The sequence below is a fragment of the Lolium perenne genome, chromosome 4 (genome assembly GCF_019359855.2).
Source record: "Lolium perenne isolate Kyuss_39 chromosome 4, Kyuss_2.0, whole genome shotgun sequence".
Lineage (NCBI taxonomy): Eukaryota > Viridiplantae > Streptophyta > Magnoliopsida > Poales > Poaceae > Lolium > Lolium perenne.
In genome coordinates this window covers 99,684,635-99,756,723 of record NC_067247.2, presented here as the reverse complement: position 1 = coordinate 99,756,723, position 72,089 = coordinate 99,684,635, and the positions used below count along the sequence as shown (strand labels likewise).

The 72,089-nt window shown below is 44.0% G+C and overlaps 2 protein-coding genes, 1 long non-coding RNA gene and 1 pseudogene across 3 annotated transcripts in view; 3 read left to right on the top strand and 1 right to left on the bottom strand.

Annotated features, from left to right (window-relative positions):
* Positions 1-37,084: 37,084 nt before the first annotated feature.
* On the top strand, positions 37,085-39,903 carry LOC127347039 (uncharacterized). Its single transcript, XM_051373268.1, has 2 exons — positions 37,085-38,201; positions 39,617-39,903. The coding sequence occupies exons 1-2, from the start codon at positions 37,085-37,087 to the stop codon at positions 39,901-39,903; spliced, it is 1,404 nt and encodes a 467-aa protein (XP_051229228.1).
* A 321-nt stretch (positions 39,904-40,224) lies between these two features.
* On the top strand, positions 40,225-42,177 carry LOC127347038 (uncharacterized; annotated as a pseudogene).
* A 7,249-nt stretch (positions 42,178-49,426) lies between these two features.
* On the bottom strand, positions 49,427-51,718 carry LOC127293451 (uncharacterized). Its single transcript, XR_011742714.1, has 2 exons — positions 49,970-51,718; positions 49,427-49,888 (listed from the first exon to the last, which is right to left on the bottom strand). It is a non-coding gene; the product is annotated as an uncharacterized lncRNA (long non-coding RNA).
* Positions 51,719-71,981: 20,263 nt separating this feature from the next.
* LOC127348526 (uncharacterized) overlaps positions 71,982-72,089 on the top strand; it is a 1,547-nt gene continuing 1,439 nt past the window's right edge. Inside the window, exon 1 of the mRNA XM_051374523.2 lies at positions 71,982-72,089. This exon is cut by the window's right edge and continues 176 nt beyond it. The gene's annotated coding sequence lies outside the window, so the exon portion shown is untranslated.

Sequence of the window (72,089 nt, the reverse complement as noted above, 5' to 3'; positions counted from 1 at the left end):
CTGAACCCTCTGGGTGATGATGGGTGGCTTTGTTGGATGGTTTTGCGGTTGAGGTGGCCTCAACAGCAACTCTTTGCTGTTCAGGAAGCTCCCACCCCCTTGTTGGTGTTGGAGATATGCCCAAGAGGCAATAATAAAATGGTTATTATAATATCTTTGAGTTTATGATAATGTTTACATACCATGCTATAATTGTATTAACCGAAACATTGATACATGTGTGATATGTAAACAACAAAGAGTCCCTAGTATGCCTCTTATCTAGCTTGTTGATTAATGGATGATTAGTTTCATAATCATGAACATTGGATGTTATTAATAACAAGGTTATATCATTGTATGAATGATGTAATGGACACACCCAATTAAGCGTAGCATAAGATCACGTCATTAAGTTATTTGCTATAAGCTTTCGATACATAGTTACCTAGTCCTTATGACCATGAGATCATGTAAATCACTTATACCGGAAAGGTACTTTGATTACATCAAACGCCACTGCGTAAATGGGTGGTTATAAAGGTGGGATTAAGTATCCGGAAAGTATGAGTTGAGGCATATGGATCAACAGTGGGATTTGTCCATCCCGATGACGGATAGATATATTCTAGGCCCTCTCGGTGGAATGTCGTCTAATGTCTTGCTAGCATATGAATGAGTTCATAAGAGACCACATACCACGGTACGAGTAAAGAGTACTTGTCAGGAGACGAGGTTGAACAAGGTATAGTGTGATACCGATGATCAAACCTCGGACAAGTAAAATATCGCGTGACAAGGGAATTGGTATCGTATGTGAATGGTTCATTCGATCACTAAAGTCATCGTTGAATATGTGGGAGCCATTATGGATCTCCAGATCCCGCTATTGGTTATTGGACGGAGTGAGTACTCAACCATGTCCGCATAGTTCACGAACCGTAGGGTGACACACTTAAAGTTGGATGTTGAAATGGTAGAACTTGAATATGGAATGGAGTTCGAATATTAGGTCGGAGTCCCGGATGAGATCCCGGACATCACGAGGAGTTCCGGAATGGTCCGGAGAATAAGATTCATATATAGGAAGTCATTTTATGAGATTTAAAATGATCCGGAAGGTTCTATGGAAGGTTCTAGAAGGTTCTAGAAAAGTCCGGAAGAAACCACTATGGAAGGCGAAGTCCCAAAGGGACTCCACCTCCATGGCCGGCCAACCCTAGAGGGGGAGAAGTCCCAAGTGGACTCCCCCAAAGGGGGCCGGCCACCCCCCCACATGGAAAGGGGGAATCCCACCCCAAGTGGGATTCCCACCTTGGGTAGGTTTCCCTATCACATGGAAGGTTTTAGGTTCGGGTCTTATTCGGAGACTTGTAGTCCAACACTTGGGGCTTCCACCTATATAATGAGGGGCCAAGGGGAGGGGGCCGGCCACCCCCAAGACCACAAGGTGGCCGCACCCCCTAGTGGCCGGCGCCCCCTCTCCCAAACCCTAGCGGCCCTCTCTCCTCCACCACATCCCGCACGCTTAGCGAAGCTCCGCCGGGTTTCTCCACCACCACCGACACCACGCCGTCGTGCTGCCGGATTCAAAAGGAGCTACTACTTCTGCTGCCCGCTGGAACGGGGAGGTGGACGTCGTCTTCATCAACAACCGAACGTGTGACCGAGTACGGAGGTGCTGCCCGTTCGTGGCGCCGTGATCAAGATCTTCTACGCGCTTTTGCAAGCGGCAAGTGAACGTCTACCGCAGCAACAAGAGCCTCATCTTGTAGGCTTTGGAATCTCTTCAAGGGTGAGACTCGATAATCCCCTCGTTGCTACCGTCTTCTAGATTGCAGCTTGGCTTGGATTGCGTGTTCGCGGTAGGAAATTTTTTGTTTTCTATGCAACGAATCACTACAGTGGTATCAGAGCCGTGTCTATGCAAAGATGGTTGCACGAGTAGAACACAATGGTTTTGTGGGCGTTGATGCTCTCGTTGTCTTTAGTTTGAGTACTTTGCATCTTTGTGGCATAGTGGGATGAAGCGGCTCGGACTAACTTTACATGACCGCGTTCATGAGACTTGTTCCTCGTTCGACATGCAACTTGTATTGCATAAGAGGCTTTGCGGATGTCTGTCTCTCCTACTATAGTGAAGATTCAATTTACTCTTCTATTGACAACATTAGTATCAACGTTGTGGTTCATGTTCGTATGTAGATTAGATCTCTCTCGAAAACCCTAAACCACGTAAAATATGCAAACCAAATTAGAGACGTCTAACTTGTTTTTGCAGGGTTTGGTGATGTGATATGGCCATAATGTGATGATGAATATGTATGAGATGATCATTATTGTATTGTGGCAACCGGCAGGAGCCTTATGGTTGTCTTTAAATTTCATGTTGAGTAGTATTTCAAAGTAGTTGTAATAGTTGCTACATGGAGGACAATCATGAAGACGGCGCCATTGACCTTGACGCTACGTCGACGATGATGGAGATCATGCCCGAAGATGATGGAGATCATGTCCGTGCTTTGGAGATGAAGATCAAAGGCGCAAAGACAAAAGGGCCATATCATATCACATATGAATTGCATGTGATGTTAATCCTTTATGCATCTTATTTTGCTTAGAACGCGACGGTAGCATTATAAGATGATCCCTCACATTAATATCAAGATAATAAAGTGTTCTCCCCTCGTATGCACCGTTGCCAAAGTTCTTCGTTTCAAAGCATCTCGTGATGATCGGATGTGATAGATTCAACGTTCATATACAACGGTTGTAAGCCATGTTGCACACGCGGAATACTTGGGTTTGCTTGACGAGCCTAGCATGTACAGACATGGCCTCGGGACAACGGAAACCGAAAGGTTGAACACGAGTCATATGGATGATATGATCAACATGTTGATGTTCACCATTGAAGCTACATCATCTCACGTGATGATCGGTTTTGGTGTAGTGGATTTGGATCGTGTACCACTTAACAACTATGAGGGATGTTGTATTAAGTGGGAGTTCATTAGTAATTAGATTAAAACATGAACTAGTTATCATAAACATAGTCTGAGTAGTATTTTGAATTAATTTTGTAGTATTGGCATCCGTTTTTCTACCATGCGCTAGTCTTGTTATTGAGATAGAAATACTGTTAAAATCTGACAAGAAACTTTACGGACTGGTACCGTATTGTCAAAGAATCAAGAAGTGATTAAGTCCTGTAGCAAACTTTTAGTAAACCTCACATTGTTGATTCAAAGAGCTATGGTTTCAATTAGGACCTAAAGTTATCTTGTCTCCGTGAAACACAAAGTTCAAATCTGTTTGAAAAGTAAGGAGCTGAAAATTTAGTTTTCAGAAATAATCAAGGTATGAGATATATGTGATATCTAAGACCTTATTGCAAGATGATAGAATATAATTTGGTGAGACTACATAAACTCATAAGTTTTATGGGAATGTACGAAGGTTGAAGACGCAAGGCGTCCCAATCCTCCAACTATTGGGGCACTAACAATATTCGCATATCCATGAAGTTATCATCCTTAGTATGCACCGTTGCTAAGACTCGTCGTATCGAAGCATCACGTGATGATCGGGTGTTATAGATTCTACGTGTGCATACAACGGGTGCAAGCCAGATTTGTACATGCGAATACCAAGGTTAAAACTTTATGAGCCTAGCATGTACAGACATGGTCTCAGAGAGTCATCATGATACAATGGATAAAATTATGAGTGAAATTGTTCAAGGTTACTAATAGTGAAATCCGGAACACTTGTCATATGATGATCAACTTCAAAGTAAGAACCTCAAGGTTATTGGTATTTGACCAACAAACCGAGAAGTTATTGAAGTTGATGTGTTTTTCTGAATAATGAGGAAAGCTAAAAGAGAAACTACAAAAGATTATTGGCAAAAAGAAAGAAAAGACTAGAATGTCTAGCTCAGGTGTATATAAATGATATACATGTTATGGTTATTTTCCTAGTTAGGTCACACAATGAAATTCTTGGGTATTTGTACCATATTGGTTGGTATGAAGTGTCATACAAAACAACACAATACAAGAATATAATGGCCTAAGTGACTGGCAAGGAATATGATAGGAATACACGTCTGGAACAAAATAAAGTGTTATTATGTTCGTCGTTGGCATTCTATCTAGCCCTTAGGATTTATAATAAAGAACTTAATAATTGTTATTTTGCTCTGGTCAAATGAAAACAATGAGTTTTTCAAATTATGACATTACTCCATGTACGATGGATAAGTTATTATAAATTTTAATGGTGAAACACACACACATAATACTGACGCTAAAATGTCATAAGGCAAATGATTTGAATTCCACTTATTTGTGGAACCGCCATTTAGGTCATGTTAGAAAGGAACGCATGAAGGAACTCCATGCAAATGGATTATTGGAGTCATTTGATTTTTTGAATCGTTTGGCGCTTGCAAATCTTTTCTAAAGAGAATGACTAAAATACCGTTCATAGGCCAAGAGTTGAACGGGCAGCTAACTTAGTGAAAATATACATGATGATGTATGTGGCTCACTGGGCATAGTTGTGTGCGGGAGATTCTTCTACTTCATGAAAACTTCAAACAATGAATTGAGTATATATATGTGGATATATTCGATAAGGAAGAAGTTTGAAACATTTGAATAGTTTCAAATAAATTTCAGCATGAAGTGGAAATCATGGTAATAGAAAAGTCAAATATCTATGATTAGATCATAGTGGAAATATTTGAATTACGAGTTTTAGCGAACATCTAAGAGAGTCATGAAATTGTTCTACAACTCACATTTCTTGGAGTATCATAATGATGATATAGTATCCGAGAGATGTATCCAAACCTGGTTGGATCAATGATGAGATAAAATATTAATGCCATTATATTTTTGTGGATTATGCTTTAGTGACTACCACTTTTACACTTAATAGAGCATCATCATGATCCGTAGAAATGACACCATACGAGTTATGGCATGGGTATGAACCCTAATAGTCCTTTCTTAAATTTTGGTATGCATAGCATAAGTAAATAAGTTTACAACCAAAATCGGATAAATGTCTTTGTTGGTTATCCCAGAAATTTGATTGGGAATTCTTCCCACGAGATAAAGACAAAAGTGTTTGTCAATGTTTCTTATTACCGAGAAATTGTTTCTAGCGAAGTATTTGAGTGGGAGGACAGTAGAACTTGATAAGGTTTATGAACCTGAGCATAATGATCAGAGTAGCGCAGCATCGGAAATGGTTCTGGAAGCGGCCATGACGATCATAGCTCCCATGACTACAAAGTGTTTTAGCCATGGAGATCGAAGTACATATTGAACCTTGTAGGTATGGTTTACTTTGTGATCAAATAAATGATTTGTGAACAAAGGATTGATTTTGAACAATGATAAACCAAACTACAAACAAAGAAGTTATGATGGGCCCTGACTCCGTTAAAATGGCTATACGCCATGAAATCCAAGATAGATGAATACTTTTTGAAAGTAAATGGATCTATAAAATTGATGGACTTGGATGAAATATCCTTGAAGAAGCTCGACTTGTCGAAAAGTTGTTTACGACAAAGTTCAAAGAGTTGACTACGATAAGATTAGATCTTCCGTAGCAATGCTTATAGTCTATGTGGATTATTCTAGTAATCACTACATATTTCTTTTTATGAGATATGCTAGTAGGATGGCAAAATACATTACTTATCAGACGTGTGTATTAAAGGTGTATACAAGATACAACCAATTGTTTTGCTAGTCCGTGGAATACTAGATAGGTATACAAACTTCAATTGGATGAAGTGAGTATCACGGAGTTAGAATCTTCGCCAGATGAAATAGTCAAAGAGTTTTTGATTTCATCAGAAACGATGAAGAGGCTTGCATTTGCAAGAAATTAAGTGGGAGCGCTGAGACATATTTATAATACTTTATGTAGATGACATATAGTTGGTTATAAATTATGTAATTATATACTTGATTAAAAAGGTTTCATTGAGAAATTAACTTCAATGAAAGGATATGGACTGAAACAAATTTAGTGTTAAGATCTATGAAGATAGATTGAAACACATAATAAGTTTAAGTCAAAGTACATAGAATGGATATTGAAGTAGTTCAATATAGAAATATTAAGAAAATGTTCTTGTCATGTGAAGGTTTAACAAGACTTGAGTGTATCTGACACTCAATGAGTAAAAACACATGAGTGACTTTAGATCATGAATAATATGTACATAATCAGATATCTTGTGCTCTAAAAAGTTAGGAGCATATACCAGAATGATTCATGTGATGATCATTGAAAAAACAGTAAGAATATTCTTGAGTACTTAAGAAGAACAAAGAATATATATATATATATATAGTTTTTGTATGAAGAAATGACAAACAAATCGCTGTAAGTGTTGCACCGATATTTGTTTTGTCACATATGAAAATAAAATTTCAAATTCAAATTAGACTAAGTGTTGTTTAAAAGGTAGCACAATGAGCTAGAAGTTGTCTATGCTAGATTTAGAAGAGTTCTAAATATTGTGATGGATTCTACAAAAGAAGGCAGAGTATGTCATTGTTTTGACAATGACAAAGGATGTTAAGTCAAGAGGTTCTTTTAGAACTTGGTGTAGTTCCGACAGAGTCAGAACTTTGAAGCTATATTGTGTGTGACAATATTAGTGACATATTTCAGACCGCGGAATTAAGGTTCCACCAGAAGACCAAACATATTTAATGCCGACTCATTTGGAAATGAGTGATGTGTTGAGACGCAAATGAATTACAAAATACATACGGTTCTGAGCATGTCAAATCCGTTGACTAAAACCTCTCCCGTGAGCAAAACATGATAAAGCACCGGAAGGCCAAGGTGTTATATCTTTACAAATGTAAACAAGATTATTGACTCTAGTGCAAGTGGGAGACTGTTGGAGATATGCCCAAGAGGCAATAATAAAATGGTTATTATAATATCTTTGAGTTTATGATAATGTTTACATACCATGCTATAATTGTATTAACCGAAACATTGATACATGTGTGATATGTAAACAACAAAGAGTCCCTAGTATGCCTCTTATCTAGCTTGTTGATTAATGGATGATTAGTTTCATAATCATGAACATTGGATGTTATTAATAACAAGGTTATATCATTGTATGAATGATGTAATGGACACACCCAATTAAGCGTAGCATAAGATCACGTCATTAAGTTATTTGCTATAAGCTTTCGATACATAGTTACCTAGTCCTTATGACCATGAGATCATGTAAATCACTTATACCGGAAAGGTACTTTGATTACATCAAACGCCACTGCGTAAATGGGTGGTTATAAAGGTGGGATTAAGTATCCGGAAAGTATGAGTTGAGGCATATGGATCAACAGTGGGATTTGTCCATCACGATGACGGATAGATATACTCTGGGCCCTCTCGGTGGAATGTCGTCTAATGTCTTGCAAGCATATGAATGAGTTCATAAGAGACCACATACCACGGTACGAGTAAAGAGTACTTGTCAGGAGACGAGGTTGAACAAGGTATAGTGTGATACCGATGATCAAACCTCGGACAAGTAAAATATCGCATGACAAAGGGAATTGGTATCGTATGTGAATGGTTCATTCGATCACTAAAGTCATCGTTGAATATGTGGGAGCCATTATGGATCTCCAGATCCCGCAATTGGTTATTGGTCGGAGTGAGTACTCAACCATGTCCGCATAGTTCACGAACCGTAGGGTGACACACTTAAAGTTGGATGTTGAAATGGTAGAACTTGAATATGGAATGGAGTTCAAATATTTGTTCGGAGTCCCGGATGAGATCCCGGACATCACGAGGAGTTCCGGAATGGTCCGGAGAATAAGATTCATATATAGGAAGTCATTTTATGAGATTTAAAATGATCCGGAAGGTTCTATGGAAGGTTCTAGAAGGTTCTAGAAAAGTCCGGAAGAAACCACTATGGAAGGCGGAGTCCCAAAGGGACTCCACCTCCATGGCCGGCCAACCCTAGAGGGGGAGGAGTCCCAAGTGGACTCCCCCAAAGGGGGCCGGCCATCCCCCCACATGGAAAGGGGGAATCCCACCCCAAGTGGGATTCCCACCTTGGGTAGGTTTCCCTATCACATGGAAGGTTTTGGGTTCGGGTCTTATTCGGAGACTTGTAGTCCAATACTTGGGGCTTCCACCTATATAATGAGGGGCCAAGGGGAGGGGGCCGGCCACCCCCAAGACCACAAGGTGGCCGCACCCACTAGTGGCCGGCGCCCCCCTCTCCCAAACCCTAGCGGCCCTCTCTCCTCCACCACATCCCGCACGCTTAGCGAAGCTCCGCCGGGTTTCTCCACCACCACCGACACCACGCCGTCGTGCTGCCGGATTCAAGAGGAGCTACTACTTCCGCTGCCCGCTGGAACGGGGAGGTGGACGTCGTCTTCATCAACAACCGAACGTGTGACCGAGTACGGAGGTGCTGCCCGTTCGTGGCGCCGTGATCAAGATCTTCTACGCGCTTTTGCAAGCGGCAAGTGAACATCTACCGCAGCAACAAGAGCCTCATCTTGTAGGCTTTGGAATCTCTTCAAGGGTGAGACTCGATAATCCCCTCGTTGCTACCGTCTTCTAGATTGCATCTTGGCTTGGATTGCGTGTTCGCAGTAGGAATTTTTTTGTTTTCTATGCAACGAATCACTACAGTTGGCTTGATGTGTATGGACAATTGCTCTCTGGCTTGACCATATTTGGTTGCCAGATGCTTTTGATGTTGACAAACATGCATAGACACTTGATAGTCTATCTGTCTGATGGTGTAGTGGTCATAGGTGCTAAGTGAATCTGGCTAGCTAGATAGGACCATCTCCTTGCTGGATTTCCTTGGTTATGCCACTGGTTTGGCATATCCAATGTTCCCTGGGTGATTTCCTATTGGTTTCTCTTATTTTTGCTTGCACCAATTGACTAGTAGCCATATGATGACTCACACAGGGTTTCTACCCTTTTCTGTTGCTGTGATGAATGCATGTGCTTATGATATGAGCAAAACTGTGGCTTGCTCATGATTATCTGTGTATACCTCACTCCAGCTCCTAGAAAGGTTGTTGGTGTAGAGGATTTCTTCTGGTTTGGTTGGTTTGCTTGCCCTGCTCCTCCTTGCAAGCTTGTGATGCTTGGTTAATTTCTGTGGTTACTGGAATAGGTTGAACAGCAGTGGCTGTTCTTCCTGTTCTTGCTGTTCTTGCTGGGTTCTTACCCTGGTGCTGTCTGTCGATGAACTGATGATTCTGGCGGTGGAAAAGGTCTTATACCATCCTTCTTTGCTCTCCTGATCGACAGCTTAGCCTGGCAACACTTGGTGACACACTGGCTTGTGTGTGTGTGTGCTGTGCTGCATGCACCCATGGTGACTTGCTGTTGGGCATGCACACTAGCTGTGTGAGCAGCTAGTGTGTGTGTGTGTACCAGGGGCTTGGTACCTGGCTTGGTGAAAGGATCAGCTCGGCAGAGCTGTGATGTTATCCACCAGATTCTATTTTCTTTGCTAACCTGCCAAGTGGTTTTGCCACTTGGCATAACTTCTGTTATTTGTTTGTGTTTGTGTGCAGGGACTTGGAGATGATCAAGATGAGACTCAAGATCATCTTGATCAAGGAATTCATGAAGATCAATTGTAGTTTAGGAAATTTTCATTAAGTTGTAATCTTTCTCTTTCTTTTTCCTTTTATACAATTCATGTAATATGTTGTAATATTTCATATTTCATTTCTGGATATTGTAAAGACAATGTATCTTGTGTGTTTATCAATAAAGCTCCAATTTTCTCTATTGAGCTTTATATAATAATTGTTCTATTTATATCTTGATTATTTATGATTTTTTAATGAATTACCTCAAATTTGAATTATGAGATATTCATTTGATGTTTGAATTTGAAATTCAAATTCAACTTAGGTTTGAATTCAATCATGCAACTTAATTTAGAATTCAATCATGCAACTTAAGATTGTGATGCATCTTCTCTTCTCTCATCTCAAAACTCTAATCTAGTTAAGTAAGAACAAGTTCATCGCACTCTCGAAACCCTAACCCTGTAAGGTGTCGAGAGAGAAACCTGTTCCCCTTCGATGCAGTTTTGTTTTAAAAATGCGAAATTTCCCCGTAATTTACAATGCAATGCATATCCCTTTCTAAAATCTACCCCTCGATCGTCTCTAAATCTGGAACATTACACGGCCTTTCCTAGCGGAACTTCCGGCCTGGACCGATTTGGTCGAATTTCCCTTTTTCTTCTTCTTCTTTCGCTGCATCCGCACCAAACTGCAACGCTCCCAGCCCACCACCGCATAAGAGCATCTCCAGTCGCGTCCCCCAAACCGTCCCCCAAAGCGTGCCGGATCGAGCGTTTGGGGGACGTGTTTTGTTCGTGCCGCCTTTGGGGGACGTCGCTCCCCAGCCGCGTCCCCCAAACGCCGCCCCCAAACATTTAAATTACTTTTTTAACACATAAACCATTTATCAAATGTAGCATATGAATAAAAATGTTTGCGAGGATTGTTTTCAAATTAAATTACAACAAACAATAAAACAAGTAATCAAATATAATAAATAGGGCTAGATGCTACATCAAGGTGCCACAATATTTCCTTTGATCCTCCACAAATGCTCAACGAGATCAGCTTGAAGTTGCTCATGCACATTGCTGTCACGGATCTCTGCGTGCATGGCGAGAAAATCAGCAAAATCTGCAGGCAACTCATGATCAACCTCCGCAAGAGGGCCTTGACACTCATAGGGACCAACATGTGACCTAACATGATTCTTGCGGTCATCCTCGATGATCATGTTGTGCATGATCACACAAGCCTGCTTCACCTCCCACATTTGGTCGTGAGACCAGCTTAGAGCAGGGTACCGGACAATGGCAAATTGTGCTTGAAGCACACCAAATGCCCGCTCGACATCATTCCTGCAAGCCTCCTGTCGTCTAGCAAAGTGGGAATTCTTCAGACCTGATGGATTCGAGATTGTTTTGACAAAAGTGGCCCATTTTGGATATATACCATCGGCTAGATAATAGCCTTTGGTATATTGGTGGCCATTGATCTCATAGTTGCATGGTGGAGCATGCCCTTCCACTAGTATGCTGAACATCGGAGACCGCTGCAACACGTTGATGTCATTGTGTGATCCCGCCATGCCAAAGAAAGAATGCCAAATCCACAAGTCATAATCTGCCACAGCTTCAAGCACCACACTGCAATATCCATGACGGCCTTTGTATATACCTTGCCAAGCAAACGAGCAGTTCTTCCATGCCCAGTGCATGCAATCGATGCTTCCAAGCATTCCAGGATATCCTCTGGCAGCATTTTGTGCCATGATCCTTGCAGTCTCTTCCGCAGTTGGCCCTCAAGTAGTATTTGCCAAACTTTCCCACCACAGCTCGGCAAAACTTGTACATGCACTCAATGGCAGTAGACTCACTCATGCGAAGGTAGTCGTCCTGTGTATCGGCAGGTGCTCCGTATGCAAGCATCCTCATGGCGGCGGTGCACTTCTGAATCGACGAGAACCCGAGGACGCCTACAGCGTCGAGCTTGAGCTTGAAGTAGGGGTCGAACTCTCGAACGCCGTGGAGGATATGCATGAACAGCCCCTTGCTCATCCTGTACCGGCGCCGAAAATTGTCGGCATGTGTTGCCTCGTCGGCGAAGTAGTCGTTGTGCAGCATGGCATGCCCCTCCATCCTCTGCCGGGGCTTGGACGTCCTTCTTCCGGCCTTGATCCTCCGCGGCGCGGCCTCTTTCTCTTCTCCGCCTCAGCGTCAAGCATGTCCTGGAGGGACGCGATGATCAGCAATTGCTCCCGCAGGTCGTCGTCGAAGGCTTGCTCGTCCTCCAGCAGCAGGGCAACCATCTCATCGTTGCTGTCCATGGCTAAAGCAAAATCAATGGTTAAAATTGCGCCGAGGCAGACAACGCAACAAACAGCGGCCAATCGCGCCTACCTGGCAAGTCGTCGAGCACCTTCTGTGCGTGGAGGTGGGGCGGATTTGACGGCGCGTTCTGGGACGCGCTGGCGACGCGGCGGCGCCGCCACGACCGGCGGGAGCCCAGCCACGACAACGGTGCCGACTCTCAGCACAGATGAGACACCCAAACGGCCGGGAAATCCAGCGGCGGCGGTGGGGTGGGAAGGAAGGAGCGACGAGAAAAGAGGCGCGGGAAGGAAGGAGCAACGAGAAAAGAGGCGCGAACCAACGGTTTATGCAAATAGTCACCGACATGTGGGAGCCCGCCTCGCTTTTCGTTGTGTCCAGCGTCCCCGGTGCGTCCCCTGTGGGACGGGGACGGGCTCGGGGCGCCGGACACCGAATGGGGGCGCGCCGGACAAAAATGGGCTTTGGGAGACGCGGCTGGAAAGCATTTTCTGTCCGGCGCGCCACAAATCCCTTGAGAAACGCTTTGAGGGACGCGACTGAAGATGCTCTAACCGCCGCCAACAGCCTCATCCCCGCTCAGCACCACTGTGGACCATCTGCAGATCGCCCCTAGCACAGCACCAGCAGCTTCACCCGCCAGCCTCGCGCACGCCAGCAGCGCGCCTCCACCCGTGAATCACGGCGCGCCCCAACCGCCCAAGCAGCTCGCGCGCCTCGCTCCCCAATCGAACCACCGAGCCGCCGCCCCTGGCCACCACCGCACGCCAGCTCGCCAGCAACTACCGCACCGCGCGCATCACTCCCACCAGGCCCCACGCGTTGCCAAGCCTCCAGCACGCCTCCGCGTTTCTCCTCTCCATAGGCCCAGACCATCACGCGCGCCCGCGACACAAGCATTACTTCTGCGCAAGAATTTTCAAATCGCCTGTTTCCGTTTCCGCTCAGTTCGCGCAAGAAATTCATTCCCCAATTCACTGAAAAATTGACTGACCGGAACTTCCGATTCAATTCGACGGAACATCCGGCTGACCGGTACTTCCACTCAAGTTCGGAAATTGTCTATTTTGCTCACAGTAGCCCCTGGACTGATTTCCGTATTACCGGAAGTAGACCGGAAGTTCCGCCCGCCGCGCAATTTTGACTCAAATTTTGTCCACTTTTGACTCCTCTTTTTCCCCCAAATTTTGATAACTTTCCGGAGCCCGTTTGACTCTAAACTTTAACAACATCCTCCAACTACTCCACATAGTCCACGTCTAATTTTTGACAATTTTTGGAACCCAACTTTTGACCGCTCGTTTTGACCCAATTTTTCGGGCATTGACTTAATTTGCTCGGTTTCCGATTTGGAGTGCATTGGTTGTCTAATCCACTTCCGCGCCTACACCAACACCGCGACGACACCTTTGGCACCCCGGATTCCGGCACAACTTCGACACCATCATCGACACCACCTCGATCATCGCAAGTTCGTGTGCTTGACACCGCCTAACATCAATAGATATAACTTGCCCCACCCCTTGTAGCCCCGTTTCTTTCTTTGTGTACCTATCCCATTGAGAGTGGCTTTCCGAGTGTTACCAAGCATTGCACAAGTGTCACGACCGTGAGAGGGTGTGTGTGTGCGTTGTGTTGAGCAAAGCTCCGAAGCAAGCTCGGTGAGAAAGATACACAAAAGAAGAAAAAGTGTGACATAGAGAAAAATAAAGCTTCTAAGCATAGAAAAAAAGTGAAAAAAGAGAAAAAAAAAAGAAAAAGAGTGTGTGTCCACCGATACAAAGGAGTGCAAAGCTTGTAAGCACTAAGAGAGATAAGAGAAGAGTGACATTTGTGCAAATCTAGTTGCTTCTCTCATATGCAACCAAGCTACGGTCTCTCTTGTGTTGGCGCGACACCGAGCTTATAGTCTTCGTTAGGACCATCTTTGTTATTTGCTCACTTCCTTGGTCGCGCTAACCTCATTGTTCTTCCTTGTGTATGTTTCCGTGTTTCCTTGACATAGATCACCGCTTTTGACATTTGACTTTGGATCTTACCCACATTTGACAATAGACATTTTCTTTGGTTCTTTTCGTTTGCTATCCACTCCCGCACCTACCACCATATAGAGTTCTTAGCCTTTTGCGTGTGCTTTGAGTGTGTGTGTGTGTGAGTACATATCGGTTATTCTCTAACTTGAACCATTTTCTCAATTTTTGTTGCTAGTTTTGACCTTTTGGTAGTTCTCTTTCCACCATACATACACCCTTCCTAGTGAGAGCCACTCAAAATAACACCACAAGAACAAGCCGAGATGAGAGTATACTTTGCCAACTTAGATGATCAAATAGCCAACATGACCCTCCAAGATAAAGCCGAGTGCAAATCCTACTTCAAACACCTTGAGAGCAAGAGTGACACACCACATGAGTTGAGTGAGGACGCTTTGATTTCTAACACATGAACCTCTACTCCTCTTGTGTTCTCTTCCTCTTTGCTAGGTTGCTCGGACATCGACGACATCATTGCCATGGAGATGAGGGACTCCACTATATGTGAGATGAGCGACTCCACTATATGTGAGATGAGTGACTCCACTATATGTGAGATGAGTGACTCCACTATATGTGAGATGAGTGCATCCACTATATGTGAGATTGAGTGCATACACTTCGAGAGCATGAGTGATACACCATGTGAGATGAGAGTGGTAGTTGATAGGTCATGTGAGGCCATTTCAAATTCTAACAACTTACCCTCTACCTCTAGTGTGTTTCCTTGTGTCTCATTAGGTCCCATGGATGACGAGTTCCCGATCATGGAGAAAATGTACATGGTGCATGAAGATGATGCTATCACACCATGCTTGATTGAAGATGAACATGGAGGCCACATGGAGCCTACCTCTTCCACAACACCTACTTCAAAGGAGTCGGACTACAAAGGTACCAACATAGGTGTTGATGATGCCATGATCCCACTAGTGGACATGATGATTTATGAGTGCTTGCATGAGTTGGATGATCCTATTGCCATGGCATATGCTTCTTTCACTTTCCCTTGTGATACTTGTGATACCACCATTGTTGATCATGTGGAAGTTGTTGCTTATGATAATATGTCCATGCCATGCTATGAGTGTTTCGATTTCTATCCTATTGCTTGCAATATGTCGAACAATTGCTCTTTCCCATGTATTGCTTGCAATGAAAATGATGATGCTAATTTTTGTGTTGTGACAACCTTGATGAACAATTGCTCTTTCCCTAGGTTTGTCGACAACCATGATACAATGTTGAACATGTTTTGTGAAAAATGCTTGCAATACTCTCCCATTAATGCAACCAAAATGTTGAACACTTGCTCTTTCCAATGCTTGGTTTGCCATAATGTTAATATGCTTGTAAATGAGATTGCCCCCATATCTCTCTCAAATTTTGGAGACTTTGCATATATCCATGTTGAGCATGTCCCCATGTTTGCTCCGCATATTCACCATATCTACTATGATGCTTTGCTTAACGCTAATGGTGATGTGCAAAAGAAATGGACCATCATGATGGATGATGTGTTCATATACCATGCACACACGTTCTTTGCTTTGCCTATTGTGTGTGTAGGTACAAGAATGCCAATGTCAACCTCGATTGAGCACGAGTTGACAAAAAGAGCTCTTGAGAGCATAATACAAGTAAGTTCAAGATCGAACCTGGCTTTAATACATTTCCCATGCTTTGCATTGAACATGCCGAACAATTTCTCTTTCTTATGGTTCTTTTGCAAGCATGATGATGTGATTCTTACCGTTGGTGTTGCCTCAAACAAGTTGACCAATTACTCTTTCTTTTGGTTTGTTGGCACGCACGGTTGTGTAAATGTTGTTTTGGTGAACGTTTTGGAAGATATGTTGTGTGTTGCACCAAATATGAGGACCAATTTCTCTTTCCAATGGTTCGTGTGCACACATGTTGATGATATTTTGGACACTCTTCCGTATGTGTTTTTGCCAAATTCTCCACTTGTTGCTTCAAGGATGTTGAACAATTTCTCTTTCCGATGCCTTGAGAGCAACAATGAAAATGATTTTATACATGAGATGGACACCATGGTCGTCTCACAATTTGGAGTTTTTGTGTTGGGATTTCCATTTTCGTGCCCTCGGTTCCTTAGTTGTGCTCAGTTTTCCCCAGCTCCTTAGTTTTTCCACAGTTTTCCCCAAGACCTTGTCTGAAACCATCACAGATGCTGTAACGGCCGGTTGCCCGACGGTTGACCGTTATCTTCTGACTAGTGGGGCCACGTAGAGCTCGCAAAGACACGTCAGACCATCCATCTTTGTTTGACCGTAAGCATCGCTGTATCCCTGACCAAAACACGCACGAGTGGGGCTTCGGTATATTGAATGACAAGTGGGCCATGGCGCTGATACAAGGGGCAATACACGGGTAGGAATAGATTTTTAAACGGAGCTCTACAGCGATGGCATGGAGGAGGTGGCCTGCGGGGTGCCGAGATGAGATCGACGTCCACAAAGAACTGCATGAGGCGAGACCAGACGCATTAGATAGATATGAACTAGACGCGTTTAACCATGCAAAGAAGAGAAGAAATGGTCGACGACATCGACGACTACCTCAAAACTTTGACTGACCGTGTCCGACACGAACGCGAGCAATGTAGAGAAAACTAGTGTCTCTCCTTTCTGGCGTGTATAGATGGGTGCTAGAAGAGTGTGGTGGCGAAGGGAAAGACCTCACGGTGGTCTGTGGCGTCCAGCATAGCGGGGCGGCGTGGCCGTGCCCACATCGGCGTGGATGCATGTTCGACATTGGCATCAACATGTACGTTCGGCATTGGCCTCGGCGGTATCTCTGGTGTGTCAGTGATCGAATGAGGGGACGGGATTGAGGGTGCATCCCGACGGTGACCTAGCAGTGGCGTCGAGCATAGCCGTTCTGACCATGCCGATATCGGCATCGGCAAAGTTTGGAGGCTGTGGTGCTCGAATCAAGGAGGGATTTGTTTCTTGTACGCCAAAAGTGATTTGAAACAAGTTCCGTGTTGAAGGTTAGGTAACGAAAGTTTGTAACTAAGCCCAAAATTATACTAGCGCCATGGTGAGGTTCTTTTTGATAGAGCTATACGGTTGGGCAAACTTTTTTGACACTTTTTAGATAGGGTTCCTTGTTGTTACACGTATGGCATCATGTATGGCAAATTTGGGATCATTTGGAGATGTTCGAAAAAATCACTTTGCTTAAACGCATGCCGTTTCGTCTCACTGAAACCAGCTTTTCTAACAAGGTGATTTATTCTACCTCCTTTAAATGACCTCAAATTTCATATAGCTGATCTTCTATACATAGATAGATAGATTGTTTCGTTTTTATATTTTTCGAACTTTTTATTTCCCTTTATAATATCCAATTGATTTTCAGGTCAAAACCTCGAAAAACAGCATCATGTATGGCATCATTTTCGCCATAAATTTCAAATTTTGTGAAACTTTCCCTTTTAGATATTCCTTGTTGTTATAGATATGGCATAATGTATGCCAAATTTGGTTAGGTCTCACTGAAACCAGCTTTTGTAACAAGTTAGGTTTTTTCGACCTTCTCAAAAGGGATTTTTTTCTACCTTCTCTAAATGACCTAAAAAATCATACAGACGATCTTCTATACAAAGATAGGTAGATTGTTTCATTTTTACATTTTTTTGAACTTTTGTTTCCCTTTATAATACCCATTTGTTTTCAGGTCAAAACCTCGAAAGTTAACATAACTAGATGGTGAACCCTTCCAAACTTCAAATACAGAGATAGATAGATTGATTCGTTTATCATTTTTACCGTGAATAGTAATGGCTACAAGAAATCGGTGATGGTCTATCATTTTTTGCGTGAAAAGTAATGGATACAACAAATCGGTGATGGGTTATCATTTTTTGCGTGAAAATTAATGGCTACAACAAATCGGTGATGGTTTATCATTTGGGATTTTCGTGAAAATTAATGGCTACAACAAATCGGTGACGGTTTATCATTTTTTGCATGAAAATTTATGGCTACAACAAATCGGTGATGGTTTATCATTTTTTACGTGAAAAGTAATGCCTAAAAGAGTTTAAAATTTTTAGCGCGTGAAAATAAATACAGAAAACCTCCCTTTAGCATACTTAGAGAGTGGAAGGTAACCGCCTGTAGGGATTCGTTGCATAGAAAACAAAAAAATTCCTACCGCGAACACGCAATCCAAGCCAAGATGCAATCTAGAAGACGGTAGCAACGAGGGGATAATCGAGACTCACCCTTGAAGAGTTCCAAAGCCTACAAGATGAGGCTCTTGTTGCTGCGGTAGACGTTCACTTGCCGCTTGCAAAAGCGCGTAGAAGATCTTGATCACGGCGCCACGAACGAGCAGCACCTCCGTACTCGGTCACACGTTCGGTGTTGATGAAGTCGACGTCCACCTCCCCGTTCCAGCGGGCAGCGAAAGTAGTAGCTCCTCTTGAATCCGGCAGCACGACGGCGTGGTGTCGGTGGTGGTGGAGAATCCCGGCGGAGCTTCGCTAAGCGTGCGGGGAAGAAGGAGGAGTGCGGCGGCTAGGGTTTGGGGAGAGGGGGGCGCCGGCCACTTGAGGGGTGCGGCCACCTTGTGGTGTTGGGGTGGTCGGCCCCCTCCCCTTGGCCCTCATTATATAGGTGGAACACCCAAGAGTTGGTCTACAAGTCTTCGAATAAGACCCCAAACCAAAACCTTCCATATCACATGAAACCTACCCAAGCTAGGACTCCCACTAGAGGTGGGATTCCCACCTTCCCTTGGGAGGGGGTGGCCGGCCACCTTGGTGGAGCCCAAGGTGGACTCCCCCGTCCTAGGGTTGGCCGGCCATGGGAGGTGGAGTCCCTCCGGGACTCCGCCTTCCTTAGTGATTTCTTCCGGACTTTTCTAGAACCTTCTAGAACCTTCCGTAGAACCTTCCGGATCATTTTAAATCTTATAAAATGACTTCCTATATATGAATCTTATTCTCCGGACCATTCCGGAACTCCTCGTGATGTCCGGGATATCATCCGGGACTTCGAACAAATCTTCGAACTCCATTCCATATTCAAGTTCTACCATTTCAACATCAAACCTTAAGTGTGTCACCCTACGGTTCGTGAACTATGCGGACATGGTTGAGTACTCTCTCCGACCAATAACCAATAGCGGGATCTGGAGATCCATAATGGCTCCCACATATTCAACGATGACTTTAGTGATCGAATGAACCATTCACATACGATACCAATTCCCTTTGTCACGCGATATTTTACTTGTCCGAGGTTTGATCATCGGTATCACTCTATACCTTGTTCAACCTCGTCTCCTGATAAGTACTATTTACTCGTACCGTGGTATGTGGTCTCTTATGAATTTATTCATATGCTTGCAAGACATTTAGACGACATTCCACCGAGAGGGCCCAGAGTATATCTATCCGTCATCGGGATGGACAAATCCCACTGTTGATCACTACAACAGGACCCCTCCTACAGCAACGTATTTATCTGTATCTAGATGTTCATTTAGGCGTTGCTAACGCATTTACCAACGGATAAAAATGCGTTGCGTTTTTGGGTGTTGCAAGGGTCTAAGGCAACGCATAGAAGTCCGTTGGTAACCAATGGAACATGCGTTGCAAAGTAGCTACGGTGTACGAACAACGGCTGTACACGTTGCTAGAGACATCTCACACGTATGTGGATTTTTATATATTGAAAATATTAATTTTTAGGTTGGATTGTTTGATCGCTTTAGATGGCCGTAGGTTTTTTCTCAGTAGGGAAAGATTTATATAAGACATTCAAAACACATGAACACGTTCAATTTGTATTGCATGACAAAGAATTAAATATTTATTATTAAAACCACGATCTGATACATGGAATACTTCTGAAAACTAGAAACTTTACAATCTTGCATCTAAATATGACATGCTACCAAGTCGAATATATTGTTTCCAATATTTTGCCTCGAATATTCAGAGCTGATATCCGAATAAGTCTTGCTCACTTATGGGACCTTGTATAGCACCTGCAAATACAAGGTTTTGTTTTCAGTATAAAAAACAGCAAACAAACAGTGTTACGTGTTGTAAATTCTACTAAGTATTTGCTTAAAAAAATTGGGTACACTCACCTTGGATGGATGATAAAGCTGCAAGATTCTTTTTGCTATCTTTTGCAATTAAAATAGCTCATCAGACACACATCATAATGGCTACCACATAGATGGAAATACATGATGAAATCTGGTTAAGAAATAGACTTGATGATATCTAAACAAACACATCTAACAGAAGACTGAAATATTTTCTTTAACTGATCATCATGGAAGGACAGACTTACATATTTTGGGATATTGCCAGAAAATCCTACCTTTTTCTGTGCAGTATTTGGGGTAAAAATACAGGCATCTTTCATGGCCGCGAGCCCCTCCCAGCTGACCTTAGTATCTTTGTGTGCTACCTATAAGAAAAGGTAATACTTGGAATCAACTAAAATCTATTAAACAATGAATTTAAAAATAACTTCCAAATTTGATGTTAATTTATATCCACCATACCTGCAGAGGCTTTGAACAACATCGACGGGCAGGTTATCACCTAAATCATGTAGTGCCTTAAACTGTCAGCTGTAGCTCCTGTTGTCCTGCATCGCCACCTTGAACGAGAATATTACCTTAACCATCAAAACGCACTGCTTCTTAAATGATCTCACGTTGCAAGGGACACGAATGAGTGGCCTGCAGTACTTGTTTGGTTCGCCCTTCACAGCATGATATATAACATGAAGGAAATTTCTGCGGCAACAATAATGATTACAACCTAAACTTTTCACCAAGACAAATTCTTGACACAAAAATCAGAGACTCTCCCATCTCCCACTTGAAGGAATAACTCACCTGCAGTACCGGGAATAGAACTCCTGAACCACCTCATCTCCACGTCGTCTCCAGATCCTGCTGCCACCATCGCGGAATTGTCTACATCGACATTCATCCCCATCAAAAAATTGTACTATCGAGATTAATCGACACGAGAGGAAGATCCGGGCGATTGCATCCCCACTCCATTGAGAGCCGGCATGCCGCCCGTGGCAACATGCCGACCGGAAAAGGTTCTCCTTCAAGGACCCCTTGGCGCCTCCGGGATTTCCATGCTGCAATCCGGCTGCCATGGATCACCAGCGAGAAAAGCATCGCGGAAGGTCTTGACTCGTGAGATACGCCATTGGAGGGACGCGGCTAGGTTTGGGAGGCGAGCGGGGGACTGCACGGTTGCGATCTTGCGTTTGTGGCCTGTGGGGTTAGAGAACTTATTGATCGTGCTAAGTGGGCTGGGCTTTAAGTTTTTCTTTTTCATAGTTGCAATCTGTACAGTGGGCAACGAATTGGACTGCAACACATACATCTGTATCTACAATAGAATTTTACAACGAATATTTGAAGGGTTGCCAAGTATGCGTTGCTTTAGATGGGTTCTTCTTGTAGTGGATCCATATGCCTTAACTCATACTTTCCGGATACTTAATCCCACCTTTATAACCACCCATTTACGCAGTGGTGTTTGATGTAATCAAAGTACCTTTCCGGTATAAGTGATTTACATGATCTCATGGTCATAAGGACTAGGTAACTATGTATCGAAAGCTTATAGCAAATAACTTAATGATGTGATCTTATGCTACGCTTAATTGGGTGTGTCCATTACATCGTTCATACAATGATATAACCTTGTTATTAATAACATCCAATGTTCATGATTATGAAACTAATCATCCATTAATCAACAAGCTAGTTAAGAGGCATACTAGGGACTCTTTTTTGTTTACATATCACACATGTATCAATGTTTCGGTTAATACAATTATAGCATGGTATATAAACATTTATCATAAACATAAAGATATATAATAACCACTTTTATTATTGCCTCTTGGGCATATCTCCAACAGTCTCCCACTTGCACTAGAGTCAATAATCTAGATTACATTGTAAGGTACCTAACACCCATGGCATTCTGGTGTTGGTCATGCTTTGCCCTAGGGAGAGCTTTAGTCAACGGATCTGCTATATTCAGATCAGTGTGTACTTTGCAAATCTTTACTTCTCCATCTTCGATGTACTCGCGAATCGAGTGGTAACGCAGCTTGATATGCTTCAATCTCTTGTGTGACCTTAGTTCTTGTGCATTGGCGATGGCACCCATGTTGTCACAATAGATGACTAGTGGGTCCAATGCACTAGGAACCACACCGAGCTCTACAATGAACCTCTTCATCCATACCGCTTCTGATGAAGCCTCTGAAGCCGCTATGTACTCTGATTCTGTTGAAGACTTCGCCACCGTGCACTGCTTCGAGCTTGCCCAGCCATCGCAGCACCATTCAATATAAACACGTACCCAGACTGTGACTTAGAGTCATCAGGATCAGTGTTCCAACTTGCATCGGTGTAACCACTTACAACGAGCTCTTGGTCACCTCCATAACAAAGAAATATATCCTTAGTTCTTTTCAAGTACTTCAGGATATTCTTGACCGCTGTCCAGTGTTCCATTCCTGGATCACTTTGATATCTGCTAGTCAAACTAACAGCATGTGCTATATCCGGTCTAGTACATAGCATGGCATACATGATAGATCCTACTGCCGAGGCATAGGGGATATTACTCATCCTTTCTCTTTCTTCTGTCGTAGCCGGTCCTTGAGTCTTACTCAAGACCTTGCCTGGTAACATAGGTAAGAACCCTTTCTTACTTTCGTCCATTCTAAGCTTCTTTAGAATCTTGTCCAGGTATGTACTCTGTGATAGCCCTATTAGGCGTCTTGATCTATCTCTATAAATCATGATGCCTAATATATACGATGCTTCACCAAGGTCTTTCATTGAAAAACTATTATTCAAATAACCTTTTACACTGCTTAATAGTTCTATATCATTCCCGATCAATAATATGTCATCTACATATAATATCAGGAATGCTACAGAGCTCCCACTCACTTTCTTGTAAATACAGGCCTCTCCATGACACTGTATAAACCCGAAGTCTTTGATCACCTTATCAAAGCGTCGGTTCCAACTTCTTGATGCTTGCTTCAGTCCATAGATTGAACGCTGAAGTTTACATACTTTGTCAGCATTTTTAGGATCGACAAAACCTTTGGGTTGTACCATATACAACTCTTCCTCAATGTCTCCATTAAGGAACGCCGTTTTGACATCCATCTGCCAAATCTCATAATCGAAAAATGCAGCTATTGCTAACAAAATCCTCACAGATTTTAGCTTCGCTACAGGTGAGAAAGTCTCATCGTAGTCAACTCCTTGAATTTGTCGGAAACCCTTTGCGACAAGTCGAGCTTTATAGACAGTAATATTACCATCAGCATCTGTTTTTCTCTTGAAGATCCATTTATTCTCGACAGCCTTGCGGCTATCAGGTAAGTCTACCAAAGTCCATACTTTGTTATCATACATGGATCCCATTTCGGATTTCATGGCTTCTTGCCATTTGTTGGAATCTGGGCTCATCATCGCTTCTTCATACGTCGCAAGGTCCTCATCATTGTTGTCCACAATCATGACATTTAGACAAGGATCATACCAATCAGGAGTAGTACGTTCCCTTGTCGATCTGCGAGGTTCAGTAGTTTCCTCGTTCGAAGTTTCATGATCATTATCATTAGCTTCCTCTGTTGCCGGTGTAGGCGGTACAGGTACAACTTCCGGTACTGCGCTACTCTGATCAACGAGTATAGATTCATCAATCTCATCGAGTTCTACTTTTCTTCCAGTCACTTCTTTAGTGAGAAATTCTTTCTCAAGAAAGGTTCCGTTCTTAGCAACAAAGATTTTGCCTTCGGATCTGTGATAGAAAGTGTACCCTATAGTTTCCTTAGGGTATCCTGTGAAGACGCATTTCTCCGCTTTGGGTTCTAGCTTGTCCGGTTGTAACTTCTTGACATAGGCTTCACAACCCCAAACTTTAAGGAACGATAGCTTAGGTTTCTTATTAAACCATAATTCATACGGTGTCGTTTCTACGGATTTTGATGGTGCTCTATTTAAAGTAAATGCGGCTGTCTCTAATGCATAACTCCAAAATGATAACGGCAAATCAGTAAGAGACATCATAGAATGAACCATATCTAAGAGAGTTCGATTACGACGTTCGGACACACCGTTTCGTTGTGGTGTTCCCGGCGGTGTCAATTGTGAAAGTATTCCGCATTTCTTTAAATGCATGCCAAACTCATAACTCAGATATTCACCTCCACGATCAGATCGTAGAAATTTAATCTTCTTGTTACGTTGATTTTCTACTTCACTTTGGAATTCCTTAAACTTCTCGAAAGTTTCGGATTTATGTTTCATGAAATAGATATACCCATATCTACTCAGATCATCTGTGAAGGTTAGAACATAACGATAACCACCGCGCGATGCTACGCTCATTGGTCCACACACATCGGTATGTATGATTTCCAATAAGTCAGTAGCTCGCTCCATCATACCAGAAAATGGAGTCTTAGTCATTTTTTCCATTAGACATGCTTCGCATCTATCAAGTGACTCAAAGTCAAGTGATTCAAGTAATCCATCGGTATGGAGTTTCTTCATGCGTTTCACTCCAATATGACCAAGACGACAGTGCCACATATAAGTAGAATTATCATTTAATTTAATTCGCTTAGCATCAATGTTATGTATATGCGTATCACTACTATCGAGATCTAACAGAAATAAGCCATTCTTTTCAGGTGCTCGACCATAAAAGATATTATTCATAAAAATAGAACAACCATTATTCTCAGACTTGAATGAATAACCGTCTTGCATTAAACAAGATCCAGATATAATGTTCATGCTCAATGCGGGTACAAAATAACAATTATTTAGGCTTAAAACTAATCCCGAAGGTAGATGTAGAGGAAGTGTGCCGACAGCGATCACATCGACTTTGGATCCGTTTCCAACGCGCATCGTCACTTCAACTTTCATTAGTCTTCGTTTATTCTTTAGTTCCTGTTTCGAGTTACAAATATGAGCAACCGAACCAGTATCAAATACCCAGGTACTAGAACGAGAACCAGTGAGATAAACATCTATAACATGTATATCAGATATACCTTATTTCTTCTTCTTGACAAGGCCGCTCTTCAGATCAGCCAGATACTTGGAGCAATTACGCTTCCAGTGTCCCTTCTCCTTGCAGTAATAGCACTCAGCATCGGGCTTAGGGCCGTTCTTAGGTTTCACAGGAGGCGTGGCAGCTTTCTTGCCACCCTTCTTGAATTTTCCCTTAGACTTGCCCTGTTTCTTAAAACTGGTGGTCTTGTTGACCATCAACACTTGGTGCTCTTTCTTGATCTCAATCTCAGCAGCTTTAAGCATGCCAAAGAGTTCAGGTAACTCTTTGTTCATGTTCTGCATATTGTAGTTCATCACAAAGTTCTTGTAACTTGGTGGCAGTGATTGAAGGACACGATTAATCCCCAGTCTATTAGGAATCACTATTCCCAAGTCACTGAGTTTCTTCGCATGCCCGGTCATAACGAGCATGTGCTCACTAACGGAGCTGCCTTCTTCCATCATGCAGCTGAAGAAGTGTTTCGATGCTTCATAGCATTCCACGGCCGCATGAGTCTCAAATATAGCTTTCAGCTCATTGACCAACTCATAAGGATCGTGGTGCTCAAAACGTTTTTGAAGATCGGCTTCCAGACTGCACAGGAGGGCACACTGAACTTGAGAGTACCGAGTTTTCCGAGTCGCGTAAACATTCTTTACTTCATCGGTTTCAGCTTCTGCAGGAGGGTCACCTAGCGGTGCATCAAGCACAAATTGCAGATTTCCGCCAGCGAGGAAGATCCTCACATGACGGAACCGGTCGGTGAAGTTGCTACCGTTGCTCTTAAGCTTTTCTTTCTCTAGGAACTGGTTAAAATTGATTGGGGACGCCATCTCTACAACATATATTTGCAAAAGTTTAGACTAAGTTTATGACAAATTGAGTTCAAATTTTAATTCAACATAATTAAAAATCTAGGTGAACTACCACTCAAAACAATATCCCTCGTATTGTCTTAGTGATCACACGAACCAAATCCATCACACCTAAGTCCGATCATCACGAGACAAGGTGTAATTTCAATGGCGAACACTCAAAGTGTTCATCATATCAACCATATGATTCATGCTCTACCTTTCGGTATCACGTGTTCCGAGACCATGTCTGTACATGCTAGGCTCGTCAAGGCCACCTTAGTATCCGCATGTGCAAAACTGTCTTGCACCCGTTGTATGCACTTGTTGATTCTATCACACCCGATCATCACGAGATGCTTCGAAACGACAAGTCTTGGCAACGATGCTACTAAGGATGAACACTTTATTATCTTGAGATTTTAGTGAGGGATCATCTTATAATGCTACCATCGCGATCTAAGCAAAATAAGATGCATAAAAGGATTAACATCACATGCAGTTCATATGTGATATGATATGGCCCTTTTGTCTTTGCGCCTTTGATCTTCATCTCCAAAGCACGGACATGTTCTCCATCATCTTCGGGCATGATCTCCATCATCGTCGGTGTAGCGTCAAGGTCAATGGCGCCGTTTTCATGATTGTCCTCCATGTAGCAACTATTACAACTACTTTGAAATACAACTCAACATGAAATTTAAAGACAACCATAAGGCTCTTGCCGGTTGCCACAATACAATAATGATCATCTCATACATATTCATCATCACATTATGGCCATATCACATCACCAAACCCTGCAAAAACAAGTTAGACGTCTCTAATTTGGTTTGCATATTTTACGTGGTTTAGGGTTTTCGAGAGAGATCTAATCTACCTACGAACATAAACCACAACGGTGATACTAGTGTTGTCAATAGAAGAGTAAATTAAATCTTCACTATAGTAGGAGAGACAAACACCCGCAAAGCCTCTTATGCAATACAAGTTGCATGTCGAACGAGGAACAAGTCTCATGAACGCGGTCATGTAAAGTTAGTCCGAGCCGCTTCATCCCACTATGCCACAAAGATGCAAAGTACTCAAACTAAATACAACAAGAGCATCAACGCCCACAAAACCATTGTGTTCTACTCGTGCAACCATCTATGCATAGACACGGCTCTGATACCATTGTAGGGATTCGTTGCATAGAAAACAAAAAATTTCCTACCGCGAACACGCAATCCAAGCCAAGATGCAATCTAGAAGACGGTAGCAACGAGGGGATAATCGAGACTCACCCTTGAAGAGTTCCAAAGCCTACAAAGATGAGGCTCTTGTTGCTGCGGTAGACGTTCACTTGCCGCTTGCAAAAGCGCGTAGAAGATCTTGATCACGGCGCCACGAACGGGCAGCACCTCCGTACTCGGTCACACGTTCGGTGTTGATGAAGTCGACGTCCACCTCCCTGTTCCAGCGGGCAGCGGAAGTAGTAGCTCCTCTTGAATCCGGCAGCACGACGGCGTGGTGTCGGTGGTGGTGGAGAATCCCGGCGGAGCTTCGCTAAGCGTGCGGGGAAGAAGGAGGAGTGGGGCGGCTAGGGTTTGGGGAGAGGGGGCGCCGGCCACTTGAGGGGTGCGGCCACCTTGTGGTGTTGGGGTGGTCGGCCCCCTCCCCTTGGCCCTCATTATATAGGTGGAACACCCAAGAGTTGGTCTACAAGTCTTTGAATAAGACCCCAAACCAAAACCTTCCATATCACATGAAACCTACCCAAGCTAGGACTCCCACTAGAGGTGGGATTCCCACCTTCCCTTGGGAGGGGGTGGCCGGCCACCTTGGTGGAGCCCAAGGTGGACTCCCCCCTCCTAGGGTTGGCCGGCCATGGGAGGTGGAGTCCCTCCGGGACTCCACCTTCCTTAGTGATTTCTTCCGGACTTTTCTAGAACCTTCTAGAACCTTCCGTAGAACCTTCCGGATCATTTTAAATCTTATAAAATGACTTCCTATATATGAATCTTATTCTCCGGACCATTCCGGAACTCCTCGTGATGTCCGGGATATCATCCGGGACTTCGAACAAATCTTCGAACTCCATTCCATATTCAAGTTCTACCATTTCAACATCAAACCTTAAGTGTGTCTGATACGTCCAAAACGTATCTACTTTCCCAAACACTTTTGCTATTGTTTTGCCTCTAATTTGTGTATTTTGGATGCAACTAACACGTACTAACGCTGTTTTCAGCAGAACTGCTCTGGTGTCTCGTTTTTGTGCAGAAATCCAACTTTCAGGAAAATCCTCGGAATTTATGCAGAAGGTCCTATTTTCCCAGAATATTGGCGGAGCCAGAAGGGCAAGCCAGGTGGAGGCCCGAGGGCCCCACACCATAGGGCGGCGCGGCCCAGGAGGGGCCCGCGCGGCCCTAACGTGTGGCGGCCTCGGTCAGCCTCCGACGCCCTCCTTCGGACTATTTATTGCCTTCGACCTAAAAACGCACGGAGAGAAGTCGAAGTCGCCAGAAAGCCTCCAGAACGCCGCCACATCGCGAAACTCCGTCTCGGGAGCCAGAAGTCTCCGTTCTGGCACTCCGCCGGGACGGGGAATTGGAGGAGATCATCGCCATCATCACCACCGACGCCTCTCCATCAACCAGCCATGTTTCCCCCATCCATGAGTGAGTAATTCCCCCGCTGTAGGCCGAAGGGGATGGTAGGGATTGGATGAGATTGGTCATGTAATAGCATAAGATTGTTAGGGCATAGTGCCTAGTGTCCGTAATTGGTACTTTGATGATATTGTTGCAACTTGTTATGCTTAATGCTTGTCACTAGGGCCCGAGTGCCATGATCTCAGATCTGAACATGTTATTGTTTCATCGTGATATTCATTGTTTATGGTCTTACCTGCAAGTTGTATACACATGTCGCTGTCCGGAACCAATGGCCCCGAAGTGACAAGAATCGGGACAACCGGAGGGGATGGTAGTGATGTGAGGATCACATGTGTTCACGGAGTGTTAATGCTTTGCTCCGGTACTCTATTAAAAGGAGTACCTTAATATCCAGTAGATTCCCTTGAGGCCCGGCTGCCACCGGCTGGTAGGACAAAAGATGTTGTGCAAGTTTCTCATTGCGAGCACGTACGACTATATATGGAACACATGCCTATTGATTGCTTTGTACTTGGACACCGTTTTATTATTATCTGCAAATGCCCTGCTATGATTGTTACATGAGTTTCTCTCATCCATGCAACGCCCGTTATCCGTCCCCGTGCCTACAGTATTTTAATCCTGCTGTTTACTATAATCACTACTGCTGTCTCTGTTACTCTGCTGCTGTTATTTCACTATTGCTACTGCTATAAAACTGTTACTACTGATAAACTCTTGCGAGCAAGTCTGTTTCCAGGTGCAGCTGAATTGACAACTCCGCTGTTAAGGCTTTCAAGTAATCTTTGTCTCCCCTTGTGTCGAATCAATAAATTGGGTTATACTACCCGCGAAGACTGCTGCGATCCCCTATACTTGTGGGTCATCAGTGTCACCCTACGGTTCGTGAACTATGCGGACATGGTTGAGTACTCTCTCCAACCAATAACCAATAGAGGGATCTGGAGATCCATAATGTCTCCCACATATTCAACGATGACTTTAGTGATCGAATGAACCATTCACATACGATACCAATTCCCTTTATCAAGCGATATTTTACTTGTCCGAGGTTTGATCATCGGTATCACTCTATACCTTGTTCAACTTCGTCTCCTGACAAGTACTCTTTACTCGTACCGTGTTATGTGGTCTCTTATGAATTTATTCATATGCTTGCAAGACATTTAGACGACATTCCACTGAGAGGGCCCAGAGTATATCTATCCGTCATCGGGATGGACAAATCCCACTATTGATCCATATGCCTCAACTCATACTTTCCGGATACTTAATCCCACCTTTATAACCACCCATTTACGCAGTGGTGTTTGATGTAATCAAAGTACCTTTCCGGTATAAGTGATTTACATGATCTCATGGTCATAAGGACTAGGTAACTATGTATCGAAAGCTTATAGCAAATAACTTAATGACGTGATCTTATGCTACGCTTAATTGGGTGTGTCCATTACATCATTCATACAATGATATAACCTTGTTATTAATAACATCCAATGTTCATGATTATGAAACTAATCATCCATTAATCAACAAGCTAGTTAAGAGGCATACTAGGGACTCTTTTTTGTTTACATATCACACATGTATCAATGTTTCGGTTAATACAATTATAGCATGGTATATAAATATTTATCATAAACATAAAGATATATAATAACCACTTTTATTATTTCCTCTTGGGCATATCTCCAACACCGCCGACAGAGAGAGAGAGGGGTTATCCTGCCCGTTAGATCATACGATCAACGGTCGGCGGGCACGATCCGCGTGACATGGGCTAGACCAATCAGGGCAATGTTGCACGTGTGAGAGAATTTGTGGAGGGAGAGGGCAAAACTGAGTAGTATCAAGAAACCAAGGGCACCTATGTAATAAACAGACTAAGGGATTCAAATATGAGATTTAAAAAATGGAAAATGCGTGTTTTGTACAATAAAACTCATCTTGGCCTATCTCAAACTATTTGCAATACAAATATACATGAGTGTGAGAATTGTGGCCTCATTTAGACAAAGTATGTTTTGGGGAAAGCTGTTTTGGGAAGGGCTTATTGTGGAAAACCATGCACCTTCATAGCTACTAGGTGATTTGAGAAGGCCTTTGAGAAGTGGCGATTTATCTATGACTTATCTATGTTTTGAGAACTGGCAATTTGTGGTAAAGACTCCATGAGTATGTGCCACTATTTTTGGAATTTTTTGCACATTAAATGACTCATTTAACTAGTTAATCCCATTTGTTGACTGTCTGTTGACCAGCTACTTGAGGGTAAAACTGAGCATATTGCACTAGCAAGTATTAGCACTCAAGGGGAAAACTGAGCACACAAAAAATGCTAGTATAATGCTCGAGGTTATACCTGAGTATATCTAAATTTCCAGGGTTAGACTCGAGGACGCGTGTTGCGGTGTAGAAATGAAAGACGTGCAATTGTTGACGCGTAGACGCCGGTCGCGGTGCAGAAGTCGAAGACGTGCAATCGTGGACGCGTGGCGCATTGCAGAAGTCCAAGACGTGCAGACGTGCAGCGGTGGACGCGTAGGACGCGGGTCGCATTAACCACCCCTTGCCTTTATAGACGCCTCCTCCCACTATCTCTGTCACTCTCACTCGCCTACGCAACGCCGCCTCTCTCACGTCCCATCATCTTCTCCAAAGCAAAAACCCTCTCCCTCTCCCTCTCCTCTGCCGGCGAGATGGACAAGGAGAGTGCCAATCCCATCGTCCACGGCGCCGTCGGCTCCAAGCGCGACGCCTCCCTCTTCGATGTCGTCGCCTCAACGGACATCGCCGCCGTCCCCTCAACGGACGTCGCCACCGCCTCCGCCGGTGCATCGGAGGCTGCTGCCGCCGGTCGCGGTCAGATCCCACCGGGATATGACCCCTACGAGCCGGTGCCGTACGTCCCGCCCCCGAACCCCTACGACACCTCCATAGAGGACCCATGGAACGAGGTAACTACGGTTTGCTTCCTTTTTTGTTCCCCATTCCTTTTTGAACCCTATTTGTGCTGGTGTAGATGGATCTGTGGATGGATGAGTATTGGGCTAATATTTGCGCCGATTTTATTCCATTTTGCTTTGATCCCTCCTTGATTTCGTTTAAGATTTGGGGTTCGGCCGTTCGGTTAATTTACGCAAGTAATAATGGGATCTCAATCAGTTAATTTATGCAAGTAATCATAGGATCTCAATCAGTTATTTTATGCACGAATCAAAAGATATCAACCATTTAATTTTGCAAATAATCTTGAATGTGTTCAAGTTCAGATCTGGAATCCGTTTCTTTGCCTATGATGAATCGGTGGGCACAGATTTTTACAGGGAGGGTTCAGCGAACCATTTCTGTGTACAAATCTGTTGTGCATGAGCTTTGGTTCGCTTACACCGTCCCTGTAGACATATAATCGTGTCCACTCTAACTGAGGTTGCCTCTGTTTTTCCTAACTTTGTTATCATGCACGTTAGTCATCGTTGCAACTCATTCACTAATAAATTCCCGTTTGATATGGATCAGCTGTCTGGCAGCGACGTCGGCAGCGACGACGAGCACCATGACGTCAAGACTCGCCAGGTGCTGCGGAGGCTGCAGGTCGGCCAGTACGTCTCCTACCTCGCCGTCGCCAAGGGTGTCTACAGGTGCCCCTTCTGCACTAGGAGGCTCGGCGGCACTGACTTCAACTGCCTCCTCACGCATGCCGAGAACATCGGCCACACCAACCCCAAGGTCGGCACGTCGATGAACCCCAACTCCTTCCGCGCCAAGCACTTGGCGCTCGGCATGCACCTCCGCAGCATCCAGCGGGTGGAGATCTCCGGCGGGCGCATGCCTCCGCTCAAGCCCAAGGCTCCCAAGGGGAGCAACAAGTGGAGGCAGAGGCAGATGGGGTAGGCGGAGTCCTGGACGTGTCTTCTTGCCTCCTCCATTTTGTTGTTGGGATCCCTTTGTTGTTAGCTAGGGATCCCTCGTTGTTATGTTGTTAGTATGATGGTGCTGTACTGCTGTGAAGAACCTCGAACCCTACTATGTTTGGCTGCTGAATGCAGCTTATTATCTATATTATCTATCCCTATTCTACTATATGACCTTGTGAATCGTACATTCCATGTAGATTTGCTTCTAGATTTAACTACATACATATGGACCAGATGGAGTACTAGATTGGGCTCCCTACTAGATTTGCTGCCATATTGGGCAAACAACGAGGGCCAAAAGGCACAAATAATAATTGAAGAAAGACAGAAATGCAAGCTTCTCTAGATTTGATACTAATTAGGTGAAAAAAGGCAGAGAGAAGGAGGCAGAAAAGGTACTCTTAAAAGGGAAATGCCAATGGCCGAGAGAGACAAAACCCAGCTCCTGCTCACGTGCAACCAAACGCTATCTCGTCCTGTCCCACGCGGTCCCTTTCTACCAGCCCCACGCGACGCGGGCCCACACGACACGGCCCCACATGTCAGCACGGAGCGGTCAACTTAACGGGAATCCTGTTGTCTGAGCTGCCTTCTGCGGGTTTCAAACAAGCACTTGGGGAAAACTGAGGAAAAACTAAGGAGCTGGGGAAAACTGAGCACAACTAAGAAACTGAGGGCACGAAAATAGAAATCCCTTTTGTGTTTCCACATTTGGAAGATGTTCATATGGAGTTCTTACACATTGACCTTGCACATGCATTATTCTTGATAAATTTGTGTTGTGCAAACTGTGTTGTGAACATGAAAGGACATGTCATCGATGATGTGTTCCAATATCACACACAAACATAATTTGCTTGGTCTTTGTTGTGTGAAGGTAAACGTGACTTGAGAATGAGCGTCAACGAATGGGTTCAACCCCATACATCTACTACACAAGATCTCTCAATGAGAGCACACCGACATTATGCTAAGGTGACCTCCTTCTACTTACGCTCTCTTGCTAACCCCGTGGAACATTGGCTATGATTTGAGTGTTGTTTGGCTTTTCTTGTGCTATTAGGGCTCTTGACAAGCGAAGCGACATTCAAGTGTGGTTGTCATCTACCTCCTATACAAGTTCATGAAGAGCTATCGTCGAGGACGACTCTTTTTCAAGTGGGGGGAGATGATATGGGGCGGCCTTCGGTCTTCACCGCATCATGTGCTTCATCGCCAAGACGACACGCTAAGGTGAATCTTCTCCTTTACGCGTGCCTCGAATCGCCTATTTGGGACGATATACTACTTCATACTCCGACATATCTTGATGATAGGAACTCGACGACAAGTACGGAGAGAAGAGAGGATGCCATGGAGACCCGAGGATGCAAGGCCGATGTCACGGAGGCATGGAAGAGAAGGAGAAAGAAGAGCTGTATGCTCCAGGCCGGAACTTCCGCCCAACACAGCCGGAACTTCCGCCCAGACACTGTCAAGACTGAAGATGCTCACACAGCAGAGCTGTGGCCGGAACTTCCACCCCTGATGGCCGGAACTTCCGCCCGACCGAAGCTTCCGCCCTCAGGAGCCGGAACTTCCGCCCCATCGAACCTCAGCCAGATGTCAGCCCCCTTTGGCTTGTAACTTACCCCTTCATCCCCTTACCTATAAATAGGCACCTACCCCCACCTTCATGAGGGAGAGATGATGTTTAGATGAATTGGCTTATGCCTCTATTATCCCTTAGTGGATTTGGGAAACCCCCACCTTAGATGATCCATCTATTGTATCCCTCCTTATCCGGATCTTTTCCATTCTAGTAATTCTATCAATTGAGAATCTCTTGCTTTGCAACTCTATTCTTAGTTGGTCTTTTACTCTTTGGACTTCTATTTGGATTTGTCGATCTTTTGCAAGAGATTCTACCTTTGGTCTTTCTCTCGTACTTCTATCGAGTTGGTGGTTCGGGCCAACGAGGATAACCGATTTGTGTGTGTGCGTGTGTTTGTATCGTGTTCTTCGCGTTCATCCACTTCCCCGCGAATCCCCCTCCGCAATCACACTCACCCGGGTCAAACCGTGAAGATTGGGCACATCCTCGGGCTTAGCCCGCATCAACAGGGGAAGTTCAGAGTCTTACCTCTCAGGGTGAAAACCCAAGGTATGGCCTTAACTGGTTGTGTCTGGCAATGTTTTTGTTGGAGGCATTGTTTTGAGAGTGGGGACTATCTTTAAGGTGAAAACCAAAGACCTTTGGTCGAACGACGACGGCGCTGGTGCACTGTTTCCTTCTTGGAGGCGTCGCTTTTGGAGAGTCTGTACTTTAGGTGTTGTCACGATGGTGGTTGTATTATTGTTGCTAGGTCTAGAAGGCTGTAGCGGGACTTTTATTTCTTAGTTTTCTTTACTATTTTTGACTGTTTGCATTCGTACTTCCATTAAGGTGGAGCGTTGTTGCAGAGGCTGGATGTAATTGGTATCTTTTGATATTAATATATTTCCTTTATCTAAAAAATATTTTCCTGAAAATTATTCACAATCATATTTAACCACTTGCAGTGCAAGTATATCTACGCCCATGAATCAGGGATTAGAAAATGGAAACAGAGGCGATCCAAGAAATAGAGAAAGATTAAAATACACATGGCTAACAATAGTTGTTGTTTCCTTCAGCATAAGAAGGTTGTAGACGAGTCCTGTGCAAGAGCAGCTAAACTGACCACCAAATTAAACATGGTAGATACAAGTCTTTTGGCACAAGAGTGACAGATTTAAAGAATTTATGTATTCACCTCAAAACACACAAGTATGTTGCGAGGTGGCAGTGGTTCATGAAGGAGTATGTAAATTCACATGTAACTACGGACACACAAATGGCACCCAAGTTCAGAGTTGAGCTACATACTAGTTGAGCTACATACTAGTTGAGCTTACAATACCTAGTTTGTTCTTTCCAATCCGATCTCTTATGCACCAAGGCAAGAAGTGGCAACCAGGCTCCAGGACCGCATTGAATTTCCTGAATGTTTCTTTGATGGATATAGCTGACTGATCAACATGAACTAAATCCAAAACGCCAAGAATGGTTTATCTGCACAAAGGAAAATATATTCATCAGAAAGTTGGGTAAAGAAAAGCATAATTGTTAACTGTGCAGACTACAAAGGCAAGATTATTTGTGCATCGTGCAAGGATAACCGAACTTTTAGATGATATCAGATATAGCATCAATCAATAGACCAAATACATTCAGTATCAGATCCTCAAAAGGCAAAGCAGCCTATCAAGCTAACTTGGTAGATACAATATTGCAATCAACATTTTGGTTCGAGTTCAGAAAGGCACTGAAATCAAACACAACAAATCAAGCTGTTCAGAATTTAGAAAAAATGGTGCTATTTAACTAAGGAAAACCTTGCTCTGGCTTTTTTCAAAGCAAGAATGCTACTCCTAGCAGAACATAAGTAAGTCATACTTGCTGCAGATAATCGCGGCTTGATCTGCTGGTCCTCTGGTGACCAAAAACAGGTGGCGCCGTGTTCCAAGTGTCACCCACTGTCCTTCGGCTCCGGTAAGGCGGTAATGCACACTCGCGGGATTGCTGCATTACTATAGAGTTAAATAGCCATTCAGTGATACCTAGTGATACCACAAAATTAAGCCAGGAACTTACCTAGCTTGCTTGAGCACGACCAAATCTAGTTGGGATTGATGATCTTCTGATCTACTCCTTCATGTTAGTTAGACCAATGTTGGTGTTGGCACACTTCCTGCAGATATGGACAATAGGGAAAAGAGCAGGGGCTGTTTTGCAAATTTTCCGCCGCGTAGCTTTTGATGTGACGGAGGGAGTATTAAAAATTGAAATCCAACTCGTGATGGTCCGAAGGACCAACCTATGGTTGGATAGTTAGGAGGGGAGACTGGGAGTCTCATTAATACTTTGGTGTCTCATTAAAATGCGAAATATTTTTTAGTGGAAGACAACGTTTTCATCGACAGCGAGACGCCCGTGGTGACTTCGTCAACCTCAAGACCCGTCGGATCAGGTTTTTTTTTTTTTGAAGCTTTCACCGGTGGGGGGGGGGGGGGGGGGGGCGGAGCCCACCTAATTATATTGCATCAAGAATTGTTTTGTAAGTTGCAGAGGGATAGGTAGTGTACCCTCGTGTCCGCTTGCTTAAAGCGGTGAGACCAAAGCGATGATGTTCCTAATTGTTGGATCAGATTTTTGGACTCAGTCTTTTGAAGATGCTCATACAGATAGGATGTACGTGAGTTAATAAAGGTGAGAGTTCGTAGGGCTATAGGGCTAAATGTATATACATATATGTGAGGGTCTGGATTTTGCAAAAAGAAAAAAAGAAACTGGTGATGGTCCGTGATGCCACCTCGCAGTCTAAAGAATCTCTTTCTTTTTTGCGGGGCAGTCTAAAGAATCTCCCGAACTACTGCTAACGTGCGCGTCGGTTTATGCTAGTGCTCCTTTAAAAGAAGTTGCGAGTTTCCGCATTGCTTGGTTAGGTATTCCTTATTGTAGTCGGAGTTTCCGCCAGGAATTCTTGTTTTCCTTAGATGGAACTGCGATCGGCGCGCCGCCTAAGGCGCTCGCCGCCACCGCCGCCGGATGGAGCTACCTCCGGACATCTTCCACGGTCTTCTGACCGCATCAGCGCTCTCTCCGACGACATGATCCTTGTGATCCTCTCGCGCCTCGGCAGCGTCCGCGCCGCCGCGCGCACGGGCCTCCTCTCGCGACGGTGGCGCGGCCTGTGGACCCGCCTCACCGATCTTGTCTTCTGCGGCGATGCGTCCGACACGATCGAAGCGGCGCTCGCCGGCTTCTCCGCCTCACATGTGGTATCTTCCATCCACATCCACATCCGCTTTCCGAGAACACATGACCCGAGCTCGTTGCTGCGCACGGTGGCGCTGCTCTCACCGGCGGAGCTAATGTTCGTCCTCAAGAACGAGGAGCAGTTTATTTGGCCACTATACAGAAGCCCTGTTGCCGACGTTGTTCTGCCTAGTTTCCATCGCGTCACGTCGATTGAGCTAGACGTTGGGCTGCTCAGCATCGGCCCACCGCCGGCCGCCGGTGAGTTTCCCGCGCTTGAGAAGCTGTCCCTCGCTGGCTACATCCTCGACCTCGGCACATTGCTCAGCCGCTGCCCACGCCTCCGGGTGCTCGGTGTCACCTTTCGCGATGCCAATGACCCCCTCTCGCTCCATGCAGAACTCGCGGCGCTCGAAACCGCAGTTGCAGTGCTTGGCCTCACGATGTCCCTCCTCGCCATCGAGACTCGCCGGATTTATGTTGTCAACGCCGCTGGTTTCGGACCCCTTCTCCGCGCCATGGCGAGGCTATCACCCCGGAAGGTTATGATCACTCAGAAATTTGGCGGTCACGAATATGGCAGGGACGAATTTCGCGGACACATCGAAGCCGATCTGCCCTGTTTCCACTATGCTACGTCCATTGATATGGATTTACTCAGCACCGTCCGCTTCACATTACTGCCGGATGGCGAGTTCTCGGCGCTTGACACGCTGTCCCTGCCATGGCGTTGCAGCATTCCCGACCTCGACTCCTTGGTCAGACGCTGCCCGCGCTTACGTGTGCTCAAGGTGGCCTTGGCTACGGGTGATGTCACGGTCCGTTCGGCGTCGTTGCAGGACCTCTCTCTCTATGGTAACATGGAATGTCGCCGCATAGACATCGTCGCGCATGTGCTTAAGAAATTGACGCTGATAGTCTGGACTCGTAGTCGTAGGGAACTCAGTGTGTCCATTTCGGCGCCAATGGTGGAGAAGGTCTTGTGGCAGCGCGGGTATACAACATCGGCTCTTATGTTTGGTTTTTGGCATCTCAAGTGCGCGAGACTAGATAACCGGCAAGAGGAAAACACCCCTGCGTGGATCCCTCGCGAGATGTCTGCTCTGTGGTTGGACATATCTTGGGCTGTTAAGGTATGCCAATTATCTGCGCCCATCCTATTCAATTTACCCACTGAACCCTAATTCGTTTTACCCCTTGTCATCTTGTTTTATATAGGGTCGAAATGGTCCAAGGCTAAACTTTGAAAAAGAGATGGAGAAACTTCTAATTACCAATTTCTCGCTGTTGGACCTAAGTCTCGATACATGTGGACATATTTTTGGAGCACTCGTATTGCTTATTCTTAGCATGCATCGGATTCGTGTCGCCACGGAAAAGCTGAAGATTTTCGTAAAGCGGGGGGACGAGGTAAATTTTCACCATGCTTAGTTATATATGTCTTACATGTGTACATGCCAGCAGAATCTAGTTTTCACACACGGTATACACTCTTATCTATTCTGGAGCTAGCATAAACAAGCAATCATATATTAAAATACTTGTCATTTTATTTTGAAGAGACAAGCATGCCCAAGAAATTGTCCTTGTGGTAAGCCCAAGGACTGGAGTAGTCAAAGTATCTCCTTGCCACATCTCAAAGAACTGGAAATTATTTGCTTCAATGGGGAGGATTACGGACAAGATTTTTTACGGCTTATATCTAAATGCTCGCCAATGCTGAAAAGAGTGACTGTCAAACTGGAAGATCCAGGTTGCGCCACTGAAATCTACAATATTTTCTCTGCGAATCCTTCGGTGAAATGCTATGTCTATTCCATGAATGGTTATTCCATCAATGGTGAACTGGTTCAGCAACCATCTGGTCAGCATACTCCTTGATGCCACAAAATTGTTTCGGATGAGGGAGATGCAAAATTGTACTATTTGTTATCCATGGCCTTGTACTGTTTTCTAACGAGGGAGATGCAACTACGTAATTGTTTTGGTAATGTGGAGTTATCAGAACTAAAAGTGATGCAATAAGTTGGAAGTTTTAGCTGTCGAAACTGATTTGTGTTTTATAGTTCTCATCAGCGTATTTCGTTAGTTTAGACTCATAAGCGGTGAGAGAAAACTCGTCTGCTGCCATTTGGTTATTCCAAATTCAGATACAGTTGTGTGCTTGTGCTACGCTGCACCAAGCATGAATTTCCCAGTTTCGCGATCGCATCAGAGCGTGGAGTGCAATTAAGTAACGAGATGTCCTGTAGTACCCAGTCCCACTACAGGATATGCCAAAGCCGACGCCGTCGCCGCCAACACCAACCCTTCTCAGTTTCAGCAGCAGCTCCGGTTCGTCGACGCGCTGGTCCAGTCCCTCACCGGCCAGCTCCAGAGCATGTACAACCTCGGAGCGCGCAAGGTGTTGTTCCTGCCGGTGGGGAGTTGCCCGTCTCTGCGGGAGCTGAGCTTCGGCAGGGACTGCAGTGCCGAGGAGAAAACCATGGCCGCGCGGTACAATGTGGCGGCCGAGGCCGTGGTGAGCACGGTTTTGAATTTCGTCTGGAAAAATTAAATTTCATCTGAAATTCGCCTATTTCGTTTGGGCCTGGTATATGTACAGTCCGGTCAAATAAATTTGACCTCTTTTGAATTTGCAGCTGGGCCCAAGGTGTAAAATAGCCCAGAGATAGTCCCCGGAGGTATAAAAACTCGATCTGAGCCTTTACTAACCCTAATTTTCATTTTCCCCGCTCTCCACTCGTCTGTACGGCGGCTGCAGGCAACCCAAGCGAGGGAGGCGGCTCTGTCCCGCCTCCGCCCATCACCATCCTTCTACTGAAGCATCCACCACTCCCCAACCTTCTCCTCAATCCCCTACGTCCCATCTGCCGCCATGGAACGTGAAGGCATCCTCAACAGCGGACGTGCGCGCGGTGACTGGGTCGGCGGTTGCTGCACCAAGGAGCGCGACCGGGTTGATGGAGCGCAGCCTGAAGCGGCCGATGGTGGGGTGGGCCACAGGCAGCGCCAGACACAAGCGCTGGCTTTGGAGCTGCACGTCCGCAGGCTGGGCAAGTTGAGAGTAAGATACTGTGATATAGTATACATGTACGATGCATGCTTACTTAGTGGTAGCTTAGATTTTGTAGCTAGCTTGTAGCTGCGTCACTAATTTCTTGCATACTACTGTAAGAAGTGATCAGTCATGGCATATGTGGTCAGGCCTCTTCGTATGATGGCATGAATGTATGATACGATTATATGTATTGTACGAATGTGTTCAACAAGTGTATGCATGTTCAACCTAATTTTTTACAGAATGTGCTAGCTTTTGTTGATAGATTTTCTGTAGTATGCTCATGTGTTACAAAACATCGACTTTGTTTGCATCTTGTTTTCTAAGATAGATTTTCATGTTTTGTAGATAAAGTGCTTGCTTGTGTCGATAGTTTCACTTGATGAAATTTAACACTTGCAATTTATAGGTGATAGAAATGCACCCTTTTGTCATAGGGTGGGCACTGATGAAGCTAGAAGGAGGGGCAATGGCGACCCGAGCAATGAAGATGATGTTCTGATGATGAATGATTCATCATCAACAGAGCCAGCTTGGAGAGGTCAATACTATGTCGATGATAAACTTGTTAATTATGTCTACTCATGGTTTAGTCTGTTTACTCTTAATTAGTTAATCATGTTTTTATTTGATATAGCCATGGATATTGAGTTAAAACTGTGTTAGCTTTGTTTCTTCTTTCTTGTTATCTTTTAATGGATGTTAAATGCATTTTAGCGATGATAAATTGTTAATCATGTCTACTCCTACTTCATTCTTTTTCTATTTCCTATTCTGTTTTTTATTTGATATTATCAAGCATTTAGGGCTAAAACTGCATTTATTATGTTTCTTATGTATGTATATCTTTTAATTCATGTTATGTTGTTATGATAATTCTGTTTAATCCTAATTCATTTTCTTTTTGTAATGTAGGACTTCTAAACAATGACATCTATCATAACTGGAATAATGTCCCAAAGTTTGGTGGGGGGTTTGATTCCAGTATTGCCGCCTAAAGAGTATAGGAGGAGGTGCAACCTGCTTTAGGGACCACCTTGGTGGTATACCAGCTGATGCCAGGGAGTGCCCAAATGTTCCAAGAAATGTGTGTGTTGCAATGACGAAGTCCCGGGATGAGGCAATGCGGAAGAACAAAGAGAAAGAAAATCGCAAGCTTCGTATTGAACGGGATATTATTGAAGGGATGTACCCTCGGGTGATAAATATTGAAGATGATGATGATGAGCACATTCAGATGTCAATTCGCGAGCAACTAAAAGGCAACAACGTCTCACATGCAATTGAGAGGAGGCGCGTGAGTGGCAATGGTGTTCGTGTGTCTTTTGGGAAGTGAAGTATCACTCATACTTCGACCGTAAATTATTAAGCAACAAAGTACTGATGCAACCAAAGATCAACACTGCTTTGAATATTGATGTACTTGGCTAAGCATGGTCAAAGTTTTTTCAAGCAAATGAAATCGTTGATCAGAAAGGTAATTGCTCGTATTTTCGTGTTGTAATGAAGATCACTCAAAATCTTAGCCCAACTCATATTCCAACTGGAAAAGATATTGATGAAAAACATTTGGACAAGAATTATGAATAAACGGGAGAGTGGCTAGAGATTTTCAAGCAAGATTGGAAAAACAATGGTGTAACTGTGATGTGTGGCTCATGGACCGGTTCTACTATTATAAGTCTTATCAATTTAATGGTGTATTACAATGCGTGGATGTTCTTCCATAAATCCGTTGATGCTTCTGGCCATACTCAAAATTTTGGTTAGTTTCTCGTGCTCAAAATTATTTTTATTGATCAATTTGTTTATTTATGCCTTATTATGTTTTCACTGGATATGAAGATGCATCTGGATTTGAAAATGTGTTAATTTCTTTCAATTCAAGATTAATTATGTACATTATTATTGTTTTTTGTTCCAACTTGTGAAAATAACTCTATTTTATTTGTGTCTAATTATAGCACATAATTTTTTTTTAAAGAGATCAAAAAGATTTTTGTTGAAGAGATAGGTCAAGAAAATGTGGTTCAAATTGTAACTGACAATGGGTCAAATTAGAAGAAAGCTTGTTCAACTTTTGTAGAAGAACCGGAGTATACTCATATATTGTATGGTTGACAGGTGTTTCCCACATAGTTAACCTTGTGCTGAAGGACATAGCCAAGTTTCGTGAGGCTGATGTGATAGTTAAAAGTGTGAAGCAAATCTGTAGGTTTTCATAATCATAATAACCTACATGATAGCATGAAAACGAATGTTGGTTGTGAACTGATAAAACTGAATGCCACCCGGTTTGGAACTGTTTTCATGTTTCTTGAGAGTTATCATAGAAAAGATCAGTTTAGGGAATGGATGGTATGTGATGATTAGAAGGAAAGTATTTGGAAGAATAGTCCTGATTCTTTTTTGAGTGTGGATTTGTTGCCACCCGGTGGCACTGCCCCCCATTGGCTGCCGTCTGATTACTTGCTGGAGATTCGTTCTGATCTGCCAGATGTCTGACACGTTGTGATGGATTCTATTGTAAATTCAGTTAGGACCTAATTATACGTTGATGGGCCAGACAACCAATAGAAATGTGCAGCGAAAGACCTGGCTAGCTGAGCACCTTATGCCAGATCTTGCACATGCAAATTTGCGTTTAAAAATAAAAGAGGCATGGCGTGCTGTACCGAAGACTTGCATGCATGGCTCTCTAGGCTAAGCTGCTGAGTAATGCATGCATGTCACCTGAACCACATTTACTGAGCGGCCCCTTTTTCTCTTCGCCAACCTGTGAGCTATCTCGCCAAGCTACGACAGGCACAAGTTTATCCCTATCCTGTTCACTTATTCTTCAGCCAGCCGTAGAAAATGTCCAAGTTGGCGAGGGTCAGCCAGCCAGCCGATGAAGCTCGAAGTACAACGAGGGAGCGGGCGATCGGCGTCCTCGTTGGCGAGGGTCAGGTCCTCCGAGGTCGTAGAAGAGAAGCGACACGACGAGCTGGTAGACCTGCACCACATTGTTCTCGCCGGTGCCGAGCATGCTGGCCACCACATCATTCTCGCCGGTCACGAGAATGCCGACCACCACGTCATTTTTATCGGCGAGCAAGGGATGTCAACATGGCCGACCGCCGCCATGAGACACACACAGTACATCACCGTGTCCGAGCGGGCTAGCGCTGACGTCGACGTGGGCACGTCGCCGATCATGGTGTCTTGCTACGCTCAATATGTATTGTTTTGGCCAGAGAAGATGAACATTGTGAGCCTCTATGCATCCGCACATCTCTCTCTTGTCTCGTCCATTGAAAACAATGTTCGTCCATTGAAAACAATGTGAGTTAGATGACCGAATGAATCGCCATTAATTCTGTACGGTGCATGTGATCGATTCTGCAAGAAAAATCACTACGAGAGGTACGACTTAGACGAAATGAGTCCACACATGCACAACCTGCCACTATCTGACCCTCTGTCTCTTCTGGCGTGTTAGCACTGTTGTATGCTGCACCTTGCTCAGCCGTTTTGCAGGCAGTGTTGTTAATTACAGCTTGAGATTTTATACTTGGTTAGCATCAAAACGAATCTACATGATAGATCCGACGGCAGCCAATTGGGGGGGGGGGCATTGTCACCGGGTGGCAACACCATATTTATCTTCTTTTTTATGATAACTCTCAAGTAACTTGAAAACAGTTCCAAACCGGGTGGCATTCGATCGGTTTTATTAGTTCACCACCAAAATTATTTTTCAAGCTATCAGGTAGGATATTATGATTATGAAAAATCTACAGATTTTTTTCGCACTTTAACTATCACATCAACCTCACGAAACTTGGCTCTGTCCTTCAACACAAGGTTAACTATGTGGGCAACACATGGTTGTCATACATTATGAATGTACTCCGGTTCTTCTACAAGCTTTCTTGTAATTTGACTCATTATCAGTTACAATTTAAACCACATTTTCGTTGCCTATCTCTTCAACAAAAACCTTTTTGCTATGTATATAAAGAAATTCTGCAGTCTAATTAAACATAAATAAAACAGAATTACTTTCACAAGTTGGAACAAAAATAAAATAAAATAATAATGTACAGAATTAACCATGGAAAAAAAGACATTAACACATTTCAGATCTAGATGTATCATGATATCCACTGAAAAACAATAAGGCATAAATAAACAGAATTGATCAAGAAATTTATTTCGAGCATTGGAAACTAACTAGAATTTTGAGTATGAACACAACCATCAACCGGTTTATGGAAGAACATCCGCGCATTGCAATACACCATGAAATTGATAAGACTCGTACCAATAGGCCAGATCCATGAGCCACACATCACAGTTACACCATAGTTCTTCCAATCTTGCTTGAAAACCTTCTCCATTCTCCCTCTTCTTCATAATTATTGTCCAAATATATGCCATCAATCTCTTTTCCAGTTGGAATAGGAGTTGGGCCAAGATTTTGAGTGATCTTCATTGCAGCACGAAAATATGGGCAATTAGCTTTCCGACCAATTATTTCATTTGCTTGAAAAAACTTCCCCCATGCTTGGCCAAGTACATCCTTTGACTCAATGTTGAAAGCATTGTTGATCTTTAGTTGCATTGGTACTTTGTTGCTTAATAGTTCCTTGTCGAATTATGTTGTGATACTTCGCTTCCTAAGAGACAAATGAACACCGGTACCACTCCCATGCTTCCTCTCAATTGCACGTGATGCATTATTGTCTCTTAGTTGCTCCCGAAGTGACATCTGAATGTGCTCATCATCATCATCAATATTTATCAACCCATGCTACATCCCTTCAATAATATCCCGTTCAATATGAAGCTTGCGATTTTCTTCTCTCTCTTCTTCCGCATTGCCTCATTTCGGACTCCCTCATTGTAGCGCACATTTGCAAGCATCTCGGAGTTAGAATCTTTGCTTTGATGCGGTGAGCAAAGAATTTTGATTTGTCCAAAATTTGGAAGAGTCCTGCATTTACAAGTACATATTGCTGATTGGGAATGATGTGAATCTTTTGAAGAGTGTAAAGGATTATTTGAATAGCAAATCTTCTATGAATGACATGTGTGAAGCTGCTTATACAGTAGGCACTAAAATCTTCAGAGATAGATCGAAACGTTTAATAGCATTAAGTCAAAGTATGTACCTAGAGAAGATTCTAAAGAGGTTCAGAATGGATCAAGCCATGAAGGGGTTCTTTCCTATGGTAAAATATACAAAACTCAGTGTGACTCGGATTCTAGCAACTGATGAGGATAGAGAGAGGATGTCTGACATCCCTTATGCTTCGGTCATAGGCTCTATCACGTATGCCATGATGTGTACTCGGCCTGATGTGGTTAGTTTGACTAATCGTTTCTAAAATAATCCTGGATTGGGTCATTGGAAAGTTGTTAAGAATATCCTGAAGTATCTTAAAAGAACTAAGGATATGTGTCATGTCTATGGAGTATGTGAAGAAAGGCTTGATGTAAAGAGTTACACCGATTTAAGCTTTGACACTTAATCCAGGCGACTAGAAGTCTCAGTTAGGATATGTGTTTATGGTGAATGGAGGCACGGTGAGTTGGAGGAGCAAGAAGGAAGCCGCGGTTTCTCTATCTACGATAGAGTCGGAGTACATAGCTGGTTCAGATGCGGGGAATGAAGCTATTTGGCTGAGGAGGTTTGTCAACAAACTAGGTGTGGTTCCGAGTATGCATGACCATGTGGTTCTCTTCTGTGATAATGCAAGCGCCATTGCAAATACAAAGGACCCAAGGTCTCACTCAGTGGCCAAACATATTCCTCGGCGCTATCTTGTGATAAGACACTATGTCCATAACAATGAAGTAAATGTTTGCAAAGTACATACGGATCTGAATATTGTGGATCCACTGATGAAACTTCTACCACAAGCGAAGCATGATCAGCACCAAGAGTCTATGGGTGTTAGATTTTTGCGGAATGTAAACTATTTATTTGTATTCTAGTGCAAGTGGACTATTGGATATGTTCCCTAGAGGAAAATAAATAAATATGTTTTATTGTTATATATGTAATTTTCATAATAAGTTTTATTGCATGCTATAACTGTATTAAGCGGAAACATTAGTACATTTGTGGTATGTAAACAAAACCAAGACCCTAGTGAAATAGTCCATTGATTAATAGATAATCAAGGTTTCCTCATCATGGATATTTATGTCAATTGATAATGGAGTCATGTCGTCGGATGAATGATGTGATGGACTCACACCCAAATAATGTATTGCAATGTGATCCAGTCACAAAGTTCATCATGGCGAATACTACAAAAAAATTGTAACCTAATCCTTAGAATGTGAGGCCATATCTAATCACTATCACCGGAGACTACTTTGACAACATCAGCCGTCACACCATAATAGGGTGATCATAAAGTGTTGCTCAAGTATTTCAAAGGGATGGGTCGAGGCATATGTGTCAAGAGCGGGATTTGTCCATGCATCTGCGTGACGGATAGATACTCTAGGCCCACTCGGTGGCATTACATATAGGAAGCTTGCAAGCATGTGACTAGGTTACGGATGTGATATCGCGGGAACGCTTTGAATGTGTTTGTCGGTAGCGAGACCGAACTAGGTATAGAGGATAAGGAGGGGCGTGCCAAGCCCCAAGGGGAGGAGGTGGTCGGCCGCCCACTTGGTCCGGCCAATCCCAAACCCTAGGGCAGCCGGCAACTAGGGGCAGCGCATGAGGTGGAGGCCCCACCTCCCCTCCTCCCTTCCCCCTATATAAAGAGATCCCTCTCTCTCCCTCATTCATCCCTTGGCTCATTGCCTCTCTCTCCCTCGCGTGTGATTCCCAAGTTCGGGAACGTGCATAAAGGGTGAGACCTCACCATCATAAGCATGTCGTCGTGCTGCTGGAATCTCGGTTAGGATCTTGTACTTCCGCTGCTTCGCTGGACCGGAGCTAGAGGCGTCTATACATCATACCTGTATAGAACTGTGGAGGTGTTGCAAGTTGGAGAACTTCATCGTATGTACTTCTACTCGATCTTGAGATCGATGTCATTGTACATCTTCATCAACGACATTCGTTTGGAACGTAATGCTTTAGATCTTTAAGGGTATGAACATCGAATCCCTTCGTTACCTTACATCTGCATAAAATAGATCTTGAATATGTTATTACGTCGGTATGAAATTTTTTGTTTTTTGCTATGGAACCTTACAGGGAAGACCTCGAGGTTCTCAATCATCGGTTTCCAAGGGCGCTTGCTTGGGGACAGCCAAGTTCTCCAGGAGGGGATGGTGTAATAACTACTTGTTGTACATTCAAGAGCATCTCTAGCAGACCTCTCAAACCGCAGATGGTAAACCCATGTTTACAGGCCGCAGAAATGACAGTTTGAGGGCCAAATATAGCCTCCGCAGACCAGACCCCGCATAGACAAGCGGAATAATCACATATTCGGGAATATGCGGTTATACTAATTTCCTATGCGTGGTTTGGTCTATGCAAAATCGCAGCAAGACTGCAAATTGGACCACAAATTATGGTTTCGCATAGTTTCAACGACATTTTAACAATATGCAATGGTTTTAAACAGCCAAGTTCATAGTCAATCTACGCGATCAGTCAGTGAACACGTCGCATTACTATCAACCAAACCAAAAGCAAGTCTCCGTGTCGTCAAGCTTCCACCACCACCACCACTCGCCGAAGCATCACCACCACCGCCACCACTTGCCGCCGCACGAGCCGTAGCCTCTGGAGCTGCAGGAGCCAATGCCACTTCCCTCCTCCTTTGCAAGATCCCCATCCTCCCATACTCCCAATATTCTTTTGTGTAGACACATCTATGTTGGATGGATCCATCATGATGATTTTGTTCTCCTCCGCAATGGGCTCCTCCATGGTGTGCTTCCCACCCCTTTCACCTTCGGCGACGCCGCCCCATCGATCAACACCGCAACCTCATGATCTTGTGTATCCTCGCACTCCTCGTTGGAGCCGTCACCCACGCCAAGTTCGCCGTTCTCGTAATCCTCCATGACCTCATCATAATCATCTCCAAGCGGAGCGTTGTCGAGGTCAATGAACGCGTCGTTGAGCATGCTCACGAACGACGAAGTACCACCAGTCTTGTTCGTGCTATCGTGCCGCCAAATTATTTATCGATCAACCGCAGGAACACCCTAAACAAGAAAGCGAAGATTTTACCTTGAGGGATCGCGTCGAACACCTCGCGGGCGGTGCCGTCGTTGGCTGCCGGAGCGCTTACCCGTGCCATAGTCAGTGCCACCAAAGTCGCCTTCTTGGGATCCTTCTTCATCGTCGTCTTGTTCGGTGGCAGCTTCTTCGCGCCGGGCCTGACATTGGCCGTCGGGGCCGCGGCGGCAGCGGCAACGCCGACAGAAACGGTGTGATTTCCCTGGTGTGGTTTCCCTTCCGCTTGTGTTTTGGTGCGGCATTGTCGGCGGTGGCCATGGGGACGACCGCGAGCTGGTGGGTGCGGATGGTGGTGGTTGTCCCAGATCAAGATGTAGGAGCAGTCAGACTGGACGATTCGATTGGCGTGAGCTCGGTAGCAACCTCCGGCGGCGGGTGCCATCGCGTCGCTACGGAGGCGTGGTGAGGGGTGGCGGGCAGGGGCGGCGGGATTTGAGCTAGCGGCGTGTACGTGGGAACAAGGGGGTTCCTTCGCACTAAAGCCTCGCACGGATGAGGATCACCCCCAGTTTCTCCCTCGAAACCGTTCTTCTACGGATTCGAAGGCCATGTTTGCCGACCCCTCAAATTTTGTTTCCGATTTTCGCGAATATACGGACATGTTTTCGGCCAGATTTCTTACGGATTGGAGCAATACACGGAGTGTGCCAGAAATGCTCTAACAAAGTACAAGGAGTAAGAGCCGGTGCGTGTTTGTCTATGCAGCTAGACTAGGAAGCAGTGGCGCGGCGGCACGCCGCGCCCGTGAAGCATGCAAGGTATGCGCTGCATTATGGATAGGTAGGGCCGCAAAGAATATTCATACAAAACTAATAATTTCATTACATGGTTCATCGACTTGGCCTACACAAATAGAGCACGACAAACCATAGATACTTGCCCAAAGCAGAACATACTCTTGATAGCCAAAACCTGAAGGATTCAGTAAAGTAAGATGGTAATATGTATAGCTTTGCCACTTTCTAAGACATCAGTAGTCACTTCTATCGTTGGAGGAGAGAATGATAGCTTAGTCTAGCAGGTGTGATGGTAAAACCAAGAGAGGGATCTGCTATTATACATGCCACTTAATAATACTTTATTTGAGGTACTCAATATTACAGTAGCGAGTAGCCCAATGGTCTGCTCACTCTGTTGTAGAGCTGCTGGAAGGGTGGCTCATATCCTACATTTGTGTTGCGGCTGGGCCATTGCAGAGAAAATGACTTCTTCAATACAGGTTCTCTGGATGGCTAGTTCTTGCAGTCCCATGGCCTTTATTAACTTTTATACCTGCTACAAAGGAAAGTGTTACCACAATATTACGTGTTTCGTCATGGTTTATGCAATTTAACTCCAGCTTTGCATTTTTACCTGGATAAGGGTGATGGCTTATTTATCTGGGAGCAATTCTTTGGTCTATTTCTTCTCTTATCGCAGCCTGCATTGCAAACAACGAATATATGGATTTAGACACTGGTGCAATCATACATAATTTGTAAATGTATGCCTTCTTTTCACCGATCCAGTTGATCGCCCCATGTATTTTACCTTATTTTGCTGCCGGTTGCCGGGTTTGTTTCCATGCATACGAAAAATCTGAGGTGGGGGATGGTCTATTGACGCTGGATTAGCTATAAGCAGTATGAGAAGTGTCAGTGTGGGAGTGTACCTCAGCCTAGGTCTGGGTTGATTGGTTCAAGGACGTCTTGAGTGGGCATGTGGCTTCTTGCAGGATCATCAGGTAGATCAGTGGTCACAGATCGCTTAAGTAATTATCTACCTCTGTCCTCAGCATCACATAAAAATGATATGGAGTATGCAACTAAGGGTCAACCACTAAATTAAATACTAAAGATGGGGGGAAAATGGTAGGTTGTGCATACACTCAATTTTTACTGTCCCTGAACAACCAAAAATATGATTAACATTATATATAGATAAAATCAGTGTATTATAAAAATACCAAAACAACCATATATATAGAAGGTTGGCTAGCTGGTATAAGCCGCTTTGTCCCTATACTTCACTTGCCAGCTGTGAATATTTGACATGACCCTGATTGCAGGAATTAATCAACATACCTGCCATATCTCTATTACTCGGTGTGAATCATTCCTGGAATAGTCAAGAAAGCAGACACTCCGCAGATGCGCAATTGAGTTATATCATCCATGGGAAAGGGACCTCACAGTACATAGATGGTTCAGTTGTAGGCAGAGTAAAATAAAAAAGAGAAGAACACCATTTACATGCATAGATGAGAGAGAAGGAGATCTAAGTCGCCGATGCTCTTGCGGTTCAAAGTTACATAAAAATGGCAGTTCAGTTTTAAGTCGTAAACACTACTTAGGAAACATAATGTAGATGTGCACCAAGTTTATTTTGAAGTACTTCAATATATAGATTGCATGTACGCCAACAGCGCAATGGCATGCTCACCCCATGCAACGATGTTTGCTTTCTTGCATAAAGCACTGTACTTGATAAATATGTAACCATGACATGTTTTGGAAACCACTAATTGCCAGAACAATGTACCTCCGATACTTGATGTAAATGTGAAATCTTTCTTATTCAGCTGCCCTAAAAGAGGTGTAACATTGACTACATGAACCAAACCAGGCATGTACAATTCATATCATGTTAGTGAAAAATTCATTGTATGCATGTGAGGTTATCATACCTAAACCAATGATTTATTTCGTGATCTGAAAACATAATGTTTTGCTTCATTCCAGTTGCTCACGATGTGAATATTCTTTCAGTCCTGAAGGGGTGGTCGACTTATCTATATGTTTTTTTTCCGCCTCATAGAGGGTAAAACGCTCTATTGTGTAGATGGAGTCCTCCTTAAATTGGTGCCTGAATTGATCCACCCGGTAACCAGGCACTGACTCTTCCATTGTGGCACTCAGCAGGCATCAACATATACAAAATCATCTGACCTAAACAAAATGGATAATGCAATCTAGCGAAAGAAATAAAAAGAAGTCGGCCACAGTTCTATGAACAACCATACAACATTAGTCGTTCTAAAAAATAGAAAACAGTAAGCATGCAACAATATTGTTGGCCCATGTTAACTTTTGTAGTACGTACTGTCTCCGCTGTGTAGTCATATCGAACCTGTGATCCGCGAAAGAAGCAAAAGAAGCTGGCCACTCTAGTATAGCAACTACGCTACAACTGAAACATTAACCTAGTGTGCAAAGCCTGAATTTAGTAAAATCAAATTTTGATTAAATAGCTGGGACTATGAACTATGAAGCATTGAAATGTCCAGTGGCAACCAATAGTCTATCCACTGTGCTATTTTGTAAATATTAATTGTTGGGAATATCAGTCGACCATTGCATAAATCATAAAAGATCTTAAATAAACCATGGAGATGTATACTGCTGCAACTGGTGAAATTTAGTACTAACCTAGCGTTCAATGAAAACAAAGTCAACTTCAAAGAGAGCCCTTGAATCGGATCTACAAATTTCCAGGTTCAGCCACCGGTAGAATCACTTGCCATTCATAAGAGCTCAAGGACACGTTCTTCAGCAGTGTCCCTTCCATTGGTCAGATCGGATACTGCATGGAGCACTGCAACATCATGAGCCTTCATCTATTATTGAGGCACATAGGAATGAACAGAGAAGGCAACGATACTTGCAACCTAGAAAAGAGATCACCGGAAAACCGTAGAAAAATAGTTTCAAATCTAAGAAACACAACAATAAACATGTGGAGGGCATTATGTGAGGAAGAGATTTAACCTGTTGTTTTTCTTCTTCTTCCAGCCACCGCCGTTTTTCTCCGCCGGCGGCCACTGGCTGCTCCGCCGCGACGTGGCCGCCGCTAGCCGCTGGCTTCTCCACCCCGACGTGGCCGCCGCTGGCCCTGCCTGGTCCGCCCCAGGCACGCGGTTCCACCGGCCCAAGGTCGTCGTCCCAGGCCCCCGCCAGCTCCGCCCCATGGGCACCGTCCCTGGCACGCGGCTGCCCTGACCCACGGTCCGCCGGTCCCTGCCTGCTCTGCCCCGTCGTGGCCGCCGCTGGCCCTGTCTGCTCCGCACCATGGGCGCCGTCCCTAGCAGGCGGTTGCCCTGCCCCAAGGTCCGCCGGTCCCTGTCTGCTCCGCCCCGACGTGGCCGCTGCGAGCCCGCGCGTGCTCTTCCCTGGGCCCCCGCGCCTGCTCCGCCTCAAGAGAGCCCTCCCTGGCACGCGACTGCCCTGTCCCGCTGGCCCGCCCCTGCCCCGGCCCCAAGGTCGCCGCCCCTGGCCGTTCCCGCTTCGGCCCGAGGTCGCCCCCACCGGCAGACGCGTCTCCTAGGATGTCCTCTGCATCATCACGGGAAAGGGCGGTCTGGTGGTGGATTGGAGCACAGGGAAGAGAAAAAAACCAGGAACTCTACATGTGCTGCTTTTGAGCGGTGGAACCTAGGAGAGAGGACCACCTAGAAACTGATCGCTGAAAAGTGAAAACTGAATCGCCCACCGCTTTGACCGCGAGGGCCTCGCAGCCGGTAGCCGGTTACCTTGGTCGATAGAAAAAAATTGGCGAACCTATTAAGCAGTTCATCTTGAAAACGTGTCAGGTGCTAATTGGAGGAGCATGGAGGAAAATAGCTCATAAACAGTAGCCGGAGCAAACAGAGAGCGCGAATCCATCTACCTTTTATATAGTGTATAATGTGTGAACTAGGGTCCACATGTAAGCGTTGAGTGGAGCATAAGAAGAGGAAGAAAAATGTAATGGGCAGAAAAGAAATGATTAGAAACTGAATTCAGTCTCCTACCTTTATTCTATTCTCTCGCTCTCCAGTGACGTCTGAATCGTTCCTTGTATCTTATGTTCAAATGTTTATTTTTAACAGGAAAAGGGCTCCAGGAGGATTCCGAAAGCTGCATCAATTCATCTTCGGTGGGTACAATTTTACACCAAGGGCCTTACAGATAAATAGAAATACAACACAACTTTGGAAATTGCACAAAGGACCCTATAACAAAAACTAAAAATGCAATTGAGTCCTTGGTCCTCTCCACCGGAAACGGGACTCCATCGCCAGCCACCTTGTTGACTCCACCGGGAACGATGCACTTGGTGGCGATATGGCGTGGAGCATCGACGAGAATCTCCATAAGGGGCTTCCATCATGGAGGTTGAAGAAACGTCGCACATGCGTCTGGAGACCGCTGACTCGGTCACAGATCACGGTGGCGGACATGGCCACCATGTGGTACTCTCCAAGCTGCATCAAGAACCTTCTCCGCCATCTTCTAGTTGCAGAGACTAGCATGCCGGTCCGCTTCCTCCCCTCGCCATCGAGGCTGGCCGGAGAGAACTTCCGAGCGCCAAGCTCTGCTTCCCAAGATGGCACGAACCCACGACCTTATTAACAGAGACAGTGGCCCTCCCCTTTGCTCCCAGCTCCGACCAATGGATCATGAAACCCCATTGGAAGAACCCTAATCAGCCCCATATCTAGCCTCCATGATTTGGAGCTCCGCTCGAAGCAACACGCATCAAGCCCACTACTGGCAGCCAAGATCTAAAGCTAGACTATTCCTATGCAACTGCTTTACATGGGAGGGACCCGCACCCAACTCATCGCGGGCCTTCGCTGGAGAGGAGTAGGGAGGGGCCGAACGGCCCAAGATCTGGGGGTGAGCGAAGCGGGGGGGGGGGGGGGGGGGGAGCTATCTCTTATGTTCAAATCCAATCCCAGCAAGGCATCACGCCCTGAATCATTCACCGGTCAAGGGGTGGTTACAGGGGGAAAGGGAGGGGAGGAAGGTGGCCGGCGGCGCTAGGGTTTGGGAAACACGAGTGCTCGTGTTTTTTTTTCGTTCGCTCTCCTTGTCCGTCCCATAATTCTTACTGTGGTTTAGTTCAAAAGAAAAACATGACAAGAATTGTGAAACATTTAAACTTTAATCCTTAATCAAACAGCTATGCATACACATTGGTCCATAATTATGTTACGACATGCACATTGGTCCATGATTATGTTCATGTTTCGTTGGTCATAAACATGAGATGGTATAAAACTAATTTGTGACTAATTCTAAGTGAATTGAGAACTAAATTATTTATCAGTCAAAGGATGTGATCCCGTAATTTTATCGTGTGAACCATTTTTGTTTTTTCTTTTGAAAGGGAGAAAACTCCAGCCTCCGCATCAATTGTTGCATGCGACTTTATTTTATTGCATTACTAGGAAAATTGCCCGTGCGTTGCACCGGGATACTTCCTCCATCGCATGAAATTTGTGCTTTTAACAAATCTCACACAACTACCATAGGACGCAAAGAGTACCTTCAAATATTGGGTCAGGTTCATCTGAAAACAAAATTTGGGTCAGGTTTGCCGACATAATTGGTGGGTGAATGATGCTAATTTCTAATGTTATCTGCTTATATATTCTTATTTTCTCATTTGCAATTGTGGGTTACCATCTTATAAAATCCTAAACCAAAACACTTACTAACTTTTCTGTGCTTCTACATCTCCTCATCATATAAGCTGGTGTACCACCGCAAAAGAAAGGAGGACAATAAGTCGATATAGCTGAGAGATGTTTTTGTGTTGTTCTTATCCGTGTTCCTTTATGAAAAAAAAAAACATGTAAATACAACACACTATTGTATGACTTCAGAGATCTACAAGCTGGAGGCCGGAATGGAACACGTATATACATCAGCTTTGCATTTTTTTTCTTCGATAATAAAAGACAACCAAACCACTCTTCAAACACAGGGAATCACCAAACCCTTTGCTGGTCCACCATTGTTTTTACTCCCTAGCAACGTCATAATTAGATTATATACTCGTCTGGTTATTTGCTCCGGGCATGACAATTTGCTCTGTCCATGTTCAAACCAAACAACCAAATCATCTATTTTTTAGATCATCTCCACCGATAGTTACACAAAACCGATAATCTCTAGCTTGGCTATGAGCCTATGACCTAGCAGACCCAGGAGTTATCTAAGAATAAATGAATGCAGGTCCATAGCTGTGCCGCCGGTGGAGAAAGGCGCCCCATCTGCTTCTTCATGGCAGAGCACGTGAATAACTTCATTCACTTGTTCAGTAAACCTGCGAGCGCAATCCTTCATCTGAGACTTCACGTCGTTGCAACGGCGTGTTGTCGTCTTCGGTGAGCTGCTCCCCGCTATGTATTTGAGATGTCGCGCTGCCACCGCAGGCATACCGTCGCTAGTATGCGCGTGGGGATGTGGTCGTACTGGGCATCATTGAGGCACGGCCGCACGGGACATCTAAGAGGATCTCCTCCTCATCGTCATCGTCCCAGAGTGTGGCAGCCGAGGCGCCGAGTGTGCCGTGTACGGCGAAGCAGGCGAAGAGCTCGTGGCCGGTGGAGCAGAGGAGTCGCCGGCGGCCGAGTTGGAGCTTGGTAGCGTCGGCGCGTGGCGACACGTCGAAATAATACTTGTAGCTTGGCATATGGCGAACTCTGACCTAAGGATGCATTGATGCAATCACTCGATCTTAAAACTACTTCCATGATGCCTGGCTGCAGTCTCTTTTCCAAATACTCAAAGCTGTTTTTTTTTCCAAAACTGCTTCATCACTGAAACATGCATCTGAAACCACATAAATTCATTACCTCGGCTCTAAGACGATTTCCAAACCAAATTGATGCTCTCCAAAGGCCGCTGATATTGGAAACGACGTACCAATCCCCATTCGATTCTCCCGATGACATCAACAAAATATTACAGCCTGCCAACCTCAAGTGCACCAAAACGTGCAGTCACAACTCGCGGTTGGACGTCGTCTTTCTTCTCTGCCGAGCAGCCGTGTAGCAGGGTGCGTAGAAAGAAGGATAGAATCAGAAGGAAGTGCACGATGGATGGTGGCGCCACTGACCAATGACCTGGGCGCGGCCAGAGCTCGTGCATGAGCGTGAGTAGCTTTGACGCGACGCGCTTCCCCTCTCTGTGCCTCTTCTAGCGGTTGGACGTCGTATTTTCTCTGCCTGCGCTAATCCGCGCTCTGGACAGCCAAAGGTTTTGTCGATCCTAAAAATGCTGACAAAGTATGCAAACTTCAGCGTTTAATCTATGGACTGAAGCAAGCATCAAGAAGTTGGAACCGACGTTTTGATAAGGTGATCAAAGACTTCTGAAAGTGCATGGAGCCCCCATGTGTGGTTTTGGTAATTAATGACAATCCCTATGGACTAATGTTTGCATTGAGTTATATTTGTAGGAGTTGTCCATAGGCAATTCGTGAACCATATGTTGGCTTCAAGGTTGCAATAAGAAGAAATTGATGAAGTATATCAAGTGTCAAGTATGTCTTGAAGATGAAGATGAAGTGTGCCCTCAAGTTACTTCAAGACATCAACATGATGAAGAATGAAGAATTGAAGTGCAAGTTCAAGATGAGCCAACTCGAAGAGATCATAAGCTTGAAGCTTGCCATGGAGAAATGAAGTGCTAGTTCAAGATGAGCCATCTCGAAGAGATCCTTTGATTGACTCTTGTCATCCATATGGTGATCATGGATATGTGAAGTTGCGCCGAAGAAGAAGCTCTCCCATGGTGGTTTATGGGGGAGCAATCTACAAGACTTCGTCTAGAAAGCACAAGCAAGAAAGGCGTTCCATCTTGTTGCGGTCAAGATCGTCATCATCGAGCTCAAGTGGAATGCGCAAGTTTAAGGTTTGCTCTTGATAGGGTTTCTTTCTCACCGGTCTCATAGTGTAGTTGGAGACCGGTTTATAGTTTAGTTGCCGTACTATCAAGAGGGCTCTCGAGTGAGTAACTCGATCGTATCATTCGAGAGAGCTCAAACCTTTGCATCCTTGCATCATCTTTCTTGGTTGTTATTTGGATCTTATCCATGTGATGTTTTAGAGCTTGTGCTTATTCTCATGACAAGCTCTAGTTCATCGAAAACGGATTTCGTATAGATCACTTGTTGCAGTGTCGAGTTTGGTTCATCATCATCTTTCTTGGTTGTTATTTGGATCTTATCCATATGGTGATGTAGAGCTTGTGGTTACTTCCATAGCAAGCTCTAGTTCATCGAAAACGGATTCCGCATGAATCACTTGTTGCGTTTTCGATATTGGAGTTTTTCTCGGTTTCTCGTATTGAGAGGTTTCACTCTAAAATACATAGAAAAACCTACCCCACTTGTTCTTAAGCTTTTCACTCTTTGTTGGGTAGCTCTTGTCATACCCTTTACAACAAAATTGGTTTCACCTAAATCCGAGTTTCCTAACTCAACTTGTTGCATTTTCGAGGTTGGAGGTTTTACCGGTATGTCTTTTTAGACAGGTCAAACCTTTCGTCTTTTATTTCTATCCTACCTTACTGGACTATGATGGTTCCCTGCATGATCTTGTAGAGCTTGTTACTAGCTTCGAAACGAGCCCAAGATCATCAAAATCGGAGTCCGGATGCAAAAGTTCTTAAAGTTTTCGTATCGGGTGTTTGGGCAAAAACTGGGGGGCCGGAACTGCCGCCGGAACTGCCGCCGGGAGCACCCCGGCACTGCCGGTGGCGCAAGGCCTGCACTGCCGGCCACCCCGGCACTGCCGGTGGAAAATGGCCAGCACTGCCGGCCACTCCCGGCACTGCCGGTGGCACAAGGCCGGCACTGCCGGCCTGTCGCGATTTTTGCCCCAACGGGCAGAAATCTGAGGCCCCTATTTAAGGCCTTCTTCCTCCTCTTTCTCCTCACTTCTTCTTCCTCCTTTGGCTCTCCACCATTGCTGACCTTGAGAGCTTTCCACATCCCTCTACTCCTCCAATGATTCTTGAATCCATTTGAGGGAAAAGGAAGAGGAGATCTAGATCTACATTTCTACCAATCAAATCCATCTCTTTGTGAGTGGAACTCTCTAGATCTTGATCTTGGTGTTCTTTGTGAATTCCTTTGTTCTTCCTCTCTTATTCCCCCAATAGCTTTTGTAGCTTTGTTGGAATTTGAGAGAGAAGGACTTGAGCATCTTTGTGGTGTTCTTGCCATTGCATTTGGTGCATCGGTTTGAGTTCTCCACGGTGATTCGTGGTGGTGAAAGCAAGTAGGTTGTTACTCTTGGGTTCTTGGAACCCTAGACGGATTCTAGGCCTTTGTGGCGATTTGTTGGGAGCCTCCAATTAAGTTGTGGATGTGTGCCCCAATCTTTGTGTAAGGCCCGGTTTCCGCCTCGAAGGAAATCCCTTAGTGGAACCGTGACCTAGGCCTTTGTGGCGAGGGTCACCGGAGATTTAGGTGAGGCGCCTTCGTGGCGTTCGGTGTGTGGTGTGAGTACCGCATCTTGGGGTGAGGCCTTTGTGGCGTTGGTGTGCATCGAGCAACCACACCTCAAGGTGAGCCTCTTGTGGCGTTCGGGAGCACTAAGCAACCGCACCTCTCCACCGGAGATTAGCACTCGCAAGAGTGTGAACTCCGGGATAAATCATCGTCTCCCGCGTGCCTCGGTTATCTCTATACCCGAGCTCTTTACTTATGCACTTTACCTTGTGATAGCCATCGTGCTTGAAGTTATATATATATCTTGCTATCACATACTTGCTTGCATTGCTTAGAATAAGTTGTTGGTGCACATAGGTGAACAATAGTATATAGGCTTTGGGCTTGACAAAGTAAACGCTAGTTTTATTCCGCATTTGTTAAGCCCATCTCGTAAAAGTTTTAAATCGCCTATTCACCCCCCCCTCTAGGCGACATCCATGTCCTTTCAATTGGTATCGAGCAAGGTCTCTCATTCTTAGGCTTCACCGCCTTGAGAGTAAAGATGTCGGCTAGAGGATTAGTGCACGATAACACTCTTATATTAGATGGCACAAATTATGATGTTTGGAAAATTTGCATGCTTAGTCATTTTCGGGACATTGACCCTCATATGGAGAAAATTGTAGATATAGGTTTTTCTCCTCCTATGGATTCACAAAATCTATCTTTAGAGGATGAGAAAAATTTATATCTCAATTCTCAAGCTTCTTATGTTCTTATGAATGCTTTGCGAGATGTAGGTCTTTTTCCATACTTGCCTTTTTGGAGCGCTCATGAGTTATGGACAAAAATTCAAGATAAATATGATGTGTCCAATATTATGAAGGATGATTGCATTACTTCCACTTCCGGCCGTGATGAGTTCTCATCTTCATCCACTTCACCAAAGTGTGTCAAGACACAAGGTAATGATATGGTGAGTGGTGATGAAAATTGCAATGTTGATATTGAGCTTTCTATTGATGATTCTTCATCTCTATCTCATTACAATGCTTCATCTATGGACTTAAACACATCTAGCACTAGAAATGATTTACATGCTTGTGTTGATAGTCCTTGCATATCATGTGTAAGTTGCTTGAATAAATCTAATGATGATATGCTTGCTTTGTCTTGTGGCCATGATAAAAATGATTCTATTTCCTCTAGTTGTTGTGTGTCTAACAATGTAGAGGAAACCAAAGATTCTATTGTTCAAGACAAGATCTTGAAAGGAGCCTCAAGTAACTCCTCATCTTTATCTCACGGTCCTCATATATGCCTTATGGCCAAGGGTTCCACGGTACCTCCTACCATGGAACCTAATATGTCTCGTGGTGATAAGGATGAGGATGAATATGAAGAAGAGGATTGGGTTGTCTCTCTACGCGATAAGGGTAAGAGCGTATTCAAGGTTATTTGCAAAGATAAAATTGCTAGCACTCACTTCTTTGAAATCTTGACTACCGCTATTGAGAGCCAAAAACTTATTTGGATGCATGAGAACACCATTGATAAAAAGGGTGCTCTTGAACGAGAGTATGCCAATGATGTAGCATCCCTAAAGAATGATCTTGAAGAAGAACAAGAGACCGTAGCCTCTCTTGAAGAGCAACTTGAAACCCTTGAAGTGTCTCAAAATGAAATAGTTTCTAAACTCACTAAGGAAAGAGACCATGCTAAAGCTCAAGTAAAAATGCTTAAAAAGGAAAATTCCAAAGTTGGTGTTGGTCATGATAAACTTGTTAAGGATCTAGATGATCTAGACAAGGCCCACAAGGTCTTGGAGAGCGAACACTCTATCCTCACCAAGTCCCATGAGCAACTTCAAGCTTCCTATTTAAAAGAGCATGCCAACTTGCCTTCTCCCATTGCTATTAATAATGATGCTTGTGCTACTAACTCTACTTCTTGTGAAGCATCTATCTTGAAGGAGAATGTTGAGCTAAGGGCTCAACTTGAATTGCTAACTAGCAATTATGGGAAATTGGAAGAAAATCATGGAAAGCTTTCTAGCTCCTATGAGGATCTTCTAGCTTCTCATGATAGGCTAAAGTTAGCTCATGAGGCTATCATATCAAAGGCAACACCTTGTGAGCCTCATGTGAATACTAGCACTACTACTCAAAATGCTATATTGCCATGTGCTAGTCCTAGTAATTCATCCACTCATAGTATTGCTAAATCTTGTGATGAATTATCTTCCTTGCCTTGTTGTTCTAACAATGTAGGTTCTACTTCCTCTAGTACTTGTGTTGTTACTAACCATGTAGAGGAAATCAAAGAGCTCAAGGCCCAAGTCTCTTCTTTGAAGAACGACTTGGTAAAGAGTCATGAAGGGAAATGCAAACTTGACAAGATGTTGAGTGTGCAACAATCCCCCAATGACAAGAGTGGACTTGGATTCAACTCCAACAACAAGAACAAGTCCAAGAACAACAATATTAAGAAGGGCCAATTACAAGTCAAAGACCCGGCCAAGATTGTTTGCTTCAAGTGCAAAATTGAAGGGCATCATGTTAGATCTTGCCCTTTGAAGAAGAAGCAAAAAGGGAAGCGGCCTCAAGCTCAAACTCATATTCAACCTCAAGTTGAAGAAATGCCACTTCCCAAGAATAATCAAGCCAATGCTCCCATTGTGGAGAAATCTAGTGAGAAGAAGGAGAAGAAAAGAACTTGCTACATATGCCGTGAGAAGGGTCACATCTCCTCCTTTTGCACTATTGGTACCTCATCCAACTCTATCACCATTGATGATGTTTATTCTCTTCGTAAGGATGAGGGTGGCAATGTGTTTGCCAAATTTGTTGGTGCTCAAAGTGGTGTCAAGAAAAGAACCATTTGGGTTGCCAAGCCTATTGTGACTAACCTCTTAGGACCCAACTTAGTTGGGGACCAACGATCCAAAACTTGATCAATAGGTGCTTGTTGGAGGGCATTGGAGACTTGGCTACATCATGAAGAATTAAGGGATCTTCATCATTTATATTATCTCAAGCCAAGTCTTGGTTATCTTGCTTCTATCATATATTCAATGTTCCTCCTTGCGGTAACATGTGCTCAACTCATTTATATTGAAAGTTACTCGCCCCTTTGCATGTGTTAGTTTTGTTCCTAACATGTGTTTGTATATGTTGTGCTTCCTACTTGCTTTTTCTTGAGAAATCAAGTCTATGCATGTTGGGTTGCACACCATGTATTTGTGTTTGTGTTGGAGCCTCTTTGCATCTTGTTGTATCTTATATGGCTCTTATGAGAGATTAATGGACTATAACATTTTGGGGGAGTGATATTCCTTTAGGAATTTCACAATCCTAACAATGTGTGTACATGAGGAATATCACATAGAATTGATATTGCAAGATTATCTAGTCTCTATGTGGTATGTCATCTTCATGAGAAATTCAAATTCTAATGTTCATTAATATCTCTAGTTGGATCTTATTTGCCTCTTGTGAAAATAAATTCCTTATCACATTATGGGGGAGTAATAAGCTTTGTGCATATTACAAGCCTAGAAAATGTGAACATTTGAGGTTGTGTCACATAGAATTGATACCGTAAATTATCTCTCTCCTATGTGGCATGTTTGCTCAAACAAGCTCCAATTTGCTTAAATGGCTTCATTGCTAATATCTTTGTGGATCTTATTTGTGAAAGTTTTTCTTGGCATGGTTTTTCCCAACGTGTCCCTCAATACATTTTTGGAAAACCATGTGCTTCAAGTCATACTATTAATTGCTTTGCATGTTGGTATGAATAATATTAATTGCTTTGCATGTTGGTATGAATACTATTAATTGCCTTGCATGTTAGTATGACTAAATGAAGCTATCAAGAAACTATCTTTGCATGATGGTTAACTCTTATCTTTTACCATATGCTTTGTTCGTTGTAAATATGATCTTATGTATACTTACAAACTACCACCGGGAAATATTTCCTAATACCTCTTGTCCTAGGACAATTGGTAATCAATTATGAGGTAGATATTTATTGATCATATCTACATTGGCTCTTGTAGTTATATTGCCTTATTTATTGCCATGAATTTGTTGTGCTTTGACTCCCATGTGTCTTCCTTGCATCTTAAGGATCTAAGTTGTCTATTCAAACTTTCTTAGCATTGTTAGAAGATATAGGTAGCGTGATGATCCTAGTTTTGTGCATTTTGTATTCATATAAAAAATCCTAGATAATGCACCAAACTTGGGGGAGCTCTTCTATATTATTAGAATGCTTAACATCTCTTGATCTTTATCAAAAATTTGGTTTTGGGAGACATAAAATTTTCTTTTTGGTACTTTGTGCCATCATAAAAAGTGTTGAGGGTTTGGTTTATTTGTTGGAACCTTGCTCTCTTGGGAGTTGGTTATCTCATTCCTTTGTGATTAGGTTTAATTAGCTTCTTATAATGAGATAAGTCTTTGGTCAATCTTGTGTTGATTTGATTCTTTGATATAATTTGGACAACCATTGTCTCTTGGTTTATTTGGTGTTTTGTCCAAATTGTATCTTCCTTTGGCTCTTGAAAGTATTGTGCATGCATATTTAATATATGTATATCTTATGTCATGTGTCACTTTCTTTGATCCAATATATAGGGTAAACTCCATCAAATCCTAATTTGGCTAAGATGTGCATGAAATTCAATTTCATATCTATATGCACATAGAATTGTGGAGTTTGTCCTATATGTTGTAGTGTGTCTAACTACTTCGGACCCAATTAGTTTGGGGACCTTTTTGTACTTTCCCTTTGTGTTAGGTACAATGGATATGCATTGGATGCTTGTCTCACTCTTGGGAATAAGTGGTGACTCAATGGTAACTTGAGGCAAGCTAGGATGGTCAACGAACACATATCTACTACATCCACACCAATGCTATCTTGGTAACAAGTATCTTCTCATGCATACTTTTCTTGTATCCAACCTTATGGTTGCATCTTGGCATGAATTTCTTGATTTGCAAATATTGTGCTTTTTGGCAAAAGTCTTAATGAATCCTCTTTATTGTGAATGTGAGTAATTTGAGATGAGTGCATTTGTTGGGAAGTATACTAAATCATGCTCATGATTCATCCATCCCAACTATGCCTATCTAGCAATTTTATTGCATATCAATTCCTCAAGGCTCACACATGTGCAATATCGATGAAAGTGCAAATTGAGTTATTTGTTGTGGTATCCTTTCTTGTGATACTTGTTGCTCCTCTCAAAGTATCTCAACTATCTTCTTTCCCTTGTTGATATTTGTGATATCTTTGATGTGTTTGTGGTTGAAGTTCATGAATGTACAATAAGATAAAATTGAGCCTTTGGCCATGCTATTAAGCAAAAATTCTTATTGGTATATTGCATGACTTCGTCTTGGATATCATGCTATATTTCTTGCGTATCTATTTTGTGGGTGCATGTTTCTTTGTGGATAAATATCTTTGTGATATTGCCCACTTAGTGAAACTTATACACATAAGAGATGATACATCTCCTTTTGATATTTTATTTATTTATTGCGTGTTGATTGGTCATGCTAAGCAATATAATTCATTGAAGACTATGATGATACTTTTTGCTCATCCTTGTAATAGTCTTATAATATGCTTTATCATGCCTTTCACATATCCTCTTGGTTGAGCCTTTTATTATGGTGCCTCTTACTTGTTGCTCAACTATTTGTTTGTTGCAAGTGTTAAGCTTATTTTTCTATCTATGATCTATTACAAATGTTTGTGTTTCAAATGAGGGAGTGAGGATTCCATGTTATGCATATTGTATTCAAATACAACATTTTAATTTATGCATGTACCTTGGGGAGCTTCCTCATTTGATTTAGAGCACTATCTTGTGGTGATCATTAGAGTTTTATTCACTTGGTATCTTTTGTTTTTGAATGATATTATGGGAGTGATGATTCCATGTTTGTGCACTTTATACTCCAATGCAAATTGTCTAGTTTTGTGCACAAACCTTGGGGAGCTTCCTCATATTATTTAGAGCAATCTTCTTGATCTTATCATAATATCTATCTTTCTTTTGGTATCCTCTTTGTGGTTCATTTGGTTGCTTGCTTCATTTGTTGAAGCTTCTTGACTTTGTTATCTTTTTGCAATCTTTGATCCTATCTATAGTGTGATTCCTTCCGAATATTCGTCATTGGATATGTGCATTTGATTCCACTCAAATTATGAGAAATGCACACGCTATGGAGGAACTCTCACTATATTGGCCTTCTAAATTTTTCACCCATTTCGGCAATTGGTGCCAATGGGGGAGAAGTTTGGAGGGTTTAAGGGAATTTGGTTATGTCTTTGCTTTGTGCTTAAGCATGTGCCTTTATTGCATTGCATCTTGTTGCTTTGCATAGTTGAATATTTAGAGGAAACTCCACTAGGCTTTGAATGCCAATATATGCAATGAAAGTCAAGATCATTCACACATGCATATATTATGGGGGAGTTTGCTCTATATATTCAACTTATTTGTTACTTAAATTCCTTATATAAACCCTCTCAAAGAGATTGTCATCAATTACCAAAATGGGGGAGATTGAAAGTGCATGGAGCCCCCATGTGTGGTTTTGGTAATTAATGACAATCCCTATGGACTAATGTTTGCATTGAGTTATATTTGTAGGAGTTGTCCATAGGCAATTCGTGAACCATATGTTGGCTTCAAGGTTGCAATAAGAAGAAATTGATGAAGTATATCAAGTGTCAAGTATGTCTTGAAGATGAAGATGAAGTGTGCCCTCAAGTTACTTCAAGACATCAACATGATGAAGAATGAAGAATTGAAGTGCAAGTTCAAGATGAGCCAACTCGAAGAGATCATAAGCTTGAAGCTTGCCATGGAGAAATGAAGTGCTAGTTCAAGATGAGCCATCTCGAAGAGATCCTTTGATTGACTCTTGTCATCCATATGGTGATCATGGATATGTGAAGTTGCGCCGAAGAAGAAGCTCTCCCATGGTGGTTTATGGGGGAGCAATCTACAAGACTTCGTCTAGAAAGCACAAGCAAGAAAGGCGTTCCATCTTGTTGCGGTCAAGATCGTCATCATCGAGCTCAAGTGGAATGCGCAAGTTTAAGGTTTGCTCTTGATAGGGTTTCTTTCTCACCGGTCTCATAGTGTAGTTGGAGACCGGTTTATAGTTTAGTTGCCGTACTATCAAGAGGGCTCTCGAGTGAGTAACTCGATCGTATCATTCGAGAGAGCTCAAACCTTTGCATCCTTGCATCATCTTTCTTGGTTGTTATTTGGATCTTATCCATGTGATGTTTTAGAGCTTGTGCTTATTCTCATGACAAGCTCTAGTTCATCGAAAACGGATTTCGTATAGATCACTTGTTGCGTTTTCGAGTTTGGTTCATCATCATCTTTCTTGGTTGTTATTTGGATCTTATCCATATGGTGATGTAGAGCTTGTGGTTACTTCCATAGCAAGCTCTAGTTCATCGAAAACGGATTCCGCATGAATCACTTGTTGCGTTTTCGATATTGGAGTTTTTCTCGGTTTCTCGTATTGAGAGGTTTCACTCTAAAATACATAGAAAAACCTACCCCACTTGTTCTTAAGCTTTTCACTCTTTGTTGGGTAGCTCTTGTCATACCCTTTACAACAAAATTGGTTTCACCTAAATCCGAGTTTCCTAACTCAACTTGTTGCATTTTCGAGGTTGGAGGTTTTACCGGTATGTCTTTTAGACAGGTCAAACCTTTCGTCTTTTATTTCTATCCTACCTTACTGGACTATGATGGTTCCCTGCATGATCTTGTAGAGCTTGTTACTAGCTTCGAAACGAGCCCAAGATCATCAAAATCGGAGTCCGGATGCAAAAGTTCTTAAAGTTTCCGTGGGACGGGTGTTTGGGCAAAAACTGTGGGGCCGGAACTGCCGCCGGAACTGCCGCCGGGAGCACCCCGGCACTGCCGGTGGCGCAAGGCCTGCACTGCCGGCCACCCCGGCACTGCCGGTGGAAAATGGCCAGCACTGCCGGCCACCCCGGCACTGCCGGTGGCACAAGGCCGGCACTGCCGGCCTGTCGCGATTTTTGCCCCAACGGGCAGAAATCTGAGGCCCCTATTTAAGGCCTTCTTCCTCCTCTTTCTCCTCACTTCTTCTTCCTCCTTTGGCTCTCCACCATTGCTGACCTTGAGAGCTTTCCACATCCCTCTACTCCTCCAATGATTCTTGAATCCATTTGAGGGAAAAGGAAGAGGAGATCTAGATCTACATTTCTACCAATCAAATCCATCTCTTTGTGAGTGGAACTCTCTAGATCTTGATCTTGGTGTTCTTTGTGAATTCCTTTGTTCTTCCTCTCTTATTCCCCCAATAGCTTTTGTAGCTTTGTTGGAATTTGAGAGAGAAGGATTTGAGCATCTTTGTGGTGTTCTTGCCATTGCATTTGGTGCATCGGTTTGAGTTCTCCACGGTGATTCGTGGTGGTGAAAGCAAGTAGGTTGTTACTCTTGGGTTCTTGGAACCCTAGACGGATTCTAGGCCTTTGTGGCGATTTGTTGGGAGCCTCCAATTAAGTTGTGGATGTGTGCCCCAATCTTTGTGTAAGGCCCGGTTTCCGCCTCGAAGGAAATCCCTTAGTGGAACCGTGACCTAGGCCTTTGTGGCGAGGGTCACCGGAGATTTAGGTGAGGCGCCTTCGTGGCGTTCGGTGTGTGGTGTGAGTACCGCATCTTGGGGTGAGGCCTTTGTGGCGTTGGTGTGCATCGAGCAACCACACCTCAAGGTGAGCCTCTTGTGGCGTTCGGGAGCACTAAGCAACCGCACCTCTCCACCGGAGATTAGCACTCGCAAGAGTGTGAACTCCGGGATAAATCATCGTCTCCCGCGTGCCTCGGTTATCTCTATACCCGAGCTCTTTACTTATGCACTTTACCTTGTGATAGCCATCGTGCTTGAAGTTATATATATCTTGCTATCACATACTTGCTTGCATTGCTTAGAATAAGTTGTTGGTGCACATAGGTGAACAATAGTATATAGGCTTTGGGCTTGACAAAGTAAACGCTAGTTTTATTCCGCATTTGTTAAGCCCATCTCGTAAAAGTTTTAAATCGCCTATTCACCCCCCCCCCCCCCTCTAGGCGACATCCGTGTCCTTTCAACTTCGGGTTTATACAGTATCATGGAGAGGCCTGTATTTACAAGAAAGTGAGTGGGAGCTCTGTAGCATTCCTGATATTATATGTAGATGACATATTATTGATCGGGAATGATATAGAACTATTAAGCAGTGTAAAAGGTTATTTGAATAATAGTTTTTCAATGAAAGACCTTGGTGAAGCATCGTATATATTAGGCATCAAGATTTATAGAGATAGATCAAGACGCCTAATAGGGCTATCACAGAGTACATACCTGGACAAGATTCTAAAGAAGTTTAGAATGGAAGAAAGTAAGAAAGGATTCTTACCTATGTTACCAGGCAAGGTCTTGAGTAAGACTCAAGGACCGGCTACGGCAGAAGAAAGAGAAAGGATGAGTAATATCCCCTATGTCTCGGCAGTAGGATCTATCATGTATGCCATGCTATGTACTAGACCGGATATAGCGCATGCTGTTAGTTTGACTAGCTGATATCAAAGTGTTCCAGGAATGGAACACTGGACAGCGGTCAAGAATATCCTTAAGTACTTGAAAAGAACTAAGGATATGTTTCTTTGTTATGGAGGTGACCAAGAGCTCGTTGTAAACGGTTACACCGATGCAAGTTGGAACACTGATCCTGATGACTCTAAGTCACAGTCTGGGTACGTGTTTATATTGAATGGTGCTGCAAGAACCGGGCAAGCTCGAAGCGGTGCACGGTGGCGAAGTCTTCAACAGAATCAGAGTACATAGCGGCTTCAGAGGCTTCATCAGAAGCGGTATGGATGAAGAGGTTCATTGTAGAGCTCGGTGTGGTTCCTAGTGCATTGGACCCATTAATCATCTACTGTGATAACATGGGTGCCATCGCCAATGCACAAGAGCCAAGGTCACACAAGAGGCTGAAGCATATCAAGCTGCGTTACCACTCGATTCGCGAGTACATCGAAGATGGAGAAGTAAAGATTTGCAAAGTACACACTGATCTGAATGTAGCAGATCCGTTGACTAAAGCTCTCCCTAGGGCAAAGCATGACCAACACCAGAATGCCATGGGTGTTAGGTATATTACAATGTAATCTAGATTATTGACTCTAGTGCAAGTGGGAGACTGAAGGAGATATGCCCTAGAGGCAATAATAAAGTGGTTATTATTATATATCTTTATGTTTATGATAAATGTTTATATACCATGCTATAATTGTATTAACCGAAACATTGATACATGTGTGATATGTAAACAACAAAGAAGTCCCTAGTATGCCTCTTAACTAGCTTGTTGATTAATGGATGATTAGTTTCATAATCATGAACATTGGATGTTATTAATAACAAGGTTATATCATTATATGAATGATGTAATGGACACACCCAATTAAGCGTAGCATAAGATCACGTCATTAAGTTATTTGCTATAAGCTTTCGATACATAGTTACCTAGTCCTTATGACCATGAGATCATGTAAATCACTTATACCGGAAAGGTACTTTGATTACACCAAACGCCACTGCGTAAATGGGTGGTTATAAAGGTGGGATTAAGTATCTGGAAAGTATGAGTTGAGGCATATGGATCAACAGTGGGATTTGTCCATCCCGATGATGGATAGATATACTGGGCCCTCTCGGTGGAATGTCGTCTAATGTCTTGCAAGCATATGAATAAGTTCATAAGAGACCACATACCACAGTACGAGTAAAGAGTACTTGTCAGGAGACGAGGTTGAACAAGGTATAGAGTGATACCGATGATCAAACCTCGGACAAGTAAAATATCGCGTGACAAAGCGAATTGGTATCGTATGTGAATGGTTCATTCGATCACTAAAGTCATCGTTGAATATGTGGGAGCCATTATGGATCTCCAGATCCCGCTATTGGTTATTGGTCGGAGTGAGTACTCAACCATGTCCGCATAGTTCGCGAACCGTAGGGTGACACACTTAAAGTTGGATGTTGAAATGGTAGAACTTGAATATGGAATGGAGTTCGAATATTTGTTCGGAGTCCCGGATGAGATCCCGGACATCACGAGGAGTTCCGGAATGGTCCGGAGAATAAGATTCATATATAGGAAGTCATTTTATGTGATTTAAAATGATCCGGAAGGTTCTATGGAAGGTTCTAGAAGGTTCTAGAAAAGTCCGGAAGAAACCACCAAGGCCAACCCTAGAGGGGGAGGAGTCCCAAGTGGACTCCCCCTATGGGGGCCGGCCACCCCCCCCCCACATGGAAGGGGGGAATCCCACCCCAAGTGGGATTCCCACCTTGGGTAGGTTTCCCTATCACATGGAAGGTTTTGGGTTCGGGTCTTATTCGGAGACTTGTAGTCCAACACTTGGGGCTTCCACCTATATAATGAGGGGCCAAGGAGAGGGGGCCGGCCACCCAAGAACCACCAAGGTGGCCGCACCCCTTAGTGGCCGGCGCCCCCCTCTCCCAAACCCTAGCGGCCTCTCTCCTCCACCACATCTCGCACGTTTAGCGAAGCTCCGCCGGATTTCTCCACCACCACCGACACCACGCCGTCGTGCTGTCGGATTCAAGAGGAGCTACTACTTCCGCTACCCGCTGGAACGGGAGGTGGACGTCGTCTTCATCAACAACCGAACGTGTGACCGAGTACGGAGGTGCTGCCCGTTCGTGGCGCCGTGATCAAGATCTTCTACGCGCTTTTGCAAGCGGCAAGTGAACGTCTACCGCAGCAACAAGAGCCTCATCTTGTAGGCTTTGGAATCTCTTCAAGGGTGAGACTCGATAATCCCCTCGTTGCTACCGTCTTCTAGATTGCATCTTGGCTTGGATTGCGTGTTCGCGGTAGGAAAATTTTTGTTTTCTATGCAACGTTATCCTACAGGGTGTACGTCCTCAGAGTGTCCCTGTTGGCCCCTTGAGGGCATTGTCCAAAATTAAGCCTAATCCAAGAGAAAGCTGCGCCGGCGGGAGCTCTCGCCTTTGGATCTGCTGGCTCCGGAGGATCCATGCCAATAAGCGCCTCCATCTGCTGGCGCCACCCATCAGAAGTTGTGTTCATACACAGTGGGTCGCCCTGAATAGGAAGTCCAAGGATCATGGAAACATCCTGAAGAGTAGGGGTCATCTCGCTAGCCCTCAAGTGGAAGGTGTGCGTCTCCGGTCTCCACCGGTCGATAAGGGCGGTGAGTGCCGCGGCGTTCATGTTCGGCCCCCCACGGCTTACATGCGATATGAACGGGAGAAGACCGATAGGCTCGATGAACTCCGTGTACCTCTCGTCATACGCTATATCCACTGTGCCATGGTAACGAATCTTCAAAGGTTGAAGATCCGTTCTCCTCTCCATCATATGAAAAGCCCGGTGATCTCTGTCATACTCTTGATCTAGGAGCCACACCATCCTACATTTTACACAAATACACCATATTATGAGCCATTCCTAACAAATATGAGCAACACATACATGAGAATATATCCAAATAAGCCATCACACATACATCACATGCATACATATACATACTTATCTAGGGATAAAATACCATATTATGAGCCATGGCACAGTGGAGGGCGCCGAAGGCACGGGCGCCACCCAGGCATGTGTGGCGCCCATGAGAGATGCGCCACGTCGGAGATGCGCCACACAAAAGGGTTTGAATTTTTGTATAAATCGCCCGGAGGATCAGTCTGTGCTATAGTTGCAACAAAGAGTTATTTTTGTGTAAATCGCCGTTGCCCGTCTCTGCGGGAGCTGAGCTTCGGCAGGAACTGCAGTGCCGAGGAGAATGCCATGGCCGCGTGGTACAATGCGGCGGCCAAGGCGGTGCTGAACAAGGCTTTGAATTTCATCTGAAAAAATTAAATTTTGTCCAAAATTCGCCCATTTCGTGTGTGCCCAATATATGTACAGTCCGGTCAAATAAATTCAGCCTCTTTTGAAGTTGCAGCCCGGCCCAAGGTCTAGAATAGCCCAGAGATAGCCCCGGAGGTATAAAAACTCGATCTGAGACTTTACTAACCCTAATTTTCATTTTCCCCGCTCTCCACTCGTCTGTACGGCGGCTGCAGGCAATCCAAGCGAGGGAGGCGGGGCAGAGCCGCCTCCACCCATCACCATCCTTCTCCTCAAGCATCCACCACTCCCCAACCTTCTCCTCAAT

Excerpts from the sequence above, each read along its gene's own strand:
- LOC127347039 (XM_051373268.1), top strand. The coding sequence starts at position 37,085 with ATGGAACTGCGATCGGCGCGCCGCCTAAGGCGCTCGCCGCCACCGCCG. Across the intron at positions 38,202-39,616 it reads GCAGGACCTCTCTCTCTATG|GATATGCCAAAGCCGACGCC; the intron begins GTAACATGGAAT and ends GTCCCACTACAG.